This window comes from Acinonyx jubatus, chromosome B1, assembly GCF_027475565.1.
Source record: "Acinonyx jubatus isolate Ajub_Pintada_27869175 chromosome B1, VMU_Ajub_asm_v1.0, whole genome shotgun sequence".
NCBI classification, from domain to species: Eukaryota; Metazoa; Chordata; class Mammalia; order Carnivora; family Felidae; genus Acinonyx; species Acinonyx jubatus.
In genome coordinates this window covers 86393764-86465852 of record NC_069382.1, presented here as the reverse complement: position 1 = coordinate 86465852, position 72089 = coordinate 86393764, and the positions used below count along the sequence as shown (strand labels likewise).

The window sequence follows — 72089 nt, the reverse complement described above, 5'->3', positions numbered from 1 at the left end:
AAAGAAATGGTAATTATATAATGGAATGGAGGTGTTAGTTTTTGTTATGGTGGTAATCATTTTGCAATATATACTTAAAGCAAATCAACACCTCATATACCTTAAACTTATATATTGTTACATGTCAATTGTATCTCAGTAAAACTTGAAAAAATTAATAAAAATAAAACTCATGTTCTGATAAAACATAGGGATATTTATAACCTCAAACCATAAATTATGAGGAGAGAATGACCACTTTTGCCAAAGTCAGAAAGGTAGATAGAAATACACTAAGATTCTATGGTTGATTGAACAGTGGGCCTCAAAACAATATGTTCACTCAGAACCCGTGAATTTGACCTTATTTGGAAAAATCTTTGAAGATGTAATTACATTAAGGATCTCAAGATGAGATATAAATCCAATGAAGGGGAAAAGACAAGAAGGAGAAGTTCCCTCCCTTCTTAGGACCCACCGGAGCTGGAAGAGGCAAAAAAGGTTCTCCTCAAAGGCTATAAGAGGAAGAATGGCCCTGCTGATGCCTTGATTTCACACTTCCCACCCACAGTGCTGTGAGATAATACATTTTGGTTGCTTTAAGTCAACCAGTTTGTGGAAATTTGTCATGGCAGCCTCAAGAAACCAATACAGATTATCTCAATTTTAGAATTCAGGAAAAGAACCAAAGCATGCTCTCCAAAGAGTGGCCTGCTCTGTAAACAACTTACCAAACAATAGTTTAGAAACTTGGTTCAACAGCTAAACCTTAGAGGAACTGCTCTGGGCATAAGACCTTGGGATTCAAGCAAGACAGGCCTGAAAAAAAGAGCCACAGACAAGCCATATTTGCAAAGAAGCAATCTCAAACTTAAATAAACTCATAAAAAAGAAAACCAGAAAGTATAGTCCAGAAAGTTCAAGGACTTATGGTGAGAATTCAGAAGGAAATAAAATGTGAACAGGGAAACCGTAAGGAAACCTAGGAACATAGACCCACAAGCATACAAAACCATCAAGGAAACGAATCCTCATTGGATGTAGCAACTAATGAATCAGACACTGCTGAAAACACAATAACTGACATGGAGGACAGGACTGGAACAAAAAAATGTAGATGAATGATACAATTAAGACAAAAGTTTTAAAAAAATAGACAACAATGAATGATAAGAAAGAAAGGCAAATGGTATTTCATTTTCAAAATTGGTGTCCGAAAAGAATATGAAATAATTATTTGACAAGGAAGCAGTAAAACTATTGTAAGATAAAATAAAGCAAAACCTTCCAAAATAAAATAAAAATAATATAAACTTTCCAAAAATCAAAGATGTGAATATATAGACTAAGAAAACACACTTATCACAAGAGAAACTGGCACAGAACAATCATTATATAAATCCTAAAAATTTTACTGAACGTTGAATAAACAGAAAAAACAAACCTTCTAGGGATCCAAGCAAAAAGGATCAAGTCAGCTAGAAGGGAAACAGAGTTATTCTGGGCTCTGATTCCTTGCTGCATCATCTAACACTGGAATCAGAGCAGTGTAGACACAGCTTTCAGAGTAGGAATGGATAATGTAAATATTCTATGTCAATTTATTTAAGCATCAAGTGCACTATGGCAAAAGAACTAATGATGGGCAATAAATTAATTTACCTGAACAAGTAGAATAAAAACAATTGCAGAGAATATGATTATACATAAAATGAAAACATTACATGCCCTGAAAATGTAGGAATGGGATGGCTAAAATTATAGTAGAAGGAAAACAATGAGAACTATGGTGAATAGCATGAATGTTTCATCTTTCATAAATGCAAGTTAAATGAAACCATTTAATGGTATAAATAAAGTTGCGTGTGTATTTTAAGGTATAAAGATCAATAACACGATAGGAAAAGACATGGAATAAAAAGAGTAAATGCAATAGAAATATTGAATGTCATTGCCCATAGTAGGAAGTTAATAGACATTTTCTAAAAAGGAGATTAATTAAAAAAAACAACAACAACAACAACACAAAGCAATAAGAAAAAAAGTGGAATTCATTAATATCAAAATCACAAAAGGAAGGCTACACATATTAAAAGAGTAATATTTTTAGGGGCTCCTGGATGGCTCAATCAGTTGAGTATCAGACTCTGGGTTTTGGCTCTGGTCATGATCTCACAGTTCATGAATTCGAGCCCCATATCAGGCTCTGTGCTGACAGTGTGGAGGCTGTTTGGGATTCTCTCTCTCTCTCTCTCTCTCTCTCTCTCTCTGCTTGCCCTCCATCTGCTCTCTCTCTCTCTCTCTCAAAATAAATAAATAAGCTTAAAAAAAGCATAACATTTTTATGTTGGCCTACAAAGCACAATATGCTGTAATAAACATTCTTCCCACAACAACATTTATATTGACTAAAAATTAATGAATAGGTAAAGGCATACTAGCCAATTACCTATGCACCAAAACCAAAACCAAAACCAAACAAAAACCACAACCAACAACAAAAAAAATAGATTCAACACTAATGGAACCAACTTTACAGAGAAAAACAATAAGAAAGAGATAGAAACACATAGTAGTTGCAAACCTTTTTTTTTTTTTTTTTTTTAAGAGAGAGAGAGAGAGAGAGAGAGAAAGAGTGAGTAGGAGAGGGAAAGAGAGAGAATCCCAAACAGGCTCCATGCTGTCAACACGAACTTAATACAGAGCTGGAGCCCATGAACCCTGAGATCACGGGCTGAAGTAGGATGTTTAGCCTACTGAGCCACCCAGGTGCCCCAGTAGTAGTAAACCTTAAGAGTCATATCTTGGGGCGCCTGGGTGGCTCAGTCAGTTAAGCGTCCGACTTCAGCTCAGGTCACGATCTCGAGGTCTGGGAGTTCAAGCCCTGTGTCGGGCTCTGGGCTGATAGCTCAGAGCCTGGAGCCTGCTTCCGATTCTGTGTCTCCCTCTCTCTCTGCCCCTCCCCCGTTCATGCTGTGTCTCTCTCTGTCTCAAAAATAAATAAACGTTAAAAAAATTAAAAAAAAAAGAGTCATATCTCCGTATTAGAAACATTATTATATCTTTACTAAATTATGTGTAAATATGCCTGTGCATGTGTGCATATTTCCAAAAGACGAGGATACATATTCTTTCCAAATTCTTAAATAATGTTCAGAAGTTTATCATTTATTGGCCCTCTTAATAAATTCCAAAGAGTAAGAATAACATAACCACAATGCTATAAAATCGGAAATAACATCAAGAATGGAGGAATGCTCTTTCTACCAGAAAATTTTTCTTACACATTTCTAATATAAAATGGGGAATCAAACTAAAATTGGAAATGATATAGGGGCACCTGGGTGGCTCACTCGGTTAAGCACCTGACTTCAGCTCTGGTCATGATCTCACAGTTTGTGAATTTGAGCCCCGCATCAGGCTCTGTGCTGACCGCTCAGAGCCCAGAACCTGCTTCCAGTTCTGTGTCTTCCTGTCTGCTCCTCTCCCACTGGTGCTCTGTCTCTCTCTTTCAAAAATCAATAAACATTAAAAAAATTTTTTAAAAGGAAATGATTTAGAAAATTATGTCAATTAAAATACGCTATTTCTAATTTTTTTAACGTTTATTTATTTTAGAGAGAGAGACAGAGAGCAAGAGACAGAGGGTGAGCAGGGGAGGGGCGGAGAGAGAGGGAGACACAGAATCTGAAGCAGGCTCCAGGCTCCCAGCTGTCAGCACAGAGCTCCTGGTGGGGCTCAAACTCAGGAACTGTGAGATCATGACCTGAGCTGAAGTTGGATGTTTAACCGACAGAACCACTCAAGTGCCTCTAAAATAAATATTTATAAACCTATGAAAGACATAGGTAAAATAGTGCACAGAGAAAACATATAATATCAAAAGTAGCATACAATCAATTTGGAATGTTTGAAAAACGACAAAACAATGGTAAGGAAAGAAGTGAATAATAAAGTGGCACCTGGGTGGCATAGTCGGTTGAGTGTCCCACTTCCCCTCAGGTCATGATCTCACTGCTGGTGGGTTCGAGCCCTGCATCAGGTTCTGTGCTGACAGCTCAGAGCCTGGAGCCTGCTTCAGATTCTGTGTCTCCCTCTCTCTGCCCCTCCCCCACTCGTGTTCTGTCTCTTGGTCAAAAATAAACATCAAAAAAAATTTTTTTAAAGAAGTGAATAATAAAAATGAAAGCAAAAATTAATTCATTTTAAGCAGTTAAATGTTACAACCAGTACATATAGCTTATTGCTATTTCTCGTGAATAAAATTGATAACATGAATAAAAAGGGCAGTTTTCTAACCTTACTTATCAATGACAATAAAGAGATAACAACAGACATTGTAGAAATTAGTAGAATTTTAAACAACTAATATTCTCAAATCTCTTCACATTTGTTCAACAACATGAATGAAATGAATGCTTTTCTTGGAAATTATAACCTAGCAAAACTGACCAGAGAAAGCGGCTCTGGACAAAAACTTACATGATTTACCATTCAAGAAATGCAGTTGCCTAATCGCCATTACCCAGATGGTTTCACAAGGCAATTCTTCGAAACCTCAAGTAATAAATAATTGCAGGGAAACTTCAATTGATCTGAACATAGGGAAAAAAAAGAAAATTTCTTTTAGAATGTGTGCATCATATTGATACCAAAATCTCATTAAAGATACACAAAAGGAAACCACAGTACATTCAAACATATTACAATAAAAACATTTTAAAAATAAGGAGCAAAATTCAGCTGTTTGTTTCTTAAATAGTAAAGCAAATTCAGTTTTTTCCTGGAATGTTCTTGTGATTAAATATTAGGAGAGCTATAAATATAAATCAACATATTTATTAAGTCAAAAGAGTCATATGAATCTCATAGATGTAAAAATTTTTTAGTAAAATCCAACATTTATATTTGATTTTAAAAACCACAATAATATAGGGTAATTTCTTTATGATGCTGTTATATGTATGTGCAAAAATAGCAATATACATGCTAATTGAGGAAACGTTAGAAACATTCTCTTTAAAATCAATAATAAAGCAACAAAATTTGTTATCGATATTTTGATTATAATATTTTCTGGAGGTATTAACCAATGATATTGAAGAATGCATTGGGGGGATGAATTTAGAAACAAAATTTGAAGGAGAGTTTCAAATTATAATTACTTGAGAATAATATATTTTTTCCTTGGAAAGTCTAAAAGGATCAATTGGAACACTAATATATTTAATAATTGTCTTATATTATTACAAATAATAAGGCAAAGCAGTGACAGGGCTCAGTAAAAAAAATTGATACATGGGAATAAATGGGTTTCTCACGGACAATAACTAGGTATAAGAGTAAAACACCAAAAGATAAAATATGAAACATAAAAAGAAATATATAAAATCTTGTTTGAACGGGGCGCCTGAGTGGCTCCGTCGGTTGAGCGTCCGACTTCGGCTCAGGTCATGATCTCATGGCTTGTGAGTTCGAGCCCTGTGTCGGGCGCTGTGCTGACAGCTCAGAGCCTGGAGCCTGCTTAGGATTCTGTGTCTCCCTCTCTCTCTCTCTCTCTCTCTCCCTCCCCCACTGGCTCTCTCTCTCTCTCTCTCTCTCTCTCTCAAAAATAAACATTAAAAAAAATTTTAAAAAAAATCTTGTTTGAAGAAAACCATCCATGCCACCCAGAAACACAAACGAAGGCTTTAGCACAAGGAAAGACACATTCTCGGAAAAGAATATATGACATCCCCAAAACATCAGTTCTCCTGAAATTAATCTATGAATTTAATGCTCTCCTAGTAAGAATGCCAACAGCATATTTTTAGAAACGAGACAAATTGATTCCAAACTTAAAATAGGAATAAATGTCCTAAAAATAGACAGAAAGAGAAAGAAACAGAGAGAGATTATGTTGCTCTAGCTGTATCACTTTAAATTCACAATAATTAAAACAGCATGATACTGAATAGAAAGGCAATTTCTATACTGTTAACCACTACAAGCATTGATATTTTTATGTTATTGTATTTTTGATTCTGAAACTAACCAATTGCTCACCATATGATTCATTTTCTATGAGTTTTTAGTCAAAAGATTGTTTAAATGAAAACCACAGTTGAGAGCTTGAGAAAAAAATATATATTATACAAATTGAAGGAGAATATTTATCAGCAGTAGCTTTTTGCCGGAACTAGAACCAAATAAAATGAGGAAAGTGTGAAGAGTCAAGGAGAGATGTGATTAAATCAAATTTTCTTTTCGTAGAAGGGGTTGATATTCAGGATATGACATCCTGAACAGTGGTTAACTTTCTGAAGGCATGTCAGCAGAAAAGGAAAATTGAAAAGCACTCAGAATAAAAATTAATTTAAGAAAAGTTGTTCTATCATGGACTAAACTGGATTATTCTGAGTTATACTCAAAACCACCGTCAGAAATATGTGCAATTAGTGAATTTGGATATTTTCACTGAGATTCAGACAGTGAAATATCAGCAGAGACTTGTTACGCTAAATGAGCAGAAAGCATTCCTCCACATTAAAAGAAATTATGTAGTTGAGAGATTCTTTCTATGGAAGGCCAGACGCTCTGTAAATCTGTCACAGTATACATTCCTTCATCCCAGACATTAGTTTCATGTATGGCATGTCTTTGCTTTTTATCAGAATGCGTGCATTATAATAAAAATGAGGAATATGGAAGAGATAGTGCTTTCGTTTTGTTTTGCCATTTGTTATTTGCTTGTTTGTTGTCATAAAAGAGCTAACGCTGCGAATCACAACCCTTCAACAGTGACTTGCTCAATAGGAGAGGAAGGATTCTGCAACTACTGTTCTGTGGTGAGTGGCATCATCATTAATTTCATGTGTATCCCCGAATATGATGTGGGCTGGTTGGATGCCTTATGCATGGTGTAAGCTCTCAACTGACAGGCTGGGTCTACTGCTCATTCTGACAGTTTTTCTGGCTGTTTCATTGTTACAATTTCAGAGCAACAATTTTGTTTCTTGCTGCTTGCAATCTTCATGTGATAGTTCTGGGTAAGTCTCAGGTTTCTCTTATATTATTGCTGACACGAAATGTTCCAAATGTACTTTTAGAGAACTTGGTAAGAACTCTATTGTTAAATAACTTGTGCATATTGTATTATACACACATATACACAATATACTTTGGGGGAGAATATACCTCCTTTTCCTCAATATGCTACCTTCGTGATGCACATAGATTTCTCCTTATGTGACAATTTGGGTTTCACTCAAAACAAAACAAAATTATGAAGTTTTTTCCTAAATATGGGAGGGGCCCTGAGATGAAGTTTGATGTTCAGTGTTAATCACTGTATCTTCAGGCTCCACCCTGGGAAGATGGCGGCGTAGGAGGACGCTGGGCTCACCGTGCGCGTGTCCTGCTGATCGCTTAGATTCCACCTACACCTGCCTAAATAACCCAGAAAAACGCCAGAGGATTAGCAGAACGGAGTCTCCGGAGCCAAGCGCAGAGGAGAGGCCCACGGAAGAGGGTAGGAAGGGCGGCGAGGCGGTGCGTGCTCCACGGACTGGCGGGAGGGAGCCGGGGCAGAGGGGCGGCTCCACGGCCAAGCAGAGCCCCCCGAGTCTGGCTTGCAAAAGCGGAGGGGCCTGACGGACTGTGTTCCGACAGCAAGCGCGACTTAGCATCTGGAAGGTTATAAGCTAACAGCTCTGCTCGGAGAACGGGAGGGCTGGAGGACAATGGGAGGGAATGTTGCTGAGCCCCGGGATGACAGAGCTCAGTTTGGCGGGGAACAGAGGCGCTCGCCAGCGCCATCTCCCTCGCCCATCCCCCAGCCGAAATCCCAAAGGTAACCAGTCCCTGCCAAGGAACTTGCTTGCTCCGTGCAAACACCCAAGGCTGTGCTTCTGCAGAGCCACACCTCCGGCAACGGGTCTGACTCCCTCCAGGCACTGCAGGGCCCCTCCCAAAGCGGATCACTGAAGGATAAGGGAGCTGACCCTGCCCGCCCCCGCCGCCCCTGTGCACCTTGCCCATCCACCCCAGCTAATACGCCAGATCCCCAGCACCACAAGCCTGGCAGTGTGCAAGTAGCCCAGACGGGCTATGCCACCCCACAGTGAATCCTGCCCCTAGGAGAGGGGAAGAGAAGGCACACACCATTCTGACTGTGGCCCCAGCGGTGGGCTGGGGGCAGACATCAGGTCGGACTGCGGCCCGCCCACCAACTCCAGTTATACACCACAGCACAGGGGAAGTGCCCTGCAGGTCCGCACCACTCCAGGGACTATCCAAAATGATCAAACGGAAGAATTCCCCTCAGAAGAATCTCCAGGAAATAACAACAGCTAATGAACTGCTCAAAAAGGATTTAAATAATATAACAGAAAGTGAATTGAGAATAATAGTCATAAATTTAAATGCTGGGCTTGAAAACAGTATAGAGGACAGCAGAGAATCTCTTGCTAAAGAGATGAAGGGACTAAGGAACAGTCAGGAGGAGCTAAAAAATGCTATAAATGAGCTGCAAAATAAAATGGAGACCACCATGGCTTGGACTGAAGAGGCAGAGGAGAGACTAGGTGAACTAGAAGATAAAATTATGGAAAAAGAGGAAGCCGAGAAAAAGAGAGATAAAAAAATCCAGGAGTATGAGGGGAAAATTAGAGAACTAAGTGATGCACTAAAGAGAAATAATCTACGCATAATTCTTCCAGAGGAGGAAGAGAGAGGGAAAGGTGCTGAAGGTGTACTTGAAGAAATAATAGCTGAGAACTTCCCAGATCTGGGGAAGGAAAAAGGCATTGAAATACAAGAGGCACAGAGAACTCCCTTCAGACGTAACTTGAATCGATCTTCTGCACGACATATCATAGTGAAACTGGCAAAATACAAGGATAAAGAGAAAATTCTGAAAGCAGCTAGGGATAAACGTGCTCTAACATACAAAGGGAGACCAATAAGACTCGTGACAGATCTCTCTACTGAAACTTGGCAGGCCAGAAAGGAATGGCAGAAGATCTTCAATGTGATGAACAGAAAATATATGCAGCCGAGAATCCTTTATCTAGCAAGTCTGTCATTTAGAATAGAAGGAGAGATAAAGGTCTTCCCAAACAAACAAAAAATGAAGGAATTCGTCACCATCAAACCAGCCCTACAAGAGATCCTAAGGGAGATCCTGTGAGACAAAGTACCAGAGACATTGCTACAAGCATAAAACATACAGACATCACAATGACTCTAAACCCATATCTTTCTATAATAACACTGAATGTAAATGGACTAAATGCGCCAACCAAAAGACATAGGGTATCAGAATGGATAAAAAGACAAGACCCATCTATTTGCTGTCTACAAGAGACTCATTTTAGACCTGAGGACACCTTCAGATTGAGAGTGAGGGGATGGAAAACTATTTATCATGCCATTGGAAGTCAAAGAAAGCTGGAGTAGCCATACCTATATCAGACAAACTAGACTTTAAATTAAAGGCTGTAACAAGAGATGAAGAAGGGCATTATATAATAATCACAGGGTCTATCCATCAGGAAGAGCTAACAATTATAAATGTCTATGCGCCGAATACGGGAGCCCCCAAATATATAAAACAACTACTCACAAACATAAGCAACCTTATTGATAAGAATGTGGTAATTGCAGGGGACTTTAACACTCCACTTACAGAAATGGATAGATCATCTAGACACATGGTCAATAAAGAAACAAGGGCCCTGAATGATACATTGGATCAGATGGACTTGACAGATACATATAGAACATTGCATCCCAAAGCAACAGAATGTACTTTCTTCTCGAGTGCACATGGAGCATTCTCCAACATAGATCAATACTGGGTCACAAGACAGCCCTTCATAAGTATACAAGAATTGAGATCATACCATGCATACTTTCAGACCACAATGCTATGTAGCTTGAAATCAACCACAGGAAGAAGTCTGGAAAACCTCCAAAAGCATGGAGGTTAAAGAACACCCTACTAAAGAATGAGTGGGTCAACCAGGCAATTAGGGAAGAAATTAAAAAATATATGGAAACAAACGAAAATGAAAATACAACAATCCAAACGCTTTGGGATGCAGCGAAGGCAGTCCTGAGAGGAAAATACATCGCAATCCAGGCCTATCTCAAGAAACAAGAAAAATCCCAGGCCTATCTCAAAAAACAAAACAAAATCTAACAGCACACGTAAAGGAAATAGAAGCAGAACAGCAACACAGCCTAAACCCAGCAGAAGAAGAGAAATAATAAAGATCAGAGCAGAAATAAACAATATAGAATCTAAAAAAACGGTAGAGCAGATCAACGAAACCAAGAGTTGGTTTTTTGAAAAAATAAACAAAATTGACAAACCTCTAGCCAGGCTTCTCAAAAAGAAAAGGGAGATGACCCAGACAGATAAAATCATGAATGAAAATGGAATTATTACAACCAATCCCTCAGAGATACAAACAATTATCAGGGAATACTATGAAAAATTATATGCCAACAAATTGGACAACCTGGAAGAAATGGACAAATTCCTAAACACCCACACTCTTCCAAAACTCAATCAGGAAGAAATAGAAAGCTTGAACAGACCCATAACCAGCGAAGAAATTGAATTGGTTATCAAAAATCTCCCAACAAATAAGAGTCCAGGACCCGATGGCTTCCCAGGGGAGTTCTACCAGACGTTTAAAGCAAAGATAATACCTATCCTTCTCAAGCTATTCCAAGAAATAGAAAGGGAAGGAAAACTTCCAGACTCATTCTATGAAGCCAGTATTACTTTGATTCCCAAACCAGACAGAGACCCAGTAAAAAAAGAGAACTACAGGCCAATATCCCTGATGAATATGGATGCAAAAATTCTCAATAAGATACTAGCAAATCGAATTCAACAGAATATAAAAAGAATTATTCACCATGATCAAGTGGGATTCATTCCTGGGATGCAGAGCTGGTTCAACATTCACAAATCAATCAATGTGATACATCACATTAATAAAAGAAAAGATAACCATAGGATCCTGTCAATCAATGCAGAAAAGGCATTTGAAAAAATTCAGCATCCTTTCTTAATAAAAACCCTTGAGAAAGTCGGGATAGAAGGAACATACTTAAACATCATAAAAGCCATTTATGAAAAGCCCACAGCTAACATAATCCTCAGTGGGGAAAAACTGAGAGCTTTTTCCCTGAGATCAGGAACACGACAGGGATGTCCACTCTCACCACTGTTGTTTAACATAGTGTTGGAAGTTCTAGCATCAGCAATCAGACAACAAAAGGAAATCAAAGGCATCAAAATTGGCAAAGATGAAGTTAAACTTTCACTTTTTGCAGATGACATGATATTATACATTGCAGGACACAAAATCAATGTACAGAAATCAGTTACATTCTTATACGCTAATAATGAAGCAACAGAAAGACAAATCAAGAAACTGATCCCATTCACAATTGCACCAAGAAGCATAAAATACCTAGGAATAAATCTAACCAAAGATGTACAAGATCTGTATGCTGAAAACTATAGAAAGCTTATGAAGGAAATTGAAGAAGATATAAAGAAATGGAAAAACATTCCGTGCTCATGGATTGGAAGAATAAATAATGTCAAAATGTCAATACTACCCAAAGCGATCTACACATTCAATGCAATCCCTATCAAAATTGCACCAGCATGCTTCCCAAAACTAGAACAAACAATCCTAAAATTCATATGGAACCACCAAAGGCCCTGAATAGCCAAAGTAATTTTGAAGAAGACCAAAGCAGGAGGCATCACAATCCCAGACTTTAGCCTCTACTACAAAGCTGTCATCATCAAGACAGCATGGTATTGGCACAAAAACAGACACATAGACCAATGGAACAGAATAGAAGCCCCAGAACTAGATCCACAAACGTATGGCAAACTAATCTTTGACAAAGCAGGAAAGAACATCCAATGGAAAAAAGACAGTCTCTTTAACAAATGGTGCTGGGAGAAATGGATAGCAACATGCAGAAGATTGAAACTACACCACTTTCTCACACCATTCACAAAAATAAACTCAAAATGGATAAAGAACCTGAATGTGAGACAGGAAACCATCAAAACCCTAGAGGAGAAAGCAGGAAAAGACCTCTCTGACCTCAGTCGTAGCAATTTCTTACTTGACACGTCCCCAAAGGCAAGGGAATTAAAAGCAAAAATGAACTACTGGGACCTTATGAAGATAAAAAGCTTCTTCACAGCAAAGGAAACAACCAACAAAACTAAAAGGCAACCAACGGAATGGGAAAAGATATTTGCAAATGACATATCAGACAAAGGGCTAGTATCCAAACTCTATAAAGAGCTCACCAAACTCCACACCCGAAAAACAAATAACCCAGTGAAGAAATGGGCAGAAAACATGAATAGACACTTCTCTAAAGAAGACACCCGGATGGCCGACAGGCACATGAAAAGATGCTCAACGTCGCTCCTCATCAGGGAACTACAAATCAAAACCACATTCAGATATCACCTCATGCCAGTCAGAGTGGCCAAAATGAACAAATCAGGAGGCTATAGATGCTGGAGAAACAGGAACCCTCTTGCACTGTTGGTGGGAATGCAAATTGGTGCAGCTGCTCTGGAAAGCAGCGTGGAGGTTCCTCAAAAAAATTAAAAGTAGACCTACCCTATGACCCAGCAGCAGCACTACTAGGAATTTACCCAAAGGATACAGGAGTACTGATGTATAGGGGCACTTGTACCCCAATGTTTATAGCAGCACTCTCAACAATAGCCAAATTGTGGAAAGAGCCGAAATGTCCATCAACTCATGAATGGATAAAGAAATTGTGATTTATATACACAATGGAGTACTACGTGGCAATGAGAAAGAATGAAATATGGCCCTTTGTAGCAACTTGGATGGAACTGGAGAGTGTGATGCTAAGTGAAATAAGCCATACAGAGAAAGACAGATACCATATGTTTTCACTCTTATGTGGATCCTGAGAAACTTAACAGAAACCCATGGGGGAGGGGAAGGAAAAAAATAAAAAAAAGAGGTTAGAGTGGAAGAGAGCCAAAACATAAGAGACTCTTAAAAACTGAGAACAAACTGAGGGTTGATGGGGGGTGGGAGGGAGGGGAGGGTGGGTGATGGGTATTGAGGAGGGTACCTTTTGGGATGAGCACTGGGTGTTGTATGGAAACCAATTTGACAACAAATTTCATATATTGGAAAAAAAAAAGATTGTTTCTTCAGCACTGCTCTCTTGTCATGGCTGTTAGGATAGAGATTAAGGTGATTAGCTCTAAGTAGATCCTCTCTACCCTAAGAAACCTTAGGTTATAACAAAACACAAGCAGCTAGGTCACGGAACTGAGTCACTGCCAATGCAACACCATATAGAGTTTCCAGCTGCACACTTTCTCCAAACTGACTTAATGAATTAGAGAAGATTGGATTGGATTCATTCTTCTTAATTTTTGCTTCTTAGCCATATTTTTAATTGTAATTTTTTTCAGTTTTATGTAGGCATAATTTGAAAACAATAAAATGCACAGATGTTAAATATACATTTAGATGAGTTTTGACAAATGTAATCCACCACCCCCATTCAAGATAGAGAATATTTTCATTACTATAAAGATTTCCCTCACTTTGCTTTGTAGGCAATCTCCACCCACTCTGCTCCCTACCCCCACAACCTGTGAAGTCGTTTTTTTGATATCTATCAAAACTTGAGAAATAGTTTCTATTTATTCTGAATAAACCATTTTGGAGGCTGATTCTGATAATAACTATATCCACTAACCCTACCCCATCACACTCCCTGCCCTTGCCCCATCCCTTGCTATCTAGGATTACTGTGTAATATTTAAATGCTATTTTATTTTATTTTATTATTTTATATTACTGATTCTTAGACCTTTGATAGGTGATAACTATATTAGTCTCTGGAAACACAAAATAATTAAAAAAACAAACATCTACACTCCCTCTCTCAAGGTGTCAATATTCTAGTGCAGGAATTAGAGAAATAAACTGAAAATTACAGTAAAAATTATATGAAGACTAGCAGTGACATTTTGAGAGTGCAGGGATTCCTAAAGATTGTGTGGTAGGGATTTCACTGCTCAGCAAATATAGCAGGCATCATTTAGTAGCCTTACTCTGTGGCCATCTGATTGTTTCTAGCCAAGGGTCTATCAGTGGAAGTGACATGTGACACTTTCAGGGTTGGTCCCTAATGACCTCCTTATTGTACTACTCCATGGCTATTTCCTTTGTTTCTGGCTGGAAAGGAGATCCTTCCCAAAGTAACCCTGGAAATAATGGGTTAATGATAGTAGAGTCTCCATGAGACTGGTCCTCAAATGAACTTCACTTAAGACTGTTTTATAAGAAGAAACTTCTATTATTCTTGAGAAGTTATTCATTTTGAGTTTACTTTTGTAACTGTTAGCCTTCCCCAACAGAAAGTTACAATGTAAACTATAGTTTCTCTTTCTTACATGAAATTATTTTTCCTTTCAATCCATCCAGTAAAATTATCAATAGGGAAGAAACTTATTTAATTCTCCATATCTGCCCCTGAGCTGACCAGATGTTCCTGTTTTAAATTCTTGTGTGTTTTTCTCAGCTAAAGTTCATTATTCATTTCAGTTGAGGTGAATAATGTTGTTATTATTATTAACATTGTAGTACGAGGATGAAGAAACAATTGTTCACTTGTTATGTTACTTACTCTAAGTCATTCTGCCAGAAAGATGTAGTTCTGGAACATCAGCTTTGGGCTTTTGACTGTACCGCCTGATCTAGAAAAAAAATGCCCAAGGAAAAGGGCAAAATATTCCAAAGTGTCTAAGTGGTGCTTAAGAAAAGTGCAAACTAAGCACAGACAGTCATATGTGGTGTCAATTTTTCTTGATTTCCAGTTTCTGCTGCTGGCAGGAAACACCAGATTTTATTTTATTTGATGCTAAGTTCTTTGAGGCTTAATGCTTAAGTATTTGGGGGTAATCTAATGTAATATTTTTTCAGTCCTTCTCTCTGGGTAGCATTTGGGTTCAGAAGAAACATACAATCAACCATGCATTCAGAGCATATTTATGGAGCATCTGTAATGGGCCAGGCCCTGTTTTAGGCACCAGAGATGTACAGGTAAACAAAGCTGACCCTCTGGTCATTTCCTGCCCTCTTGCTTATTGGCTGGATGTGGAGTATCAGCTCTGCTCCTCATATATCTCCCTCTCTCTCTCCCTCCCTCTCTTCAAGACTTGATTATTTTAGAGCAATTTTAGATTGACAGCAACAATGAGAGGAAAGAACAGAGATTTCCCATACACACCTTGAACTCATACATGCAAAACCTCCCCCATTAGCAATATCCTTCACCAGAGTGGTACATTTGTTGCAGTTGATGAACCCAGACTGACACATCATAATTACCCACAGCCTATTGTTTACATTATTGCTCACTCTCTGTGGTTTACATTCTAAGGATCTGGACAAATGTGTAATGACCTATGTGCATCATTAGGTATCACGCAGAGTAGGATTTTCACTGCCCTAAAAATTCTCTGTGCTCTGCCTGTTCATCCCTCTCTCCACCCCGCCCGATCTCTGACAACTATTGATCTTTTTATTTTCGTCATTATTTTGCCATTTCCAGAATGTCCTACAACGGGAATCATACAGTTTGTAGCCTTTCCAGACTGGCTTCTTTCACTTAATTATATGCATTTAAGATTCCTCCATGTCCTTCTGGGGCTTGATAGCACCTTTCTTTTAGTGCTAAATAATATCCCACTGTCTAGATGGCACACGGTATATGTTTATTCATTCACTGACTGGAAGACACTTTAGTTGTTTTTAACTATTGTCCACTATGAATAAAGCCGTTTTTTAAAATAAATGGCTGTAGCCACTTAACATTAAAAAAATTAATGTTTATTTTTGAGAAAGAGAGAGGAAGAGCATGAGCAGGGGAAGGGGAGAGAGAGAGGGAGACACAGAATCTGAAGCAGGCTCCAGGCTCTGAGCTGTCAGCACAGAGCCTGATGAGGGGCGCAAACTCATGGACCCCGAGATCATGACATGATCTTCAAACCTCTGAAGTCAGAGGTTTAACTGACCGAGCCAGCCAGGTGCCCCTAAAGCTATTATAAACATCTTTGTGCAGGTTTTTGTGTGGACCTGTTTTTTAAATCCCTTGGGTAAAAACCAAGAAGCATGATTGCTGGATCATAAGGTACAAATATGGGGGTTTTTTTGTTTGTTTGTTTGTTTTTTTTTCAAATCTCCAAACTCTCTTCCAAAGTGGCTGCACCATTTTGCATTCTCATCAGTGGTGTATAAAGAGCTCCTGTAGCTCCACATCCCTGCCAGCAGTTTGTATTGTCAATATCCTGGATTTTGGCCACACTAATAGATGTACAGCAGTTTCCATCTCTCTCTCTCTCTCTGTTTTATTCATGATCATATTTCAAACACCTAACACAGTGTCTGATCCATCATAAGTACACAATGAATACTTGCTGATTAAAGGAATGATTTATATGCTGACCCTCTACTCAGTTGCCATCCAAGGAGAAAGAAAATGCAGTGAAGATCGAAGTCAGTTGTCGTGGTTGATCCTTTGTAGACTTTTCCTACAATGACCCTTGTTGTCAGGTGGTCTTGCATATTTGCCACCCTACACTCAGCAATTAACAAAATTCTGTAGAGGGAGTTCATGCAATCCACACAGACAGCCTCCAGGCATGAGTTTGCAGAAGAGATCCAAATCACAAGTCAGGGAATGGCAAAATATTTTTCTGGTTAGAATTCACAAAATATTCTTCATTGCATTTTTTTGGATGCTGTATCTCATGTCACAAGATTTCCTGGAAGTTGTGTAGATTGTTTGGAACCTAAAACTGGCTAACCCAAAGATGTGCGTCCAAAGAAGTCTATGCTTCTTCTGTCTAGAATATTTTGTGGTTAGTTATTTTAAGCTACAGATTGTACCTGTTAATAAAACAAGAATGTACCTGGGCTTTTTAGAAAGCTTTCTTTCATTTAGATAAAAGTACTTTGTAACATAGTAGTTTATACTATCAGCCCCTCCCCCATTTGGACAAGAAAGAAAATTTGCATCTTCTACAGGCCATCCACAGACAGTGAGGAGGAGAGATGCTATGCCAGAGGCACATACACCTTGGCACTAGATTTTCCATGTCTGTACGCCTATGCAGGGAAAGTCGGGGAAAGGAGAAACATCTTCTCCAAAAGTAGTGTTTTTGTACTACAGTTTCTTCTAAAGATCATGGGAAGTGAGAATAAAGAAGATACTAACATTTGAGATTTTACCCTTCTGAGTTTATTCACCTTTAGAGTCTATGCTGTCAACAATTGCCTAAGTTGTCTTTCTCTTCTGTGGTAATCGACCTTTTTTACTTTAACATGTATTTCCTTGCACTTAACTTTGACTTATACTAAAATTCCAAGCTTATCTTTCCTAGCCCAATCCTTAATACAGAGAGAAGTGTTTTATTTTTAGGAAAAAAAAGTTCCTCCCTCAATAAATTGTTTTCTACACTATGTCTCCCTAGACACTCAAAAACATTAATTTAAAAAAGAACAACAGAAATGACCCTTTGTTCTTAATTGTATACATTTACCCTTCCATTAAACCAGTGAATCAAAGGAGCAAGGTTTATTGAGAATGAAATCATATCTCAAAAATATGATCCCGATTGTATTAAGAACAAAGAAAATATGTGGAAAAATGATAAAATCTAAGTGATTGTATAAAGAACTATATACATGCAAAAATTTGGAGAAGGTTGCTATAAAATGTGGACAGTAGGATAAATTATCAAGGAAGAGTACCATAAAATAAATAAATTGAAAAGATAAAATCTGAAAAAGCAAACAAGAATTAGGAGCAACTTGCAGAAGTCATAAAAGGAAATAGAAAACTATTATTTTAAAGTGCCAGAGTCGGATGTTATTGCAATTTTAAAAGTCAAGAAGTATGTAAATTTTGGCAACAATTTTGCAATGCCAGCTCCTCATAAAATTCTTTTAACAGTTCCACAAGTTCTATAGGTTAGCATATAACAAAAATATAAATTAATGAGAAGCATATACAATCACTTTCAGAGCTGTTATACAGTATCTTCCTAGTCAGTATTTTTGTTTTGGTTTGGAGTGTATTAAAGGCTCTATTATTTCTGGTATACAGATTGTATATACTTCATGTCGTGTACAGATTGTGTATACAGAATGTTCATACTTGACTGTGACTCCACTTACACAGGTGAACACTGAACCTCGACTTGGGCAGTTTCAGTTGCAATGTAGAACTTTAGATATCATGTACTTATTTTAAAAAAGCGACTTATTATTTGTACTGGGAACAAAACTGAATGAGATGAATGGCTCATAAAGCTTAATTTCTCAAATTAAAACTTTATATAACCACATTCAATTGTTTCCATCATTCACAGTTAGAGACATCCTAATACATTAAAAATGATTACAATCAGTAAGGCAGCTAATATTTTCACAATATATAAGACAGCTTCTTAAATATAAGATAGCTTTGTTCTAGGAATCTAAACTGCAATTAAGGAAGTTAATACTCTGGGTCTTTAAAAATGCCTATACTGTCTTTATTCTTTTTAAAACTCAACATAAATCTTTAAGACTTTCATATGGTTGGAATTTAATTTTACACAGCAATATCTATTGCCTCTCAGAGTTGAGCACATCCCCAATCTTTGATACTGTGATGATACATTCAAGATATATTAAATTCCAACGGGAACATCAAAACCTTTCTGATGGTTTGGCAAATTGCCTGAAATGTGGTGGACCAGTTCTATGAGTTCATGTATGATTGGAAGTTACTATGTCAGACAGTACCTTTTAACCCACACAACTAATTTTTAAATAGACTCCCAACAGTTTGAATTGTAATGTGCCAGTACCCAAACTCAGCTTTGAGTATGTTCTGACGTTTTAGTAGGTATCAAAAGAAAGAAACAAGGATGCTAAGCTGACTTTCACAAATGAGACTTCTTCAGTCACTCCAATAAGAATAACTTAACCATCTCTTTTGCCTGAATATTTATCTACTGGTAAGTGGCAAATTTGATACATGTGTGACAGGAAGAGAAATAATTTGAATGACCAATACAGTTATAAATCTCCTCTGCTACATACCAAGAAAGAAGTAAATGATAAATGAGTAACAATGTGAATAACCTGTAAGAATTTGGAGAGAGCCAGTTCTAATCATCCTATAAACAAGTGTTTAAAAGGAAGATTTATGAAGCAACAGATGTAGTGTTGAAAGAGAATTTTGGAAGATGATTCCACTAATAGAAGATTATCACTGAAGAACATTTAAAGGAATCAAATGGGGCCAAAGGGATTAAACACTCATGATTGGATAAAAGAACCTCCTTGGTTTAAGTGCTTTTGGTTGCTTCAGTCTGAAGAGAGGCATGGTACCAAAGAGGAGGAAATTCAAACTTGAGAGGTTAAATTGTTATGATAGCACCAGACAAGCGTGCTTTCACTGAGATTATATTACCTGTAAAGGGAACAGGAGTGAAAAGCGACAATCTTGCACTAATAGCCTGTGGATCTGGAAAGCCATAGTAAGTGGAGAAGACTGGAGAAACAAGGAGTCTGAAACACGGAATGCTTACTATACAGACAATATACAAAGGTTTTGCATTTAATATAATATTGCATTTTATTTACTTCACATTATTTAAACATTGATTTCCACCTCTGCTTCCTAAATGACTATTGCTGCTTTAAATTAAGAACACTGAAGTTATGGAAATCTTAAGGATAATACATACTGAAAGGAAGTGAATTTGAAAAAAAGAATGTTTTTAAATGTGGTTAGCATTTGTGTATGTAATCTACTGAAAAATAAACTGAAATTTCCCTTGTAACTGCAATCCCTCCTATAAAGGAAAATGTGCCTTTCAAAGACATAATACATGTATTTGATGTGGTACCCATTTGAGATTTAAAATATCTGAGTTTAGCCTCTTTTAGGCTATTTAACTTTCTTCGTATTTCAATTCCCTGCTAGTAAACCAAGGAGGATAATATTTTCACCTCTTGGAAACATTGGAAGGTACATTTTTTTTTTTTTTTTGGATTCAACTTAATACAAAATGTTCAGAGAATTTTTTTTTCATTTGAAAAATGTTCATGTAGTTATTATTTGATTATTCTTTTTTTCTTTATGCTTCAAATGCATTTAAATATTTTAATCTACTGGGAAAATGGTAGACGACTTTCATTCCCATCACAGGTCTCAAATCATTCCTTTTCCATTGCATTTCTCTTGTTCACCAAGCTGAATGTTCCCTCTTTATCATTCAAAACTCAACACTGAATTACCTTCTCATGAAGGACACGCCTCATGCAAAACTTTTGAACGTATATGTAGGAACAGGGTTCTGATTTATGGACAGTTCTTAAGCTTTACTTTAATTTTCCTTTTATTTCCATTGACAGCAAAATTTTCTGGAGAGTACAATCAAGATAGTGTATTCATAGAAATAACATTAACAGAAGCTTGGTCATAAATGAGAACAGTCATAATAACGATCTCCTTTACCAAGGCATTCCACACAGAGAGATAACAGCACAATAATTAAAGAATTTGTCGTTCGTCACACAACAGATACAAAAGAATTGCAATAACAAAATCATAATTTTAAAAAACGTTCTTATACTAAAAATAAAAGCAAAAATATGAGATCATGCACTGGAGACAAAAGCTAAAAGTGAATAGTTATAGCAAAAACATTGCAAAACATAAAAATGTTCAAGTATCGTGAGAGGACAGGGGAAGATTCAAACAAAACAGTTTCAGAATAAATCAATTCCATTTACTACCCTAGGAGGGACACTGACACCATGGTCTTTGTCCACAAATACTTTAGGCTGTTAGAATACATACCGTTACCCATTTAAAGGACAGAATCCATTTTCTTGGAGCGTGTCTACTGTTACAAGGATGGAATGAAATTCATTGTTTCCCTTGGTTACAAATAGACACTAATACTTCAGGAGAAATATTCTCGAGTATAGGCCAGTGTGATGCCTTGGAACAGTAGGGGCCTGGGGGGGGGGGCATTGGAAAGCATTGACTCTAGCCCTATTTTTTTCATCATGGTCTGTGAAAGACACTTCATAGTCCTGAAATGAAATTTCACCCCATGTCTCAATTTTGCTGAAATTGAACCATCAGAACTAGCAGAGAGCAGTAAAAATAATAATTAAGTGGCTTGACATTGTCATTGATGCTTCATTTTTTAAAAAAGTATCGAAAAAAGAAACTGGATCACTTAACGAAACTAAGAATTGCATAATGCTTCAGTGGGGTTGTTCGTACAGCAACAGCAAATTCTTCCCCCAACAGAACTCATCTACACAGTGCCTTTACACTTTGTGGTCGAAGACTATATCATATTTGAACAGTGGCTACTTTCTACATGATTAGGAAAGACATGTTTGTCATGGGAGTAAAAAAATAAAATTTGTCTGTTAAATTACACATAAATATAAGGTACAAATGTATTTTTAAAATACAGATTAAAATAATCACACTTGCATCGTGTACATACGAAAATACAGTATTCAATATTCAATATACACAGACACATTTATGATAAATGCAACTATTTGGCAATGCCAGTTCTCTCAGGGTTTTCTCTGTCCCCGATTTCCACACACACGAAAACAAGAAGGCTTCACTAGCATCTCCTAGCTCTGGCGAACGTCTTGAAGCAGTTTGTTAATCTCCGCCACTAGCTCGCTGGCATCCATGAGTTCGTGTTTCCCGTCGTTGAGATGGTTGAGCACATTATCAAAATCATCTTCTTCATAGTTCTCGGGGATCTCCTCCATGGCCGGCAGCCACTTGGAAGAAGGCTGCACACTGGAGTGAGTTCCAAGTGGGGGCCCCGAGTTGTTAGCGGGATTCTGAAAATGTGTACTAGCTGCCCAGGCTGCCACGCCTTGCGGGTAACCCGCAGTCTTGGCTGGCAAAGGCGCCTTCCGCCGTTCCAGAGAGTTGGAGCGATCCACCTCAGGACACTCGGAGCAGGTGTCCAGGGAAGGGGGTAGGAGGCGCTGGAACACGCTGCTCATTTCCGAGAGCAGAGAGGACGTGCTGGTGTCCCCGGAGTCCTCCTCGTTTGGGGAGTCCTTCCCAAAGGTGGAGAAACTCTTCTTCTTCTCACCAGAATCTGCAGGCTGGGCGTCGTCCTCAAGACTCTGATGGGGGTGCTGCTGCTGGGGTTGTGCTGGGAATTCTTCCCCCGGGATGAACATGTTACTCCTATAGTCAGAGGACGGCGAGGGCAGAGGCGGCATCCAGCACTGGTCAGAGTGTCCCAGGACCCTGCACTCCTCCGTGCAAAGCCTCATAGCTACACCCAAGGAAGACAACAGGGATTCATCGTCATGCTTAGCATATCTCAAAATGGTAGAAAAGAATGCAAGTTTAGTCTTAAAAAAAATAGGATACAGTTTTAAACTACTACCGTGATGATACCCGTTATTTTACACATTAAATGGACTACAGTTATGGCTTTAATCAGTTAAATGGACCTCTTTTTTCCCCCTGTTTATCAAAGAACAAAAGGAAGATTATGACTCACATACTTCTCAGGAATATTATTTCTGCTACTCAAGTAATGAGGAAATGGATTTATAGCTTACACATGAGGATGACTGAAAAGGAGCAAAGGTATGGGTGGTGGGATATTTGCTGGACATAAATTCTAAAATCCTCAGAGCTGTATGGTGAAATCTGTGATTTTAGAATGCCACCAGATTAATTTTTGAGCAATACCTATGAGTAGCCTTCTGGATATTGGGGTCTATCTGACCAACTTTACTTTTAATGGAGGCATTGGGAATATAACAAGCTATCAGGTCATTATACTCAGTAAATTCTCTCAAAGGTATTTTGGATTATTTATTGATTTGTTACTTAAAATAGCAGTGCAAATTGTCCTCAACTACTGGACACCTATAGTTACTCTCTTCAGAAGTCTTCTTTTAAGGTTTGGAATTCAAATAGATGGAAAAGTCATCAAAACTGAAGAATATACAAAATCCATTGGTTAGCTCTTTTAGTTGTTTCAATGTCTGATTGGAATTTGAGTGGCCACGCTCATAGAAAATAATACATGATATTAGAAAAGCAGAAAATAAAGACGAGAAAAATGTCTACATTGACAAGTGCAATAACTAAACTACAATAATAGGAACGATGAAGGATGCAGAAATGTAAAACATACTTCACAAATCATTTATCTCTTTCAGTGACAATTATGTCTCTTCGGCATCATGATTTTGCTTTAGAGCAAGTGACAATGCAGAAAATGCAAAATAATTTTCTTACATTTGAACGAAACTGGATTGATAATCAACCTTAGCTATCTAGTCAGAGCTCATTCTTTAGATCTGGCTATTTAAGCAAGGTTTCTCTTCTTCCCAAATTATTGCTAAAAAGGATGACACTTGAACAATGTCAAAGCCCTTATCAGGAGAAGCAAGTGGTCTCTTGTGTTTATTGTTGTATCCCTAGCACCAGGTAAAATGTCTGCATAGAATAAGAATGCACTATGTATTTTCTAATCATCAGGGAAATGCAAATCCAAACCACAATGAGATATCACTTCAAATCTGTCAGGATAACTACTACAAAAAAAAATAATAACAAGTGTTGGCAAGGATGTGGAGAAATTCGAATACTTGTCCACTATTGCTAAGAACACAAAATGGTGCAGTCACTATGGAAAACAATGTGGAAGTTCTTCAAAAAATTACAAGGATAACTATCATATTATCCAGCAGACCCACTTCTGGATACTTATCCAAAAGAATTGAATTCAGGATCTCAAAGAGCTATTAACACTCCCTTGTTCACCGCAGCACTATTCACAATAGCCAAGGTGGGAAGACAACCCGAATGCCTACCAGCAGATGAATGGATAAAGAAAACACAGTATTTGCATACAGTGGAATATCATTGAGCCTTAAAAAAAGAAGGAAATTCTGCAATATGTGACAACATGGATGAACCTTGAGGACATTCTACTTAGTGAAATAAACCAGCCATAGGACAAATATGGCATGATTCCATGTATATAAGGTGTCTAAAATGAACAAATATATAGAATCCAAGAGTGAAATGGTGTTTGCTAAAAGGTGCATGTGCAGGGGGGTGAGAAAATGGGGAACTGCCAAACAATGGGTATAAAGTTTTGGTTGACCATAATGAAAAAGTTCTAGAGATCTGCTATACAACATTGTACCTATAGTTAAGAATGCTGTATTCTACAATTAAACATTTTTAAGAGGGTACGTCTCATGTTGTGTTATTATGCAGTAAAATAAAATTTTAAAAAAGATTAGTATGCAGAAAAAGAAAGGCGAAGAGTAAATGTTTCCTCTCAGAAAAAAAGAGAAATAAAGGACTTTGTTAAAAGGGGTGGAAGTCCCTCCCCTTCACCACTAAACCTTCGAGATAATTTGGTTTTATACCTCATCAATTCTGGACCTCATTCCTTAACAGAGAAGGGATAATCTGTGGAACAAAATCGAGAACAAGTGTTCTGAAGGAGAAAAAGGTCTGATTGGTAGGAAAACTAGAAACACACAGAAAGTAGAAAAAATACAGAAACAGCAGAACTAAATATGGGTAAAAGGAAGGGCAAACACCCAGAATCCTTGTGTGATTTTGCCATGAAGAAAGCACACTCTTTTAGCATATCATTTCCTATTTAAATTTAAATGAAGATGGATGATTTAAGAAGAAAAGCATGTTTAGATTTACTGATGGCATGCATTTTTACTGCTGGGAAATAATTACTATTGTTCATCATTTATGTGGACAAAACCAAAAGGAGTTGAAAGTAACTGGAATGCCTTAATAGCACTGAGGTTTTCTCAGCAGTGAAATAGCTATCAAAGTGGTAATGAAGTTTTTTCCCTAATTCCCCGGGTCTCTGAAAATGGAAAGGAGATCCGTCTCTCTTGTCTTACACGCATCCTGTTGGAAGGACCGGAAACAGGTCTGATGATACCTTTCATTTGTTTTCCGGCCTTTGACCCTGTGGGAAGGACTTAAGTTTTTGATTATTTGATTGTCTTTGTTTTCTTTTAATATTTAATGACAGTGGGGGAAAATGGAAAAATTACATAGGCTTCTAAGAATCCCGAGTATGATCAACTTTCTAGAGACCCGAATATAATGAACATGCAACCAAAAATACAATCTGGATGATTCAAATGATGGTATATATCCACAGGAAATTTTGTTTACAGGAATTTTTTAAAACAGGGAATGCCATTTTATAACTTCACAATAAATAAATGGAGCCCTGAGTATTAAACAATAAATTAACATAATTTTTTTTAAATTCAGAAAATAGGAAAAATTGAAGAAGACAGGCTAATAGAGAGAATATTGGCAAAAATAGAGATAAGAAGGTAGTGGCACAGAGTAGATCATTTCTGTTTCAGTGATATGCTCAGCCTTTTCCCTGGAGACCCAACTATTTAAAAACATTCTCAGTGTACATGTAATTCAGAGCCACAGAGGTCTCATACCACACCCAGTAAGTCAGAACTTATTGGCAAGTGGTGCATATGGCTAATCTTTCTGTCTCTCCTTGAAACCTGCCAGGTGGTTACATTTCCCCTGGGAAGGGGAAGGCTTGAGGGAGCCGACAACTCTTCTTTCCCACTATATGACTTTCAATTTTGTGACTTACTATACTTTTTAGGTAGGACTCGACGTAAGAAGAAGAAACGAAAAGCATGTGCCGAACTTCCATCAAGTTATGAGTTACTGAATAACCAATCAGTTATCTATTCAGAGCCTGCCATATGTGGAATGCCATGATAGATCCTTGTCCTCAAATGGTTTCAGATCTAGTTCTGAGTCTAGTGTAACAAATGAGGCTCCAGATGCCCAGTTTAAGTGCCAGCCTATATGATGCTAAAGGCATGTCAAGAAAAGGAAAAAAAAGAGGCAAAGCGGAGACTAAAGTAGTTAAAGACACAAACTGTGAGAGATGAACAGGATTCAGATAGACACAGTGAAGAGAAGCCAGTTTTTTTTTTCCAGGTAGAAAGGCAACATGAACAAAGGATTGACGTGGAAACATGGTTCCAACTATTGCAAAAGATACGAAACAGCCCAAAATGAGAGTTAATAAGTTAGGAGTGGATTTTATTGGCCTTGGAATGCCAAGGGAAGTAGTTTTATTAGGTGTTGCTGGGCAACAAATGTCAATAACTGATTTTAAGCCAAAAAAACTTTAAATTAAAATGTTCTGAAAAAGTTGTTCAAGCTGCATAAAAGAAATATTTGACAAAGGGAGGAGGTGCTAGAGAGCGAACCTCAGCTTGTACGCTGGGCCAGTAAACGGGCCCTGGAAGAATAGCCAGGACCCGGATACCAGCCATGACGATGGACAGAACTTGGAATTAAAGAGAAATGTCGGAGTAAAGTAATCACCAATGGCAGATTAATGAAAAGTGGAATGAGCTTGGGAAAGGAGTTTCACAAGAAACAAAATCAAAAGGCCTTTATAAATCACGCTGGTGCCGCTAAGACATTGGAAAAATGGAGATTCTGCAAGTAGTTCAAGATTTTGCACTGTAGCTCAAAGTTGAATGAGTAAGGAAGAAAGCATGTTGACAAACATGAGCTAACGGACAAGAATGCTTGCTGATTTTACTGCTCAGAATGCAGGATATTTCTGTGGGAATTAATAGAATGAATGACCAGAAATGACCTTGTTGGCAGGCAATGCAACATAACATAATCTATATTTGATCACAGTTTAATGCAGAAAACCAGTTGGAATAAGACACTTAAGTCCTAAAAATACACATGCTTTCGAAAACTGCACTGATTTCTGTTAATGGCATTCAGATGTGGACTTACATTTTTTTTTTTTTTCCCTACTTGGCCTGTTTCCTGGGAATATAAATTTACAAAGCATGAGCTGCCAGAAAGAATAATAAACCAGAAAATGGGTGAAGTATCATCAGAAGGATGGTCATAATTAAAGTAGCTCTGCACAGATACTCAGTATACATGTAACTTTCTACACCAGCCAGACATGAAGAAAGCTTAAAATATTTTATAAGTCACTGGGAATATCCTGGCGCTCTATGCCACCTGAATGCTTTCTCCACATGGAGGCAGGTAGATAGTAAGAAAGAAATGTATCTACATTGAAACAACATCATACACCAGCAATATAACTCTCCCACTACACGCCCAGAGTAAGTATGACTGTGCAAATATGGAATATTTTGAAAGGGAATATTTGAAAGGGTCTGTATATTGAGCGGTATCATTGTTGATAATATAAAAGCAAAACTCCTAACTTTGAACGAAATGTTAACTTAGAAGGAGCCGAAAGCCACTCACTAAATAAGACTCACTATTACCTAGACTGTGTATCTACCCATTGTTTCCTCAATGTCTTTATTAACATGCATTTTTATTTTATTTTTTAATGCAAGCATTAGATAATTCTCCTGCCATGAACATGTCTGGTGTTGGTAACTTTGAAAGAATGAAAGAGAAGTCCTGCCTTTTTCTAAAACAGGTCAGCTAATATAATTATACAATTTCAGAATTAAAAAGGACTTTAGATATCATCTAGGCCCACAAATAGAAAAGTTATCTCAATAGGGAAAGGTATTTTCCTTTTAGCTGTATCAATATATTATAATTTCAGGGGCGCCTGGTGGGGGGGAGGTCCGTTGGGTAAGTTTCTGACTTCGGCTCAGGTCATTATCCCACGGTTTGTGGGTTCGAGCCCCACATTGGGCCTAGAGACTGCTTCCGATTCTGTGTCTCCCTCTCTTTGCCCCTCCCCCACTCACACTCTGTCTCTCTGTCTCTCTCTCTCTTTCTCTCTCTCTCAAATAAATAGTTATTTTTTTTAATTTAAATGAATAGGTTTCACACAATTTAAAAAGAACTTACATAATGAAATACTGATGTTATGCCCACTGTACTACTTTTCATTTGAGAAATCACATTATTCAACATGGAGGACCAATATTCAAAATTAGGGTTCCATCAACATCATGGAACCATAGAAATTTAGCCAGCCAGCCCTTTCCTTTCATTGGTAAAAATAATAAAACTGATTCTTTTTGAGCAAGTTTTCTGAGGCTGTATGTATCCCACTGGATTTTCAGAGATTTATTTTTTCCTTCAAATAGGGAGTTTCTGAATAAAACAAAGAAACAAAGACACCACTGTGCAAATATTGGTTCTTATGTACATTGTAGCCCTAATGCCAGCAGAAGTCCTTTCCACACACTCATCCTGCCACAGATACGATATCTATGACTGTAATAGCATAATGAAATAGGCAGTATTTAATCACTTCGTAGAGGACAGACTTCAGAATATAGGAACAAATCCATTACTAAACTTATTTTTTAAAAACCTGTTGCTTCATTACTCTTAATAGGTTGGTATTTAAGAGTATGGGATTGGTTCAAATCTCACCTCTACCATGTACAAACTGCCTGATTTGGGATACATTTTTTAACCTTTGTAAGCTTCAGTTTTCAAATTAAAAAAAAAAAAAAGGAGCACTACTCTTGTCACGACCCCACTCCACATTCCTGTGCGGAAGCCTTAGGAGACAGGATGCAGGTACAGAAGTCCTCAGGGGCCCCAGGTAAGCACGGGGACATTGGTGGTCACTCTTGGTGGCAACAACTACCACTACCACTAGGACTCTCTATGCAGTGATTTCGCCTGCATTTCTGTAGCTCTCTGAAGCCCCCTCACAACTCGTTCCAAAACTCTCTTACTTTTCTATATTTAGAAAATAGATATTGGACGGAACTCAGACGGCAAGTAGTTTTGCTCTGCCTTTCTTTAATTTATCAAATGGCAGGCACTTGATTAACACTCAGCTGATCAGATTCAGTGGAGTTTAGGAATGTAAGTAGCCAGGGCGACGTTTTTATGTGTTCCTAAGAGTCGATTGAATATTACAGTCTCTGGTAACGGGGTTGCTGCAGTGATATAGTCAGTGTTTACCCAGTTGGTTCAGACAGGTTCTACTGCACAGTCAGAGAGGGGGGACTCTACGGAAAACGTGGCTTTTAACTTCCCAGGGTCTCCTCCATCTGGCTACAGACTTAACATTTCCCTTGTAAACGCGTGTGCCTCTTCAACTACCATGCGGATAGGAAATGAACGGTGGCAAAAATATTCTGTGCTTCCCACCTACAAAGCTGCATTCTTTGTCCTATTTTTGGTGATTGAAATGTACCATTCCCTAGTGTATTTTAATCTCTGATTCTGTGAGTGGGTTCCCATCACAGGAAATTTGTGTCTTCCAAATTATAGCCCAGTTCACCACCATGCACCAAAACAGGCCGTTTGAATAACAACAACCACCCAGTAATTTCATAGAGTTGCTCAAGAGTATCCTGTGGCAGCACTGGATGGGGCAGGGAGAGGAAAGAAATAGTGTGGCTGTCTATCCCCCTCTCCCCACTCCTTCCTTCTTGTCCTGCTCCACTCTCATGCTTACCCCTCCTCCACCAACTGCCGTGTCTGAAGTTTAAGAAAATAATTCTGAGGGGCTCCAGGTCATGTTCAATGCTAATAGTGTACAGATGACAGACACTTCAGTGCAAAGGACAAAGAAAAATGTAAGCATGGGAGAAACTGTGCACTCATGGGTGTAGCAGATCTGAAAGTAAGAATTCATCATCTATCACCAGCCTCTTACCTGCTGGAATTCTTCCATCTGTAAGGAACAGGTCACTGAATCCTTCACCGAGCAGCCTGTCTATTGGTGAATCTCGCCCCAAATCATAATCACTGTCTCCTGCTTCACTGTCACCACGGCCACTGTCTTTCAAGCTAAATTTGTCCATGTCTTGGAGGGCATATCTAGAAAGATAAATCAGGGAAAGTATGGTTTTTACTCTTTAGCATTCACGCCATTAGAGACTCAATAGGTAACAGGGGGATAATTCATACCTATAACTCCTGGAATATTTGTTTCCTCGAAAACTTGGCCTTGGTTGATATTGCCCCTGGTGAAGCATTGAAAGAAGCTGGGAGACCTGCTGGAAACCAAACACACAGAACTGATTTCTGGAAACAAACCCCCTAATACTCACGAGCTTAAGCAAGGAAAAACAGTTGCTCACTGCTTTTCATCCTGATTAATTGAACATGTTATCTCTGTTTTAAAGATTTACACATGCTGGAATGTGGCAGACGATGCAGCCAGGCACCACACACAACTGAATACATCCCGGAGAGGCTTGAATGATCTCATACACTGCTTTTTTTTTTTTTTTTTTTTGAAAGAGAACTCCTTTATAAATAATAGACTGAGTTCCTTTATGTTTTAGTTCAGGTTAAAGAGATCCATTATAAAAATACATGGAAAATATTGTAAGATGCAACAATTTAGCACATGCAGTTAAAATAAGGTCAGAAAAAATTCAAAAGTTGAACAAATACAACATGCATTCAGATGGGATTCTGGAGGCCTCGGGTTTTTGCTGGTGCTGTTGTTGTTATCTTTTGGCTTTTTTTTTTTTTTTTTTTTTTCTGAGTAGAAGCCACACCTGTGAGAATGAAACAAGTCCCTTTATTTGTGGCTTCCAGTATCTTAATCTGGGAAGGAAGGGTATTCTAATTAGATAGTCATTTGGGAGATTCACATTTATTTTTCAATACTATGCATCATACATGCAAGCCCATTCTTTAAGAAAAACAGAACAGCATGCTAAACTATGCATACTTGCTACATACAGGTGATGTACCTTGTATCCCATTTAATTCGGATATTGTTAGTATTGTTTACTGCTTAAAGGAGACACTTAAGAACTAGCACATACACAACCTCTGCACACTAGCAGCTGACCGTGTCAGTGAGTTGGTACAGAGTGCGATCTTACCTCAACGGCAGGAGTGGCATGGGTGAGTTCTAGTGAGAAATTCTCTGGCACGTGGTTGGATGAGATTGTCACCAAACTGTTGAGGGACTGGTGACTGTGGTGACTCTGCCGGCTGCCCATCTGCCCTCTTTCCAAGGTGGGGGATGAGGATGGAGACGATCTGTGATGAGATCTGATGGGCAGAGTGCCATTCATCGTAGGCACCAATGTGATGTCCCCTTTGTGAATCTGCCTGGATGGCCTTTTTGGGTGGTGCTGGTAAGTGGATTCTGCTACCCTGCAGTTGTAGGATCTAGTGTCTTTCTTTTCTCGGTTACACCTCGTTGCAAACAGCACCATGATAACCAACAACACTGCACAAATGGCTCCTAAGGAAATAATTATAACCATGGAGACATCCAAAGATGCCTGGCTGACTGAGGTCATTGCTGTACTTGTCACTGACTCTGCATATTCAAAGATCGTACACTTCAGAAGGACTTTGGTATGCAGCTGGGGATTGCCTTTGTCCTGGATGATGACTGAGAGCTCCCACTCGGTGTAGGAAACAGATTCCATGCTTACATTGGTATGGATGTCACATGATCGTGGATCGATTAAAAAGATATTCTCCTCGTTGCCTGCTATTATGGAGCAGCTGAGTTCAGCATTCACACCAGAGTCTCTGTCAATTGCCCTTATTCTTGTGACATGAAAGCCACTTTCAGCCCCTTTGGGTATGGAGATTTCTGCAGTATTATTGCGCAGAGCAGGCCCTATGACCACAGGGACGTTGTCATTTTCATCAATGATGGTGAGCACAACTGTGGTATTGCTTACTAGTTGCTTTGGACTTCCTCCGTCTCTTGCTTCAACCACGAAAGTGATCTGACTCACTTCCTCATGATCAAAGATTCTGAGGGCATAGATGGCTCCATTAGATGGGTCAATGGTGACATAGGTGGTTATGGAACTGCCCAGGATAAAACTCTCCAAAATGGTATATGTAACTTGCCCATTTTCTCCAAGATCAGGATCTGTGGCCGTAACGGTGGTGATATATGCCCCTGGCGAGTTATTCTCTGAGATTGCAAATTCATATCGACTTCTCTGGAAGTGGGGTGGATTGTCATTTATATCATTGATCTGAACAGTAAAATGTTTTACTGAAGAAAGACTGGGTGTCCCCTTGTCCTCAGCGATTACAGTCAAACTGTACTCAGATCTCTTTTCTCTATCCAGTGTGGCATTTGTCAAGATTAAATAATTGTTTTCATAAGTCTTCTGAAGTTTAAAGTGACCATGTCCGTGAAGCTTACAAACTATTTCTCCATTCAGCCCAGAATCCTTGTCCTGAACCCTGACCAAAGCAACAAATGTGTCAATGGGATCCCCCTCAAAAATATAAGATATTTCTTCTTTTCCAGGGGACATGAGGTTTATGTTGATTTCAGGTTTATTGTCATTAACATCCACAACCTTGATTATAATTTTGCAGTGAGCTGGGATTGAATTTGGGCCCAAATCTTGAGCCTGAACATCAATCTCATAGGATTTGGTGATTTCATAATCCACTTGCTTGAAAAGAGTCAAATGTCCTTTTTCTGAGTCAATTTTAAAAGTCTCTATAATTTTGGGAGACACATGACTGCTGAAGGAATATACAATTTTCCCATTAGCGCCCTCATCTGGATCTGTGGCGTTCAGGTCAAGGAGCAAAGTGCCAACGGGGGAGTTTTCTAAGAGTTGTATTACATAAGACTGCTGCTCAAAAGCAGGGCTGTTGTCGTTGGAGTCGGAAATGCTTATTTTTAGTATGGATGAGCCAGACCTCTGAGGCACCCCCATGTCTGAGGCAGTGAGCTTAAGCTCATAGCTTGACTTCAGCTCGCGATCCAGCTCTCTGACCACTATGAGTTCGGCATACTTGGCTCCATCGGTCCTGGTGCGAACCTCAATACTAAAAAAATCATTGGCAGAGAGAGAGTAGGTGTGGAGGGAATTTTCCCCAACATCTGGATCAAATGCACTGTCCAGGGGGATGCGCGTCCCAACGGCCGCGCTCTCGGATATCTCAATAGGTATGACAGATCTTGAGAACTGGGGAGCATTGTCATTGATATCCAGCACTTCGACTTCAATATGGAAAAGCTGCAGATGCTCGGTGGGTAGAGTGATCACATCAAACTCTATGGAGCAGTTCAAGTTCTTCTGGCACAGTTGTTCGCGGTCGATTTTAGCCCCTATGCTGATTTCTCCGTTATCCTCATTTACTACAAGGAGAGGAGAATTCCCCCTTTGCATGGCTCGGAAACGAACGGTGGAAGGATTAGGTAGCTTAACTAAAACATCAGCCACATCCTCTGATAGTCTTGCAATCACTGATCCAACCCTCTGCTCCTCATAAATCCTGTATTTCAAATTCTTGCCCAGCACATCGCAGTTGAAAGACACCGTCAGGAGTGCAAAAACAAATCTAAAGTGCATTTTAGCATTCATTTGGCACCTCGGTCAGTTTAGGAGACTCCTCACACAGACCAAGTTAAAACAGCAAAGCAATTCCCCTCAACTTCCTTTGGCAACTTAAAGCTAAGCTACGTTTGGTACTTGCCACTTGAAAGCGTCTCTTAATAACACAGCACAGCAATTAACAGCTCGCAAACTTTGGGTTTATACACACCGTGTCACGACTCGCAGCTCTTGCCGGCGCGGAGTCCGAGCCTTGCATTTGTCCTCTCCGCAGGCAGAAGAGGGTCACCTCCGCGCTTCCCTCCTTGTGTTGTCGGAATCCATCGATTGCAGGGTGCCGGCAGAGGCTGCAGTGAATCTTTCTCCAGCGATGCTCTCTCCCTTTCTCCGCGCGGCTGCAGACTAAACACCCGTGATTGCTGACTCCAGTCTAAAATCTGTACAACTTCACTCCAACTCAGACAAAGCTCTCCTGCCCGGCGTGTGTTGAATCGCTTCCAGCCAATCAGCGTGCTTCCAAATCAAAAGCTGATGGTGTCCCCAAAGCGAGGGCGGTCGCCGAGAGTGGAGGAGGGTGGAGAGGGAGAGCGAGCGGCGAGGAGGAAGGCGGGGGCTTGGGGCGGGCGGGGGGTTGAGGGGGGGCGCGGCTGGGAGAGCCGGGAGGAGGGCCGGTTGGGGGCTGGGGGAGGAGGATGGGAGCCGCTCCTTCGCTCCGCTCCTCCCTTCCTCCTCCCCACGCCCCCGTCCTCCTCCCAGTCTACTGCATTCACTTTCTCTGAGCGTGCCACGACAAAGGGGAGCAAATTACAGAAGGAAAACTTTAAATCAACTTCTGGTCGCCTTTATTTAGTTGGCATCTTAAATTGTTCTGGTTTTCTTAATTGCCCTTTCTTCTTCCGCAAACATGTAATCATCTTGCTTTTCATAGTCTTTAAGTACTGGTTTAACTTGAAATACCTCTAAGTGCATTTTGTTGGCGAAGGAATTTAATGAAATTTGAAAACTTGCTTCTAATTATGCTTCTCAGACCGCCCCCTTCCCCTCCCCCTCTGTAAATGCTTGGGTCTTTCTCCTGTGAGCACAGGCAGATTTTCTTGGGGCTCTGTTTTAAAGAACAGAACAAGTAAGGAGGTTTCATTTTCTGTTTTTCTTTCATCTTTATTCTTTGAAGATAAGAAAAGGGCTATTTTCCACTCTTGAATTCTCTTAATTAGCAAGATTTAAAGGAACACCTTAGGATTTGAAACTAATTACCGATATAGTTCTACCATCTATCACTTTTTTCTTTGAGTTGGGGCAAAATTGGCTATGATATTTCTTTGTCTTGTACTTCAAAAAAATCCTATTTGCCTTCAGTAAAAGACATTTCATGCTTTAGCATGCCAGTTTCTACCAAAAGGTTTTCTCTATACATGGTGAGCCTTCACAATGTAGACTGGGGGAGGACCTGGACCGTGTAGTTTACAAGTCAAATTTTTATAATATATGCATTATTTATGAAAGCACTTTTCAGATATGTATTTTAAGAACCCAAAGCTTGTTTACATTGAAGGATAAAATGCCTGAGCCGAAAATTGCATTGTGTGTGCATCAGAATGCTGGGAAATGTCATGGGAGGCTTGTGCTTTATCCGGGTCACAGAAACTGATAGGGTATTCTTATTTGAAAATATGATTATTTATGATATTCTTTCTGCTCCACAATTTCTTTTAAGTTTATCATCACGGCTCTATTGCTGCTTTTTTCTTTCTTTCTTCTTCTTCTTTGTGTGTGTGTGTGTGTGTGTGTGTGTGCCTCTTGCATTATTCCTCAGCTGTCTTCATCCACTTGCATATTTGCTGTTTCGCATAATCTCACTGTCACTTTTTTCCATTTATTTTCTCCCACTCTCTATTTTGCCCCCCAGAAACATATAAAAAAGGTAATTTTCTGATTTTTCCACTTTGCTTACTCTCAGCAGAGCTCAGCTAAAGTCACTAAGAAGGTTCCTTCCAAGAAAGAAAGCAGAGGACTCCCAGCGTGAACTCTCCTTCTTTTTAGGCATTCAAAAGCATTTTATAAGCCATTGTCTTTTTTCCCCCTCCAGAAACCAGCGCTGTGTGGCAAATTGTGCAGAATAGGAATGCCTATAATGAATGTATTTAGCACTGGGTCATGCTGATGAACATTCTGCCCCCATGAATAATACTGTTTTACAAGGTTGTAGCCCTTTCAAATTGCTGATCCCCAAACCCTATAGGCAAACTAGGAAGACTACCACAAGCAACTAGGACTTTAGAAACCCATAGCCATCTGGCCTGGATCTCTAACAAGCTGAGCCAATAATTATATCAATGCAGGCTTTAGCGAACCCCTTTGCAAACACCAAAAGAGCAAAGAAAGGAATTAGTGACTATTCAAAGTTGGGGTGAGAATTCAAAGGTAATCTCATTCCATTAGTTCTAGGAGAGTTTTCTTTGTGGATTTGATAAGTCTATCCCCAAAATCTCTAAGGGCCATAGACTTGATTACCTTAACGTAGAGGACACTTGTCCTGAACACTTAACAAGGAAAAATAAATTTAAAAATCTATCTTTTATTTTTGACAATGAGTTTGAACCTAGTTAATCCTCGTCAAACCAGCTTCAGATTACCACACTGAAGTATTTAGAATAGGTTGTAAATTAGTATATATTGTACTCATAAAGAGTGTGTTTCTATGATCAGGTCTTGGAATTCTTTCATGGAGGATGGCTTCTTTTTTTACTTGTGATATCACTCTCATCAAGCTCCATTTCATTTGCAGCTTACCAATCCATTCCTGAGAAGTTATATATACCTACTTGATAGCCCTGGGCTTTTGATTTCTCCTTAGGATATACTCCTGTGTTTCCAAACTCATTTGCAAAAAGTACAAAATAGGAAATAAATCTTGCACTTTTGATTAGCTTCAGCAGTTCAAAATGTCCTTATTTGGTAGCCCTGAAAAGAATGTACAAACAAAACAAAACAAAACAAAACAAAACAAAACAAAAGACACTGCTCTCCTGTCATTTGCTATTTGTCAAACAGTTTGTTATTAGGGGAGAAAAATGATAAACGTCTGTTAGTTGTCATCTAATGATGATTTGATTGAACTTTCTCTGTCTTCTAGAATTTTACAAGGTCATGAGTAAGTAGTCATGAAGAAGTTTATACCCTCTAAAATCACATCTCAGATACCCAGAGAAGAAGGATTGAATGTTCCTTGAAGTCCATCCACCTTCTAGATGGTAGCCTTTGTTGACAAAGGGAAGAGTTGGCTCTTCTTCTGGAGGAATTCTGAATGATGTTAGGCATGAGGACAAAGGGCTCCTAACTCCCGGAGGAGAATCTTGGTTATTTCCATCCAGTTGTGTATGTTCTGTCCCCAATGTTCCTTTCACCACTTCAGCCCAAGTTGGCTGAAAGTTGCTAAACTAGAGAAAAGATACCAGCTGACATTTGCAATACATCCTGTCATTTCTAATAAGAGTTTTATTATGCCATTTATTTTGATTACTCTTGTTTTAAAGAAAATGAAGCTTTATAATTCCAAATCTGTAATGTTTCCCCTGTTACTAAGAGGCAGGGGAATGTAAGACTCAACTACAAAGCTCAAACGTCTCTCCATTGTATGAATAGTGTCTTTTTTGGTACTGAAACACAAAATTAAAGTCCTAAAATTTCTTATAATCCGATGTAGAGGGTTTTTTTTAATGTTTTATTTATTTATTTTGAGAGGGGGCAGTGGCAGACAGAGAGAGAGAGAGAGAGAGAGAGAGAGAGAGAGAGAATCTCAAGCAAGCTCTGTGCTGTCAGCATAGCCGCGGGGCTCAGGCTCACAAACTGAGATCGTGAGCTGAAATCAAGAGTCGGATGTTTAACAGACTGAGCCACCCAGGTGCCCTGCAGATGTGGAGTTGTTTTTGTTTTTGTTTTTGTTTTTTAAATTCTTGGTTATTTGCATTTTATTAGAGCATGTAAAATGCAAAAGCATAGGTAGAGAAATAAATATTCACTTCCATCTGAGCATGTCATATCTTCCCCATCGTCAAAAGAATAATACAAATCTCACAATCTTCTTGTAGATTAAGATAACATTACACTCATTCCTCTTAGCATTTGTCGTGAGATGTTTTGTAGGAGGAATTCCTGGTCCTGCTTGACACCACATGTCCATAACAAGCCTAAGTAATTACTCTACTGTGTACCTTGGGAAATTAGATAAGAGCTAAAGTTTTACCAGAAAAAAGTTGGTAGAGTTAAAGTATTCTAAAACCTTGGAACTGTTTAAGACCAGTTGTTAGCTGTGTGACCCTGAACAAATTATTTAACTTCCCTGAGTCTGTCTAATCCTCTGGTAGTAATAATAATACACCATCAAGAATTCTTGGAAGAATTAAACAATCAGAGCTTCCCACAGAGGTTGGCCAAGAGTAAATATACAAGCAAGATTAGTTTCTTTTTCTTAGATTCTGGGTCTGTTTTCTTCCTAACATGTATTGGAGGGGGAAAAAAAAGTTGATTATATTTGCCATCCTTGTTGCTTTTCAAACTTTTGGTTTAGATGTTTATATAATTTTATGCTGGAAAGAGGAAGCTCTCCATTTTTGATTTATGACTGTCACCTTTGAAACATAATCGACAAAACTAATAGTACTGATCTATGATGTTTTTGAAAACTTGCTGGCTCACTGATGAAAATTCCAAAAGCTCTATCACATATATCTAAGTATGCCTTCAGACCCTGACTATAGAAATATATCTAATAATACAGTTAAAAGAGGTCTATCAGGTGCTTAATTGTCTCTTTTATTTGGTAAGACACACATCTAGTATTTGCCTGTTCTCAAACAGTTTGAAATGAACAGTTTAAAAAAGAATCATGTCACACTATACTGGGAAAGCAAAAGGATATAATTTGATATGATATCTTGGCAATGACAAGGAAAGATAAAACTTGTCAAATAAGATTTTCATTTAGAAAGCACTATTAGACTTTCTATCAATCATATTACATCTCTTTATGTCATTCCCTGTATTCCATTTACTAATCTATTCAATAATATAATAATAAAAAATCACTGAACAATATAAACTCTTTATTGGAACAAAGTTATCACCATAAGATCAAAGGTCGGTAAATAAAAATGGGCCCTAAACTCAGATTGGACTTGTAGAATAGAAATGGACTTCGTAGATTCCGACCAAAACTGAATAGATTAAATGCCCACAGGAGGGCCACACACCTGGAGGCAGACCTATGCAAGTGCCAAGAGCGAGCCATCGACAGAGGATCGGGAAGAGTTGGAGCCCATGAAATGCAGTGACAGATGCTGGGTCAGTTTTGTCTGAGTGGGCAATCAGTACTTGGGAGGTCCTGCCAAAGGTAGCATGCCAAGTTCTACCAAGTGACTTAGGGTCTGGCACCAGGTAATCAGCTGAGTCTGGATGTGACCCATGTAGGTGAGCTCCTGCTTATTTTAGGACTTCATGCCTCCCCAGCCAGACAGGTTATGAAATTAGAGATTAAAATGAAAGAATAAGACAGCCACCTAAGAGCCAGTATTCTGAGAATGGGCGCATACTGGGAGTCAAGTCAAAATTCTAGACCAGATCACAAAGTTAAACCAGAAGGCAGCAACATTGATTTTAGAATTAATCGTGTGACCGATAGTCCCTTAAATGCCTTCTCTTCAGGGCAGAACACTGAGGCAGAATACTAAGCCTGTATTTAATTTTTTTCCCCAAAATCTGCTGCTTGGGGGATGTGAGGGACTTTGCAGGGAAGTGGGGTAAGCCCTTAACTGAGCTGGGTCTCACTTCTTAGTTTAAAGCATTGCCACACAGTATAGGGTCCAGAGAGCAGCAGCATGGGCATTATCTGGACATTTGTTAGAGATGCAGAATCTCAGACAGCACCCCAGACCTACTCACACAGATTCTGCATCTTAATAAGATTCTCCGCTGATCCCTATGCACATTAAAGTTCGAGACACATTGTTCCAGAGAGTACTCCATTGTCTGAAGTGGTAGGAATCCTGAAGTACAAGATGGCACTCACATCCTATGTGCTGTGAGATTTGGCTGCTCCGGGGAATTTAAACAGGTGGCATATGGTAAAGATTACCAGAGAAAGGGCCAGAGGTTGGATACCATTTATTCAAGAATATACATAGAGGTGACGGAAGAAAACTTGTTGATTTGGCTAAATTCATAGAGAAGGAAATAAAAGTTTCCTCTGGATCCCATGTTTTATACCACTTATCATCCTGTCCTCCACCATTGAGGCAGTACACTTTGCATTAGGGAGAGAAATACTTGGAAAAAGAGATGCAATTCTTCGTGAAGTTATTCCTGAAGGCGAAAATATTTCCAATGTCATTACATACATGTGCATTTGTATACACGTATATACATAGGAATCCCTGGTTGTGTGTTTCTGCATCTACCAAGTATATATAAATTATAAGTTTACCTTATGTTCTCCATGCCAGTATTTCTTCAACATTCAGTGGTGTGGGAAAGTAAATCTTGGTATACTGCTTATTTATCCTTAAGTATTTCTAGCTAAGGATTAAGAAAAGAAACTGAAGCGTGGCAAAAAGTTTCTTTTCGATGCTTCCATTTCATGTACAATACTTCTGGATGTCTCCAATAAATATCTAATATATCCAACTTCTTTTTTTCAAACTAGGAGCATCCCACTATATACACACTGATGTCTACTCACTCTTAAGATATCACTTCTGGAAGTATAAAGGGTAACTAATATGACTTAGACCGATGAGCATCCACTTGAGTGCTGTAAGTCAAATGAATGCTATTTTGGATATATAGATTCGATTACAACCCTTTGAAAGAAGGCTTTAATATAGCATAATAAGCTTAAATAAATGTCTGTTGAATTATTAGCATCAGTTATGCACAAAAATGTACTACTAGTAAATTCAGCTAGTTTAATTGTGACTTCATCATCCAATTACTTATTTACTTAGAAATTGTGGGAAATTATTTAGTCCACGGTTACTATCCACCAGGTGAGCCACTTTCAGTGAGGAGGACTCCAGGATTTGTGGTGCAGTAAGAGAGAGCAATGTTATCACATTGTGGGCTGCTTCGTTTTACAAGGAAAAGAAAAGGTTCAAGGTATTCTCTCAAATAGCAACTTTTATCAAGAATAATTCAGATTTTACAAGATCAAGGAAACGCATGATTTATAGATTTGGGACACACATATCTAGCTATCTGGCTGGCCTCTGAAATGTCTATACTTCCTACCCCTTTACCAACCTAGGAAGAAAATGAACAGTTTGCACACAGTTTTTCCATGATAAATGTCTGAATGTGTATTAATTATACTACAGAAAATGTTTCAATTGGAATAAAACTGGGGAGAGTTGTGAAGGCTTCTTTGAAAATAATGCCAATTTCCTATAAGGCATATAGCGGACTATCCATTTGTGACAATATGGTGTCTTTTCTTATCATCTAATATCTATTTCGAATCCAGAGGAGTTTATTTATAATAAACTAATCGATATTCTCTATTTACAGGAATTTAATTTCCTAAGAAGATTCTCACTTAGACAAGAAAGCATTTTAGAAAACACTGTCCCCAAAGCAGCAAAACATTTTAGAAAATATCTACTCAAAAATGTAATTAAGAGGGCAAATTTAAGAGTTTACATTTAGATTGAGTTACTCATAAAATATGCCATTGAAAAAAGTTGCATTTCACATAGCGATTAAGCGTTAGCATCTTGGAACACAGTAACAGTAAGGCAATAGTTGCTGAACACCATTATGTGCCACGGGCTTTGTTTGTATTTCCTTATTTAATTTTTACTATAACCTGAATAATGAAATGTTTATAATTGCTAGAAATGTATGCAATACAGTAACAGAACCCCAAGGGTCAATAAGGAGTTTATTATCGCAAAACACAAAATATACAGAGATAGGGCATTTCTGATGTGGAATATTTAAGCAGCCCAGTGATGCCATCATGAAAACAGGTTTCTCCCTAACTTCTGCTCTCTCATCTTCAGTATGCTGCCTTCTCCTTCTTAGCCTTCCTGTGTGGGTTCCTTTACCTTCCCAAGATGGTCATTATATTTCCAGGAAATATCTCTCCACTGAACTGAATCACAAAAAGGCAGTATTTCTTTTATGGATCTTCTTTCACCCAGAGGAGAGTATAGATCTAGAAGGTATTATGTTAAATGAAATGTGAGACTGAGAAGCAAATACCATAGGATTCCACTCATAAGTGGAATTAAAAAAAAAAAAGAATAAACAAACAAAAAGCAGAATCAGACCCATAAATACAGAAAATAAACTGATGGCTGCCAGAGGGGAGGGAGATGGGGGGGTGGGAATGAGTGAAAGGGTGAGGGAGATACAAGCTTCCAGTTATGGAATGAATAAGTCATGGGAATACTTATTATAAAGGCACAGTGTAAGGAATACAGTCAATGATGTTGTAATAGCCATGATAGCTACACTTGTGATGAACATAGCATAACATATCAATTTGTCAAATCATTAAATTATACACTTGAAACTACTGTAACATTATGTGTCAACGATACTCAAATTTAAAAAAATAATAAGAAAACAAATATATTCTAGGAGCCTTCCACTTAAAGCTCATTGGTCAGATTTGTGTCACATGAGCCTTCTTTAGTCTCTAGCAAGGAGAGTGGAATTGCTGTGATTGGTCTAGATTAATAAGGTTTTAGGTCTGGGTTAGAGGAGTAACTCCTTCACGTCATACAAAGTGCTAAAATATCGAGACTTGGTTAACAAAGTACAGTGGACAGTGGATATTGAGTGGAGAGCAAAGCACGTATTTTCTGCCACATTAATCCTACAACAATTTTATGGTATAGAAACTAAGGCTCACAGGTTTAAGTAAACTTTCGCACAGCTAATATCTAATTGATATTGAATTGTTGATATCTGTAACTGCCTCCAAAATCTTCCCATAGAGTCATAATTTTTTATTTGTTTTAAGTATTAATTGAAAAAGCCTGTCCCATTTTAAATTTCTTAATGTTTTCAAAACTATGAAGCTATGGGAAAAGATATCAGTACACATCAAGGGAAATTGTGAATGGAAACGTATTGCAACCCATGCAATGAAAATATATTATCACTGCTTTGTCCTTTGGATAGTATCCTTGACAATTATCAATACTACAAGATTAGTTGAAGTGATTCTTAGGACTGGAGAAAACAGAGGAGGCAAAGGTGGAGGTGATATTTTCCTGATTCTAAAAATCTCAGATCCCTTAGGACATCTTCATCCACCATGTGGTATTTCTCTAAGATCAGGCTCATCTAGAGGGAAACACAAGTGAATTATCTGTACATTGAAAGGTGCGAATAAAAAGTCTGGGACACTGAGAAAAGGAGAGTAGACATTCAGATTCCTACGTATGTTATAATCAGGAACATTCCAGTATTTGAGCAAAAGCTAATGGGGGACAGACACAATGCTGTACAAGAGATACTGACCTGAGATCAAAGAAACCCACTTCTCACTCATCAGCTCTTTGATGTTTCATCATTGTTCATACCGACTCCAGCCTTCCCAGTGTTAAGTCACTCTCCACAAATATATTTTTTTGTATAAAGTAATGAATCCTAAATTTGGGAGGAAGGCATAAAAAGTGCACCTGGATATCCTGCTTACCTCAAGTACTCAAGAGTATATTATTTATTTTGACAAACTTTTCTAGAAACTCTGCTTTCTGTTGTGAGGGTAAATGAAAGACACTAACATTCCTGGCAAAGCAAATAACATAATTTAAGGCAAGCAAATGTGCTGTATGTTGCTTTGCCAAAAGTACTGAATTTAACCATCCAAATAAATAACAATAAAAAAAAAATCTGTCTTTACATTTTAAGAAGCAAATACAGTCTGCACATCAAGTCTGCACATCAAATGTCTGAATTTCCAACATTAACTTAAGGAAATAATAAAATAATATGCACTTTCTTCATACAAACTTTCATAGACAAAATGGCTGTGCATTTCTGTTTTAATGGATTCTTCTAGTAATAGGAATATGGAAAAGCAAATCTCACCTCTTCCCATATTTATTCAGTGTAGTTTACCAAAGCACAATGAAATTGTTTGAAAGTGATTTTTCTGGACAGTGTTAAACTTCTAGAAACCCCTGATGTGCAAAAAAAAAAGTAAACATATTTGAGCTTTTTCACAAATAATCAGCAACTACATTTGCTGCGGTTCTTTCTGTTTTGCTGTAACTCTACAATGTTTTAAATTCAAAAGGTTTCTGCTAGAATTGGATTATGATTATTATGCAGGAGCATATCCCAGTATAAACAGCTTGCTTGGCATTTACATATTGCTCCCACATGCTTCCATATCTGACTTCTCGGTAAGTCAGAAGCACATATTATATTATTATGAAAAGAACACAGTTTTTTTTTTTATTTACTATAGAATCTTGGGTTTTGACAAACAGAACAATCCAGCACCATAGAGTTTATACGGCCAAAACTTGAGAACCGATAATAATGATATGAACGTACAGAGCATGTAAATATTTCAACCTAAAAATCTGTATTGTTAATGCAAGATCATCAAATGTTGTCCACAGTGAATTCCGAAATTCCAGCCTAACTAACTACTTTTATAATAGTGAGGGTCAACCAGTGAGCAGAAAGTGAGAACCTAAGTAGCTTTTGTTAAACCTCCACGGAGACATTGAGCCTCTCTCTTCCGGTAGTGTAAACATGACAAATCTTACCCCATCTGCAGCCACCATTGAAGGAAGTCCTATATCCCACGACTGAAAATCACCTTCCATTCCTCTATCATGGTAAAACCAGTGCCATAAAGTCATTGCAAAAGACAGCCAACAACTTTGTTATTGTAATAGGCTTTTCCTACAAGGAATAGCAGACCAGTGTTTTCTCAAAGCAGGTATATACATCCTCAGCAGTGAAAGTAACTAATATATAATTGAGTTTCTTAATGTTTCATGCTGTTCTGCTGTTCTCATGGAAAATTCTAAACTGCCACGTATAAAATACTGCCAAACAACCCTAAAATGCCCAGGATGTAAGAATCATTTCCAATTTTGCTTGCCTCCATTCTGGTCATTTATTTCCCTAAGCCAGGGCACGCTGGCCTTCCTATTCCTAGATATCTAACAAATTAAAATTATTAAATGATTGATGAGCGACAACTCTCAATCAACAAAAACAGAACATTTTGGCTAAGGCTATTCAGAAAGATCAAGAGTTTTTGTTTTTATTAAGAAATGAATATTTATAACAATTCTACATCCTAACCTTTTTTTTTTCTTTTGGTTTTTCTGTAGGGACAAAAATGTCTCCTTTCCTTAATGTCATCCAAAAGTATGTGGCCTTGTAAATCTGCCCTAGAATAAACAGCTTAGGTGGGGAGTTACAAGAGGAGAAGGTAGGGCATGGCGTATCAGAAGAATATGCATCATATATTGAGCATCAGTCTTTCTACGTAAGTCGTTAACTGTTCTGGGTGCAAATGTTTCTCTATAAAGAATCAGATGTTCTTTCTCCTTCCATTCCTCAAACATGGTAAAACCAGTGCCATAAAGTCATTGCAAAAGACAGCAAACAACTTTGTTATTGTAATGGGCTTTTTTTTTTTTTTTTTTAACAATGGGTCTAGCAGGTGGCATGTGGCGATGGCTGGGTCTCTCTCCATCTCCAGGGTGCCAAGATGTCCCTCAAAGTTTCTGTGGGAGGAATTTGTTGGTGGGATTTGGATTGTAAAGGCACGCGCAAGCATCTGCTGCCTCCCTGGTCTCATTACCATTCACACAATTAACTCCTGTGGCTCTTGGCTCAGCAGCCAGAACCAAGGACTCAATTTTACTGCCTCTTTGACAATGCTCATTATCATTCATCTGAACTTAAGAGTTCTCAGGCTTTCAGCTCACAGGAAAGTTTTCTCAGGAAAATAGATCACACACAGGAAAGCCTTAGAAATGGAGAGCAAGGAGCAGAAAAATGGCTGAGGACCTAAACTGACACCTGGGAGGAACTGAGGTTCTGGAATGTGGAATTTTAGTTCACTTCATAATGGCATGTCACATCTTTCAAAACTGTATCCTATTTCAAAGGCCTACGTTTGATCTCCTAATATTTTCCATTAAGGAACTATGATTAGTTAACAACAGTTGTTTCAACTATTCTCATTGATTCCAGCTCCAATTTTGTATCCTGGAGAAGCTTTGGTCAAGACTAAAACTCTGTCTCCAAAAGGGTCTTGAGGCATTTTCCAGTAGAGATCATACAGAGTGTTTTGAAATGCAAGGAAGGAAAGATTCACAAAAGATAAGACAAAATCAGGCATGCCCATATTTGTAAAGCCTCACTCAGTCTGATTAATCAGTGTTAAATTGCATAATTATCAGGAATGCTACCTGAAAATGAAAAATGTACTGTCTCTTTAACCACTTGTCTCATGATAAATATTCATAAACTGCAGTTATTAACAAGTTTATGTTGGGCCAGATCGAGGTGATAATGTATGACTTCTTTCTAGCTTAAATAGCACAAATCTGTCATCTATTGACATGTAGACTACAAAGAGGTTAAAAGAAAACCTCCTTCCTTGTTACTAAGCGATATAAAAACCGCACCTTCTCTTAAAGATAAAACTTAATTTTGAAGAAGAAGCATTAAACCAGTCTGGCTCAAATGGAGTAAGGCTGCTCTGTTTGAAACAACAAAAGAATGATTAGGCTGTTAAAAGCCAGGGAAGCTGTGTTGTGTGGTGAACGCCATGGAGCCCTATTTGTACTTTTATGGAAAAATCAGCTCGCCAAAGGGAAAGTTTACAAAGCTATCTCTCTGCAATAAGTAAAACTTTATTCCAATGATGACAATTGGGAAGATTATAATATTCGTGATATCACTATCAAACATTTTTTTTTAATTTATTGAGCTTTATATTGTCTTAGTAAGGGGAAACCACCTTACTGATCTTGATTATACTGCTTCTCCTTGGAGTTCCACAAGGCAAAACATATAATTTCATCTCCCTCTCTCCCTCCCTCCCTCACACCCTCACTCCCTCTCTCCCTCCTTAAATACATACATATATAATATTTATATTACATATTTAATACATATTTATATTATATATGTAATACATATTTATATTATATATTTAATTTGGCATTAGGAATAAAGACATTTTCTTTAAGATCATAAATTCATTACTATAAATTTAAGTTACCTAACTTTATATACCATTTTATATTGCCTCCAAAATGCACATTTTCTCAAGTATAACACAAGAGAAAGTAAAATAGAAGTTTAGGATGTGATGTAATTCAAACTCACCCTCACGTGAATGGAGAAAAACAAAACCCTCACACTAGGTACTCTAACGCTTATGGTTTGTTAGAATTCAATTCATGTTTGGAAGATAGGTAATATGTAGTTGAATCTGCAGAAAAAGCATTGTTTCCAGGCTGCCTTGACAAAATAAAAGTGGGTATCTGAATTCTTCATATCCTGTCTTGATAGAAGTGATAACACTCTACTAAGAAACTTTACACACCTAGAATTTCTTCCCAGCTTAGAACAAAATGCTTGGAGTTCCTTCTGTACACTAGAGTCCAGTATAAATCTCTGGTGCTTACAGAGTCCACATTGGCTCTCACAGTAAGCTGTGGACTCCAATCTTGACTCTTTATTCTGTAGACTCATGGTTGCATACTCTACTAAAACTTGCATTTATGAGAACAAAATTGATGTTATTTACTTCTTGAATGCTGGTGCCCATATGAAATGCTGTTTGGTTTGGAACTTTTGTATCCCTCTTCTTCCCCATCCCAGACCTTAGAATCTTGCCCTTGTACCCTCTAGAGTTCTGCCCCAGTGTATCTGGAGCCAGTCTTGTCCTGCATCAGGAGGGATGTATGAATGTTGGTGCCTACCGCTAACTGAGACTCTCTTGCCTCTGACCCTAAGCATGGTCCTTGGTTCTAACTGAACTTCTTTCTTATACCTGATGTGTCCTCTGCACTTACTGTCCCAATTCTAAAGTTGACCTTCGGAGCCTCCTTCGTTTTGCTAGTTTTATTCTCCTGCTGTTCCAAATCCAAATTATTCAATCCTGCTCCAGACTTTTTTGGTTTTTGCCTTTTTATCAGCTGGTGAAATTCTGTGAAGCTGACATTCCTTTGGGAATATTCCCTGGAATCCTCATTGTTTGCACCACCTACCCATGAAAGTACTAACGATCTCACGTTATGCTGCCAAGAACTCATCCAATGGCGGATCGTGGTCTACTGCCAGACCCACTGGTGTTCTGTCCACTGCACTGGATCTTCCCTTCTGTGTTCTGGATGAGCCTTCTAGAATTTGCTCCGCTCCAGTAAGACGCTTTGTTTATAGATTCTCTCCCCTCATGGTCTTGCGCTGTGTGGTTAACCAAGCCTTATTTATCATGCTTGCCTATGTCCATAACATAAATGAGATTGTAGTCATATTTCTGTTTGCTAATGCCCTACAGAAAAGGTGAACTTTATAGAAACTGGACACACGCCAACTACTTATATTCTAGTTTAGGTATTGCAGAAGTCTCTGGTGTGGAATATTGTTAAAAATAATAGAACACAGGCACCTATGTTATCAATTCATATTTAGATTTTCAAAAGTAATACATTATGTCTTATCTTTGTGAATCCTGTTCCTGAATTTCAGGTGTCATGTTTTATTGTAACTAAAGTAAAACAAGCAAGAGTATATCAAGTCAATTTTAGTAATTGGTTAAATAATTATGCCAAAGGGGCGCCTGGGTGGCACAGTCGGTTAAGCCTCCGACTTCAGCCAGGTCACGATCTCGCGGTCCGTGAGTTCGAGCCCCGCGTCAGGCTCTGGGCTGATGGCTCGGAGCCTGGAGCCTGCTTCCGATTCTGTGTCTCCCTCTCTCTGACCCTCCCCCGTTCGTGCTCTGTCTCTCTCTGTCCCAAAAATAAATAAACGTTGAAAAAAAAATTAAAAAAAAATAATAATTATGCCAAAAAAATAAGAATTGGTTGTCATTGTTATGGCAAAAATACTATATTTTCTCTAAGGATTTTAATATGAGTGTAAACATACACATATAGATATGTGTGTTTACATACATATTTTTATAAATTATCTAATAGTCATATATCAATATAACTCTTAAAGGAAATCTAATGACATACAGCCACATACTAAAATATAATTAAAATAATAGAGTGCACTTTCTCTCCAGAGTTATAAGTTTGACAACATCCAAATGTTTACTCAAGTGTTTTCTAAAAAGCATATGCTCCCAGGCGCATGAGTTAAATCTCTGAGCAGATACAATGCATAAAGAAGCAGCTGGTATCACCTCTCACAAATTAAAAATATAAAAATTTTAATATTTTCATGATGAGATTTGGAAGTAACCAAATTTTCAAACTCTACCATACATACAGATATAAACAAATGTTACTTGATTCTTTATGTGTGAAAAAATATCACTTTCCTTATAAAAAATAAAACATAAACATTTACCTAGGAAAAATCTGTGTATGTCTCTAACAAAATTGATGTGCTAAATTTAGTTTGTACATGGAATATCTACAGTATACTCGTGTTACTAATCAATGTTAAAATGCTATATTCACATTTTGCCTTTGAGTGCCCTTTTAAAACCATCACGTTATTAAGATATTGTTTGACTGTTTTGCCCTTACAAAAGTCCCCTTAAATCATGGAATAAGGCTGTTAAGCAAATGTAAAATAAGTCAACCATGCATTGTATGGCATATGGGCAATTTCCATCAAAGAAGTTTGTATGTGGATAAAAGTAAAACTCTATAAAATGGGATACTGGGGTATAAATGGATTTGGAGGATAGCTATTATAAATGCTGCACCAGTCAAATCCCTTAAGGAAGTTGACTATTATTCCTAAAGTTTTTATTCTGTGTCTTGAAGATGTACAGAGTAAATAGTAACACTTTTTAATTTAAATAGTAGCAGTTAACTGATTTAAAAAAAAATCACAAGATGGAGACATTTTGTATTTCATTCTTCAAAATAGTGTTTTAACTTAGCTATTTTTTAAATTATAAATAGAAGATTGGTCAATGAGGTTTTTTTTTAATGTTTTATTTATTTTTGAGACAGAGAGAGACAGAGCATGAGCAGGGGAGGGGCAGAGAGAGAGGGAGACACAGAATCCGAAGCAGGCTCCAGGCTCCAAGCCGTCAGCACAGAACCCGACACGGGGCTCGAACCCACAAACTGTGAGATCATGACCTGAGCCGAAGTTGGACGCTTAACCAACTGAGCCACCCAGGCGTCCCAGATCAATGAGGTTTTTGATGAAAGATTGTTTTATAGAATGGATGACATTGATTCAAAAAACCTTCTTCTGCTCAGGGTCATGACAACCTACCTTATTACCTCGGCTTCTCATCTGAGAGTGTATGAGCTTCAGAGAGGTACTTGGTCAGGCATTCTCTCCTTGGTTAGACATTAGAATCATCTGAAACTACTGGTGCCTAGATTTCACCTTCAGAGATTCTGACTTAATTGCTTTGCCTTGTTTCCTGGCTATTTTGAAAGATTCCCCAGGTGGCTGTAATATGCAGTGAAAGTTGAGAATTATTTGACCTTTTCTAATAACAAGAATTTGACTCTAAAGATTATTTCTGTATCTTGCATGAAATATTGAAGCAACTAAACTGATTTCTGGTTTGGTGGCAAAATCTGTGTTACTTGTCTGCCTGCAGATTCGAGGATAGCCATGGAGGAACCACACAAGGGATGCTGGACCTAATTTGGAAACAGAAGGGGAAGGGGTGTGAGCATCTTCAGGAGCTAGAAGAGAGAGTGAGCAGGTACGTAATGCAGGGAGACAAAGATATGGGGAGGTGACTTTCTCTCAACCTTTTTCTACTTTACAATCCACTGTCTTCTTATGATTCACATAAGAGTACAAATTATGTATAAATGATGGTATATTGGAAGGAGAAAAACAACAAAATACCAGCATTAAACGATAGGTATTTCCTGGCCTGTCTTAAAGAAAAAAAAAATTGGAAAAAGACCCTGGCTTTAGTGATTCTCTAAAAATGAGTAGCTTTTTGACCAAGAAGAAGTCAGGACTCACAGGTTCATAACTGATGTGACACATTTCCATGCAAGTGTTCTAGCAGTTTGAAAATCAGACCAGTGAATCTGGCTTAAAAGTCACCTTCACTCTTCCTGAAAAAGGAACTTCCAATTCAGAGACAATCCTGAAGAGAAATGGTGATAGATGTGTTACAATACAAACGTTACGCTTTAAATAATTTAAAATGTTACGAAGTGGGGACAAGTAAAGATTCTCTGAGACAAAATGGGAAGCCACATGTCCCTATCGGAAACATGTATTTAAGTGCAGTTCTTTTCTGAGGAAACTGAATTAGGCAGTCTGTGTAAGGGAGATGAAATATCTAACCAGGCCAGGTGAACAGGGGTGGCAGAGGGTAGAGTTGTGAAGGGTTAAAGAGATTTCTTTTTTTCCTATCACTATGGGGGAGTGCCTGAAAGACTCTTTAATACTTTTGATGTGTGCCAAGTTACTTGAGTAATGTGAAATTGATACTTTATAGCTCAAGGACTAAAATTATTAAACATTCATTTTCCTCTTAAATGATGTATTATGGACAACAATTGACAGAAAAGAGAAAGGGTGAGTGTTAAAAAGAAAGAAAAAAAAATAGAGGAACACAATGAAAGTAGAGGCATGATACGAGAAAACTAGAGATAAGAGTCTGAGGGAAGACTTTTGGTAGACGCCATGTCGAGGGGTGGTCTGAGTCACCACAGGCTTTGCCACTGGTTTGAGATTTGAGCTTCAGGCCAATTAAATGTGAAGAGATGTTCACATGTAAAGAGATGTTACTGTCTTTCCGCCCTAATTTCTTTCACCGGTTTGCGTTACAATTATTTGACTAGACCAATGAGTCTATAAGTTGGTCAATTAAAGTTATATTCTTAGCACTTCATTTTCTAGCCAATAGTTCTCTTTATTGAATGAAGTAATTACCTACCTTAAAATGATTTTTATAAAAAGCAAGTCACTAAATGACAATAATACAAAATAAATTATTTCGAAAAGGCCACTTATCTCAGCACTATTATAATCACACACACACACACACACACACACACACACTCAATGTAAAGTAGAAAAAAACACAAATACTTACCAATTGTGTACTGTTTGAGTAAACTGCGGGGGGAAAAAAAAACATCCTGTGTAAGACTACATAGCTGGATGAGTAGCCATTCCATGAAGTGACCATCAGGATATGGAGAAAATTAGATAGACTACGCTGCAGGTCATTTGTGAGGTATAATCCACAAAGTTTCAGAAAGCTTATTGATGGAGGAGAGGAGAATAGGGTGAAGGTGAGTGAGAAGGATATAAGCTGAATTTCTTTGCCTTCATCCTATACATATGTTCAACTTTGAAATCATGTAAATATACTTTATCATTATTAAACAGAAGTAAAATTTTAAAATATTTTAAAATACAAATAACATGAAACAAATGACATAAATATGTATATAATATTTTTGAAATCACACACACTCATTTATACATATATTTCCTATTTGGGTCACTGAAAAGACCTAGAATCAATGACCAATCCAATAAGGATGAATTCCTTTGATGCCCTAATTGTGGTCTTTCAATAGTGTTTTCTATTGAAACAACCTAGGGTTCCTTGGACAGATGGTTACTTCTAGGTCTGAGGTAGGAAGTGTGTAAGATAACCCTGGACCATATTTTCATAATGGAAAGAAAAGTGTCAGCAAAGCCTTGAGGGATAATGTCTACAACTCAGGAGCAAACTTGAATAGACCCTCAGTAGTCAAAACTGGAATCATTTGAGCATTGCTAAGAATAATACATTTGATGTTTTGAAATACATTAAAAATATTTAAATCCATAAATTCATAATGACAATAAAAAAACTTTATTGATCACCTTTAAACATGCTAAAGAACCAAATGTCTTGTACCAAAAGGGAAACAATTGGGATTTGTCCCGCTTTTTGTAAATAACCTCTGATTCTTGTTAATCAGAGTTGATATGGAGACTGTTTTAAGGAGGTATTCTATCTGATAAAAGATATATGTTAAAATTAGAATATCGTCATTTCATCCATAATGAAATAAGGGATGTACATAATAATCATCAATGACTGATACAAAGTACAAAAAGACAATCAGAGACATTATATGCCTCCTGATGGGACTAACCACCACTGCTTAGAAAGTAGACTTGCCAAAACCACCTAAAAGGAATCTGATCATTCTCTGGATTACCAAAATACAGGAAATAGAGGGAATGACACTCCTGAAGACACTGTTGGGATACAATCAACAAATCCCAGCATGTGAGAAACTAGGGGAAAGATAATCTGGATCTTCAATGAAAACTTTTGGTAAAATTATTGAGAAGAAGTGATGAACTTCATATTAAAAGATATTTCAATTAACCATAAAACATGGCCCTTCTTTTTATTCACATTTCAGAGACACAGAGTAAACTTTTAAAAAAAGAAAAAAAAACTGTTGGGAAATTTTTATCATATTAAGGAATTATTTGTTTAATATGTGATGGTAGTATTATGGCTAGGTTTGATTAAGAATCCTCACATGGACACAAAATCAATTCAGTAAAAAAGCATCACTTCAACCCTTAGAGTCTTTTTTGATAAGCACCCTAAACGATAATTTCTACAAAGTTAATTAAGTATCTGGTAATAGTTACAAAAAAAAACCAAAAAAAACTACCTACTTGCACAATGAGGAGCACAAAAAATTCGTTTGCTTCTTTCAGATGCCACTTAAGCTTGTAGATTATTGTTGTTGTTTTAATCAATAAATCAATATGGCAATATGCAGTGCCAGTAATTCAGAATTTGTTCCAAGCAGTGTGGTTTTCTGGCAATTGTCCTTCCTGAATCTGACATACAATCTGAAAGTACTAGGAATTTATAATCTCTTATTGACTTATATGCCAACAACCAATTTTTTTTTTTGGCTGTTGGTACTCATATTTGTGTTTTGGTTGGTAGAAGTGAAAACTTAGATATTGTGTAGTTAAAAGGTGGGAAGTAGATCCCAGAGAAACCATAATACATGAGAGTAGAATGGTAAATGATAGCTGAAGCATATTCATTATCAATTAAGCTCCTCTATGGTCTTTCATCTGATCACCCAAGGTAATGAGTTTATAAGACATCTGTTTCTGTTATTTCCAGATATTTACATTTTTATGAATGCCTAAACGAGTATATTTATACATATTTAAATGTATATGTGTGTACATGGGTTTGAAGACGTGTGTGTGTGGGGGGGGAGGACAGAGAGAGAGGAGAGACATCTCACAATGGTAAGGAAGACAAATACTCTTAGATTTTCCTGGGTTTCAATCCCAGTTCTGGCTTTGGCACTCAATTAGTCATGTAGACTAGGCCATTTACTGATATTCATTGATTCTCAGTGATCTATCTTAAGAAAGGGGTACTAAAATCCCAACCTCATACTTTTACAGTAAGGATTAAGATTATGAATTTAGAATTTAGCACAGTTCCTGGCACCTAGTTGGCACTCAGCAAGTGATGAACTAGGTAAATTAGGATGAGTTATTTACATCCCAATTTTTTTTTAATAAATGGGGGCACCTGGGTGGCTCAGTCGAATAGGCGTCCAACTTTGGCTCAGGTCACAATTTCGCTGTTCATGAGTTCGAGCCCCGTGTCAGGCTCTGTGCTGACATCTCAGAGCCTGGAGCCTGATTAGGATTCTGTGTCTCCCTCTCTCTCTACCCCTCCCCCACTCATGCTCTGTCTCTCTCTGTCTGAAAAATAAATAAACATTAAAAATATTTTAAATAAATGATTAGGGATCACAATATAGAAAGAGACTAAATGCATGAAGGAGAGGGTTAAGTTCAGAAGAGATTCTTCTCAATATTGTTACTTTCTCTGCTTAGATTATCTTTATTGAGCCTTGAAAATTCTATTTCAAACCACTAGTCCTGAAAGAAGAGTCTAGAAATCTATGAGCACGCTCCCCACCCCCAACTAACAGTAGTACTTCATAATGAAATTTACTCTAGGTTTGTCATAAACCAGGACCCTCAGATTAGAACTCCCTCAAATATTTCTATAGGAATATACCTGCTATGCAACAAACTGCCTCTGAGAACACAAAGTTCAATACCTGGTCCTATATTTCATATGTCATAAGATATACACAATTTCTGGAACTATAAACATTCTGTTTACAAATGATTTAAAAATATTTTAAAACAGTGTCAGCGTTATTGTCATTATTTGTTTTAATGTTTATTTATTTTTGAAGGAAAGAGAGACAGAGCATGAGTGGGAAGAGGAAGAGAGAGACACAGAATCCGAAATGGGCTCCAAGCTCTGAGCTGTCAGCATAGAGCCTGATGCAGGGCTTGAACTCACAAACCACAAGATCATGACCTGAGCTGAAGTAGGTCGCTTAAAAGACTGAGCCACCCAGGTGCCCCTGTCATTATTTGTTTTAGTTTCCTTCAACAAATTTGATTCATTATAATGAAAATACCAAACATGATGGTAAACAGTCTCTGAAAAGCTTAATCTTTCCTTAAAAAAAATGTTTTATTTAGACTACAGCAATGTTTCATAAATTGTAGTCTTGCAACACCTGTACATTTTTATCATATGAGCACTACCTGTATTATTTTTACAAACTAGCATTTTGTTCAAACTGACTCAATATTTCCACTTAACAATTTTAAAAAGGAAATTTTATATTATTACTAAAAACAGTGGTGGAAGAAAGAAATGGAAAACCCAATCATTTGTCACATGAAAAAAAGTATAACCAGTGAAAATAGTTCATTATTTTATTTTATTTTATTTTATTTTATTGTTTATTCATTTTTTGAGAGCGAGAGAGAGAGAGAGCTAGAGAGCACAGCAGGATTGGGCAGAGAGAGAGAGGGAGACACAGAATCCAAAGCAGGCTCCGGGCTCTGAGCTGTCAGCACAGATACTGATGCGTGAACCCGAACCGTGAGATCATGAGCTGAGCCAAAGTCAGACACTTAACCACTGAGCCACCCAAGTGCCCCAATAATCCAAAATAAAAGATGATTAAATCCATGTCCCTTCATTGTGGACTTTTATAAGGCCTTGTATAGTTTCATACCTTAGTCACCCTTCCAGCTTCTCATATGATTGCTTTCCTTCACTTGCTTTTGAAGGACACTAAATGTCGTTCAATCTGTTGTAGTCTTTATGATTTCTCATCACAGGGCCTTTGCATTTATCATTACCTCTACCTGGATATCCTTTCCTCTTCTCTATATCTAGTTAATGATGATTTGTTCTTTATACTTTAGTTGGAGCCTTGCTCGTTCAAAGTCATTTCTGACCTCTCTGATCAAGTCAAATTACCCTATTACAGATTCTCATTCTATTTTAGCTCTTGTCAAAGTAGTGACTTTTTTATTTGTTTTTATGACTTTTTGACTAATCTCTCTCCCATTACCTTCTAAATTTTAAGAGGTCTGTGATTATGAATGGCTTTGCATTGCATTTTGTCTCTAGCAAGTGGCATCATGCCCAGCCCACATGTATTAAATAAATACGTGTATTTTTTATGTATTAAATAAATGCACTTCTATCATATTTTTAAAAACATAAAGAAACAAAATTGTATATATACATATATTTAACATAACATATAAAATATAATTTATATATTTTAAAATAACCACTCCCTTTACTTCTCTTACTCTGTTGTTTTCCTCACTCCTAACCATATTGAGTTTGGATTTGATAACCAGGCAAATGACAATTAGATATGGCTTTTGAGATACTGCAATATTTTTTCCAGAGAAAGGCTTGTTTGCTTTCTCAGGGAAGACAAGGATAATCAAGATGATTGTATTATTCAGTATTTTGATTTTCAGAGTTCTCAAGCCTGCCAAATTCTCCCAGGCAATGCCAGCCATTTCAATACTAGTAATGCACCATTATTTTCAGATCAGATGTCTAATTTTGACATAAAGGGTCTAGGTTGTATAGTCAACACACAAATCACATAATCATTGATATAAAAATGACAGTTCCCCACAGACCACCTAAAATCATGTATTTCCCTGATGGTGAATATTGGAATAAAGGATAGTTTTCAAAGTCATATTACTTTATAATCATGAAGATTTCATGCGTACAAGGTATGTCCACATGTTATGTGTTTCCTTATCCCTAAAGTACTAAAAGTTGGGAAGAGCAAGTATCCATATTCCCATTTAATAAATGCTAAGCCTTAGCAAAATGGCCAAGACTTTACTGATATTTTATGATAGCTTGTCGGGTTCTAAGAATTATAACTATCTTAGAATTATAGGGGTCTGGTTATTAATGCAATAGTTATTAGAAAGTCAGGGAACTTTGAAGTTGGTACTGAGAGGAACTCCACATAGACAAAAATTTTGAAATGTAGTAGTAGAAAGAGTTTTGTTACAAAAGAATCCAAAGTACAGTGTACCAAAGCTTTCAGTGAATGATAGGCAGTGATTGGAGTATGTGTAGATAGAAACAAAGAAGAGAGACAAGAATATAATTTGTAATATAATCAAATGAATTAAACTTCAAAGAAGAGTTTCTCAAAAGAGGGAGATGGGGGCGCCTGGGTGGCTCAATTAAGTGTCTGACTCTTGATTTCGGCTCAGATCATGATCTCATAGTTTGTGGGATTGAACCCCTCATAGGACTCTGCACTGACAGCATGGACCCTCCTTGGGATTCTCTCTCTCTCTCTCTCTCTCTCTCTCTCTCACTTTCTTCCTTGTCCTCCTCCTCCTCCTCTTCCCCTGCCTCAAAATAAATAAATAAACAATTTAAAAAATCAAAAGAGGGACATTAGTGGTAAATCTCAGTAGGATCTGAGAGAATATTGAGATAACCTCCTAATCAAATGTTACCTCTGACACAGGAAAATTATGATTCTTGAGTTAAGGTATTTATAAAAGAATCAACAATTTTAAGGAAAAAGTCAGTATTAGTTATGCCAAGAAAATTCAGGGATCATCCAATGAAATATTTCCCTGTGATATGGGAAAGGGCTAGAATAAAGAGGGTCACAGAGAGCACAATTTCCAGCAGTGGTCAGCAGTGGTCCTGAAAGTGACAGGAAAGTAACACACGGGTAAGAACCTCTGTACTTTTTTTTTTTTTTTTTGCATACTCACATCTACTGAGATTCTGAAATAAAATCAACAAAACTATGCTATGGTATGCTATTGTAGTTATATATTTGAATTCAAGGAATAAAAAAATATTGCCAAATGTTGTTTCTATGAAAAAAAAATATTGTGTTGTTCCATACAAGATACTAGAAGATAGGAGAAAGTAGTGGAATTCAACAAAATTTGTTCTCCAATACCATCATCAAAAGGAGAAAGTGGCAGAAGGAAAAAAAAAAAAAAAAGGAACTCCTGGATGAAGAAAACAAATAAGAAAAACCAAACCCTGAGAAAGTGTGGTAAACAAGGATTGTCCTGGTTAAATGGTTATTTTATTCCTTTCCTCCTTTTCATCATGGAATGCATGGAAAGTAGATGGTTTGAAATACACTGGGAACACAACTTGATTTTTCTCAATATGTGTGACTCACTCTGTGCAAGGCTCAGGACCAGACTTTTGAAGATACATATAAATGAGGCTCCATAAGCATTTGCTATAGCAAACTGGGATGAGACGTGCATAAGAGAGAAACACAAACCATAAATGCTGAAGTGGGCCATAGTTGGGAAGTGAGGCTATAGGAGCATAGAGGTTTAATTTTTCCTAGAAATGTCACTGATGAATGGATGTGATGGGACCTAAACTGGGCCAGGAGAATTGTGCAGACTATGTGTAGTTGAAGATGGAACAGAAGGGAATCAGCATGAGCCCAGGAATATTCAGATGGGGGACACCTTTCAGGGAAGGTGCCTTCCATGGAGGATAAAATTGGCAATTCAGGCCAAAGAGAAAATATGGAAGGTCTTAAAGCCTTCTAAATAAACATCCAATTAAAAGGCATGTGCTTAATACCGGTTACAAACTCCTTTACAGAGCCTCTGAAAACTTTTGCTTCTCACATGCATGTGCCCATTCAGGCGACATTTTGCACACTGTTTCAGGGTTTCAGAGGAGGCTTTGAGCCATTACTAACTTCTGATTGTAGGCAATGGGAACTAAAAGAATAGGAAAGTAAGACAATAAAGTGCAAACAGTGTTCCATGTGAATCTCATCATCACCAATTAGAACTCTGAATACAAAGTGGACTTAAAATTCTAATGGTACTTCGCAGGTGTGAAAGGATTAAAAACGCTTCTCTGCAAAGGGCTATACAACTCCCAGGATAGTAAACCTCACATATGTGAGCACATATCCTTGATTGTCTGCATGAGAGATAGCAGCCCCCCTCTGCCCTGAGAAGTGCACTGCTTAAAACAAAAGAATATATCTATTTTGAAAGCTGAGAAAAATGACTGGGTTTTGTTCCTCCCATGTTATTTGCATAAAGGGATTTTTATCGCTCAGACATTTCTTGAATTAGAAAATAGCTTTCACAGATTTTACCCTTTGAAAATGACAATATCTAATCTCTTCACTTTCAGGAGCCAGGCCTGCAATGCCAAATACCTCAAAAGGGGAATAGTCAACTATTTTTCACAGATCCTCTATAATAGATGAGATATGAAATGAATTTCATGGAAGTTGAACACCCTGGAGGTTATTAGTTTGCCATAATATATGATATCATTCTGGCATCATATCATTATCATTATTATTTTCTTGTGCAACCAACCTAAAACATTTGAAAAATTTATCAATTTTATCATTTATGGATCTTAATAAAGAATGTGTGTCCTTTTCTTAAAACCATTAAGCTATGAAAGACATTTATATTTTATTTTAAGTTATATGTACATGCACTGAATATTTAAGATATCAACTTAAAGTATACTGGGAAAAAATAATCGATATTTAGTTACAAGATACAATTATCCTTAGAGGACAACATGTATTCAATTAAGACACTAAATTACTGATTATAAAAATGTTTGATAGGGGCACTGGGTATCTCAGTCGGTTGGACGTCCGACTTCAGCTTAGGTCATGATCTCAAGGCTTGTGAGTTCGAGTCCTGCGTCGGGCTCTGTGCTGACAGCTCAGAGCCTGGAGCCTGCTTCGGATTCTGTGTCTCCTCTTTCCCTGCCCCTCCCCTATTTGCTTTGTCTCTCTCTGTGTCTCTCAAAAATAAATAAACATTAAAAAAATGTTTGATAATATATGCCTGTTATATCAAGTGTTTAAAAAATGAGTAGAACTTTCAGGTCAAATGTAATAATAATGAAAGATCATTTTCTAGCTATTATGTGGTAGTTACGAACATATATTTTAATGTTAGTATGCATGTACGTATTTTTCTTCCCCCAGCTCGATGAGAGATTGCATATGTATATTCAGTCTCTTAAAGGTTCAATTTCGAAATTCTCTTAAACATTTTTGAACAAGCTTTAGCCAATTTTAAAAGTTGGGAGTTTAGGGGCGCCTGAGTGGCTCGGTCGGTTAAGTATCTGGCTTTGGCTCAGGTCATGATCTCAAGGTTTGTGAATTCCAGCCCTGCATCAGGGCTCTGTGGTGTCAGACCAGAGCCTGCTTGGGATTCTCTCTCTCCCTCTCTCTTTGCCTCTCCCCCGCTTGCTCTCTCTCTGTCTCAAAAATAAATAGACACTAAATTTTTTTTTTTTAATATTGGGAGTTTAGGATCTTGTCTTTTATTAACAATTTTTCACCCAAAACCCTAGAAATCAGTATTAAAATGTAAATAAAACACAACTGTACAGGTTTGTTAAAACTAACAGAACTATGCATGTGAAATGGTGAAAGTAATATCAATTAAACCTTAATAAATCTGAATTTAGAAAATACTGTGCATAAGGAAAGGGATAATGTAAAACCTATTGTGTATTTTATTTAAAAATGGTAATATTGTTTATAACTCTCAGTGTAACCATGAACTGAAGACACTTTTCTCAATGAAACAACATCTTTCCTAAAGAGTACAAATAGAAAAAACTTAAAATTCTCCATTGCTCTCTATTTTTTTCTTATTCTTTTTTTTAAATGTTGACTTAGCATTCAGTTCACTACAAGAAAAAAACAAAACAAAAACAAAAACAAAACAAAAGCCACCAGCGCATTAAAAATTAAACAAATACCTATTTTGGGGGTTTCTGGTAGGAGATGTCAAAGAGTTTTCTTGATATATGTACTACATTTTCTTGTTTTTATCATTTAAAAGATTAATGGTTATTTGTCTATTTAGCTAGCAGATGGGAAGTGATTTTGCGATGTTCTATATTCATCACAGAGTGATTGCTCATTCTTATTTTCCTTCTATTTCAGAAGAAACCAAAAGAAAAAGAACTTCCATTACATCAGTGCTAGTTTCATTATTGTGTCATTGTCAGAACTTTTACACTAATCCTAGATACGAGTCTGTGCACTAGGTAGCACTAAAATAAGATACATGGCCTCGTATGGTATCCAGCAGTCTGTGTGATCCTACACTCTTACTCCAAAGAACCCGATACCCACAACTCCTGCCCTTGCTGATCCAGCCCTCCCTCTCACAACTTTCGATTATAAGCCTTTTCTGCTAATCTCCTAATTTCTGCTAATTGTTCCTGCTGCTAGCCACTTTCCCTGTCTTTTTAGATAGTTTTTAGACAAGACCTTATTCTCCAATTGCCAGTGGCAAAACTAAGACCAAAGAATTAATGTTCAAGAATGGGTCCAAGGAGTGTGACTACTTTCAAAAGGAAAACAATGAGTTATCTCCCTTTCTCCAACCATATCATAAGAAGGATATGCATGATACAGGCCTCTAGATTTGATGTGAGATGTTCGTAAACTTTCCATGGCTTCTCTAACTATGGAGTAAGAGAGATAACGATCAGCATTCAAATCACTAAATATCCAACTCCTCTAACTCAGCTAGGAATAGCGTGAGATTGCTCCCCAACTCAAGAATAGACATGATAGCCCAATTTTCTCCTTCTCATGTGTTTCTTGGCTTGAGCTCCAGGAGACAACTCTCCCACAGCTCTCCAAACCATCACCTATCCTACCTTTAAGTGAGGAAGGTCCTATTCCTTTCCAAAAAGCATCTCATAAAACATTTTTGTTACTTAGGCAACTTCATGTTCTCTATTCAAAGGAAGAAGAACTCTTCATGATGTATGTAAGGAGACTCTACAAAGGAGGAATCCATATTAGAATGTGCCATTGTCCACTTACCTGTTGCCTCATTCTTTTTAAGGGCCATGCATTGTTTTTAAGTTTATTTATTTGTTTTGAGACAGAGAGAGAGAAAACATGTGGGGGGAGGGGCAGAGAGCGAGGGAGGGGTGGCGGAGAGAGAGAATCCCAAGCAGGCTCAGCGCTGACAGTGTGGAGACCTACTTGGTGCTTGAACCCATGAACCGTGAGATCATTACCTAAGCTAAAATCAAGGGTTAGATAGATACTTAACTGACTGAGCCACCCAGGCACCCCTAGTGCCACATATTTCAAATTAGTTGAGACCACACTACCTTTGGTCCTGAAAGTCACCTTTATATCAGTTCCAGAACAGGTATTATTTAATGGTAATCTTTTTGGTTCCATGTGTTAGAAAATAGTTTCTAGTTGCATTATTAATAAATATGTTGCTAAATCCAAGAAGACTCCATTTAGCTATTCTTAAAATAACATATCCAATAGCTTTAGTGTGAATTTAATTTGAATCCATATGAAGAGATATGTTTTTTGAGTATGTGATCTTACAGTGGGATAAGTTGCAATATACCAGTTTTTCATTAGCTAACCCTTCGTTCCTAGGTAAAAAACACTTATGAAAATAAATTAGATCTTCATCTAGTAACTCTACACATATTATTTAATTTATTCCTTAACAAAACCTTATGTAGTAGATGCTATTATTCATGTCCATTTTAGTGTATACGAGATTGAGGTGGTGTTCTGTTAAGTTACTTGCTCAAGGGCAAGCAGATAGTAAAAGCCTATATTTGGATTTGAATCCAGACCTCTTGCTCTTAACCATGAGTGAATTCACTTTAGCAGATGTCCATTTTTTTTAAGTTTTCTTTTTTAATGTTTATTTATTTTTGATAGAGGGACAGAGACAGAGTGTAAGCAGGAGAGGAGCAGAGAGAGAGGGAGGGAGACACAGAATCCGACGCAGGCTCCAGGCTCCAAGCTGTCAGCACGGAGCCTGATGCGGGGCTCGAGCTCATGAAGCGCAAGATCACGACCGGAGCCAAAATCAGGCACTTAACCAACTGAGCCACCCAGGCGCCCCAGGGGTCCCTAGCAGGTGTCCGTTTTAACTGAGGCTCTTCCTACTTTGTGTCAGACACCTGAGTGGATTGTCACGACTCAGTTTTAGTGGAGCCAACCAACCCTTGCTACCCATCCCCCTGTCATCTTACTCATCCATGAGATTTAACATAGATCCCACCCAAAGATTTCCTGCCAAAATGTTAAGGGCATAGAAAAATTATCAATTACTGGATGGCCCAAAAAACTGACAAAGAGCCACTGCGGAACAGAAACAAGATTTTGAATTATTAAATTTTTCGGATTCCTAATCAGAAGCATGTCTATCAGTGAGATTTAATATAGGCCTTCTGAATTTTTGTCCCTCATTCCTGAAAGAGAGCTCATGGATCTTTCATCGACTTGTCATCACATACTTCAAAAATTATACTTAAGAACTGTGAGCTTGCAAAATATCTCAGTTTTAAAACTTATTGTCTTCCTCCATATTACAACGTCTGAAAAGCAATATCATATTTCCAAGGGTGAGTCACATCAAAAAGCAGTTATTTACAGAGGCCATCCCTCATGCCATTCTTATAGATTACAGCTTCCAGAGAAAGTACAAACTTTGTCCCTTGTGGTTTAGAAAACTACTTTCTGTATACCCTTGAATTTTTTTTATCTTATCCCTTTCAGAATACTTATAATTTGTTGTTGTTGTTGTTGTTTTTAATTTTTTTAATGTTTACTTTTTAGAGAGAGACAGACAGACAGAGACAGAGAGAGAGAGACAAACAGAGAAAGAGAGAGAGAGAGAGAGAGAGAGAGCGAGCATGAGTGGGGAGGGGCAGAAGGAGAGGGAGACACAGAATCTCCAGGCTCCAGGTTCTGAGCTGTCAGCACAGAGCCCGATATGGGGCTCAAACTCCCAACCATGAGATCATGACTTGAGCCTAAGTCAGACACTTAACCTTCTGAGCCCCCCAGGTGCCCCAATTGTTGTTGTTGTTTTATACACTGCCTTCTTCATCATCAATAGGATATGTATCTCTTTATTATCTTAACGCTGACTTTCTCAACCTCAGCACAGTGACATATTAAACAGGATGATTCTTTGTTGTAGGAGGCCGTCCTGAGTATTATAGGATGTTTAGCAGTATCTCTAGCCTCTACCCACTAGCTCCTAATCGCAACTCTTTCTTTTCTTACTCTCACTGTGACAACTAGACGTGTGTCCACATTTACCACATGTCCCCTGGAAGATGCTTCCATGTTCCTATCCTAGATTTTAAACTTCTGTCTTAAAGCATGAAAAAGCTTTCGAAGTTTCCTAAATGAATACAAGATCATCTCCATAGTTTTCAGCTTTAAATTTTATTGCAAGGGGAATTTAATGTATTAAGATACACAGGCAATGAGGGGCAGTTATATAGTCTATCATGGATTTTGGACTCAGAATCTGCTTCTGATACTTAGTAATCATGTGAAATCTCTTACCACAGTGTCCTGACCTATAAACCCGAGCTGATGGTTTTCTTCTCCCCTTCCAGATTGTCTGTGCCCTTGTCCTCCCTGCCTGTGAGGCTGAGGTCCCAGGACTGATCCCATTTTTCAGAAGAGGAGTCTGAGAGTCTATGACCTTAATAAGCAATTTGCCTGAAATTATACAGTGTGTGTATAAGTGACATAGGCTTCACAACTAGGAACAACGACTAAAACCAGGGCACATGACATTAATGCAATACTGACTTCCTAGTTTAATGATTTTACTAATTAGGAGAGTTTCATAATCTTTATTTAAGGTTAACTGTGCCTCCAAAACTGTACTTAGTCTTGTAAATGCTTCCTGTTATTTAATTCTCAAAAATGTTTGTATAAACATTATCATCATTCCCCTTTAACAGATGAAGAAACTCAAGTCACAAGGCTTTTTGTATGCTATTCTACCCCTGGAACATTCTTATCTTAATCTCTGCCTACTTTGTTCCTTCCAAATGGTGGGATCTCATCATAGATATTTCTTCATCTGAGAGGACTCTTGTTGCTACCATGTCACCTAAAGCCAGTCTCCTCTATTCCTACGTATTTCATGTGTAGCACTTATCTATAATTTCTAATTATTTTATCTCTATATTTGTTTTGTTGCCATTTGTCTGCCTCTCCACTAGGATTAGAGGGAGTAGATGTCTTGCTCACTTTTGTCTCTCCAAGGCATAGCACATCCACAGACATCAGTTTGCCTAACAGGTGTTGAATGAATTAATAAAGAGTCTCAAATCTAAGAAATGATAGAGTTAGGAGTTGAACTCAGACATTTCTAAATTAATTTTTTTTTCAACATTTATTTATTTTTGGGACAGAGAGAGACAGAGCATGAACAGGGGAGGGGCAGAGAGAGAGGGAGACACAGAATCAGAAACAGGCTCCAGGCTCTGAGCCATCAGCCCAGAGCCCGACGCGGGGCTCGAACTCACGGACCGCGAGATCGTGACCTGGCTGAAGTCGGACGCTTAACTGACTGCGCCACCCAGGTGCCCTGAGACATTTCTAAATTAAAAGCAAGATTTTACATTACTATGAGTTGTTTCATTTTGAAATCCAGGTAATGTCTCATCCTGAAAACAGAAGAGCAGCCTAGGAATACAAGGTTCTCCAACAATTTTTGGACATTAACTTCATCCTTGAAACTTCTCTTAGTGTTGACCATCCCTTCCCTCAGTACCCTCAACCATTTGTCAGTTTCATTATCCCATTTTCCATAGCATGTAGTTAATCTGATTACTTATAATATCCCTTACTACCTAAATCCACATAAGGTCTTTCTTTCCCATGTTTTAACACCCAATTTTTTGTTTGTTTAAGTAGGCTTTACTCCCAGTATGGTGTTCAAGGTGGGGCTTGAACTCATAACCCTGAGATCAAGAACTGAGCTGAGATCAAGAGTAGGACACGTAATCAGCTGAGCTACCCAGGTGCCCCACAATACAGTATTCCTGCCGATCTCCTTGCTCCACCCTTTCTTTCTTGATATATTCTCCAGAGAACAGTTAGTAGGAATTAAAAAGAAAATATTGTAACATTGTATTATTGAAAATGATCCATCAATTTTCCTTCAAGATTAGAATAAATCCAACGTAGCCCCAAATTGAAATAAACTCATTACAATAGCCAACAGCACCCTAACCCCTGACATCATTGCCTACTGCTCCCTCCATCATTCACTGTTCCTCAGTGTACTAGCCCTCTTTAGGTCTCTTGAGCAAGACAAGCTTATTCCTTTCTTTGGTACCCCCCATCATTGTATGTTAGACTGCCTCATCATTTAACGTCCTATTCAGAGAACCTTTCCCTAACTACCCATTCCTTAATAGCCCATAGATCTTGTTTTTGGGGGTTTGTTTGTTTTTTCTGTGTAGCATTTATAACTATTTGAAATTATTTATGTGTTAAATGTATGCTACTCCACCCTAAAGATTTTAGACTCTTTATCTGGGGGATGGCTATACTTATACTTGAATTTCCTAGAATAATATGTGGCACAGAGTAGATACGATTAAAAAAACAAAAACAAAAACAAAAAAAATTGTTGAATAAATGAATAAATACCAGATGATACTCATTATGGATTTGCAAAGAATTTTTAAGAGTAAGGGCTACGTATCACGTTCCCTTTCCTTCTTATTCAAGAATAGTCCTAAGAAAAACTCAAACTAAATCTAATATGCTCACCCAAAGGCAGTTTTTCAGCTGTAAATGGCATATACTCAACTCAAACTACTTTAGACTAAAATATAATTTGTTAACACCTGTATCTGAGAAAGCCAAGGGGCAATGTTCAAGCTAGAACCTGAGTTTAAAATATTACTGGATGCTTTCTTCCTCTCTGCTTTACATTCTCTTTTGGCTTCATTTTCAGAAAGTATCTTTATAATTTGTATCAATATGATTACAGCCACACTGGGCTTGCAATTACTGATCTGGGGTGGGGGGAAGGGAAGGGGGACGGGCGGGGAAGCAGCATTCTGTTTCACATTGTAGTGTAGTGTATATATAAGCCTTCTCAAATTGTTTTTTTGTACTACCCCCGGATATAAACTTATCTCAGTAACAGGGAAAGAAGGTATATCTTTGTGTTACAACCACATGAGCCACATGGAGAGGAAGAGGAAGAATAATGCTCAAAAATTAAAGCTCAGAAAAGAAGAAAGAGCACTTAATGGTCACCATGCCACAGTGTGCTTTTTTTAGTGAACTAAAATTACTGAGGGAGATACACCACCCATTCAAAGACACTCAGGACAAGCAGATCTACATTTAAACCAATCCTAGAAAGATAGATCCAGATTTATTTGGCCTTCCTTTTGAACCCGGATGGTGACATAATTAGTCCAGTCTCTAGAACATGTGTTCACTTGAGTGGAACTTGGCCATAAGACAAAAAGGTATGGGAACTTTCTCTCTTGATACATTCTTCAAAAAACAGTTATACTCTATTACTTACTCAGGGATATTAAATGAAAGGTGAAAGATAATGCATTTAGTTCTTCACTTAGCCATTGTAGACACAGCATATTGTTTCTGACATTTGCATGCAGCAATTAAATATCCCTAATAGAGTGAGGACACATGTCTTCATTCTAAAGATATCTATCACTTTTTTATATACCTTGGATTATGTAAAACATCAGCCTCTAGTTTGCCAACCCTTACTGGAATAGTTTTTTAAGAAATCTGATAATTTGGGAACAAGTACAACTAGAAATACCATAATCCCTAGCAATGAATATTCCCATATAAACCAAAGGATTATAATTAAAATAAACCATAATTTTACAAAATGCTTCGCTAAAAAAATCTGTTTCTCTAAACTGCTTGCCTGAATTATTCCTCAGGTGTTAACACAGGGGAACAAATTAAAAGCAATAATTTCCTGAGAGAAACCATGTTTAGGGGACTCTTTAGGAAGATTTGGTTTTTTTGTTGTTGTTGTCTTGTTTTGTTTTGGAAGACTTGCAAAATTTAAGTTTTATGAGAAAAAAAAATCTTGCTAAGCAACCAAAACAATAGAGTAGCATGAAATAATTTTAATAACTGACCAAGGTTACAAGATTCTTTTATTTTTTTTTAAATTTTTTTTCAACGTTTTTTATTTATTTTTGGGACAGAGAGAGACAGAGCATGAACAGGGGAGGGGCAGAGAGAGAGGGAGACACAGAATCGGAAACAAGCTCCAGGCTCTGAGCCATCAGCCCAGAGCCTGACGCGGGGCTCGAAAACTCACAGACTGCGAGATCCTGACCTGGCTGAAGTCGGACGCTTAACCGACGGCGCCACCCAGGCGCCCCCCACAAGATTCTTTATGTAAATTCTTGATTCTTTGCAACAACAGAAAAGAAAAAAAACAGGTTGAGTTGGATGCCAGGTTTAACAATGAGATGTGTTAAAGGTTCAAGTGACTATTGTTTTAACAACTAACATTGTAATTTTAACTAACACTGTAATTTTAACTGTTTCTCCCTACTTCTGTCTCTTTTTTATATCTTAAACTATTAAACTGAAAAAAAAAAACTATCACAAAAATAGGATTCAAGCCATAATAAAGTAATATAAAAAATATCAGCGGATTTACACTAACAAAATTATTATTCTATCTATGTGAAATATCCGTCTCCCTGAAGTTTTCCTAAAGTTCCTGCAAGTTAGATTAATGAAAGTAAGTAGGATGTACTCTAATAATCACTCTCTACTTAGGAAATGCAAAAAAAAAAAAAAAAACCCTCTAATAAAGATGATTATTTACTTTTTGCTACTTGCAAACATCACTGAATGTCCCTCATATTGATATGTTTAATAATTTAAACTGTATGAGGTAAGCAGCAAAAATTGAGTACTGCATAATGAACAAAAATACATTTGCCAAATCTAATGGTGCTTTTTTTACTTTTTAACTTCTTAGAATTCTCAAGTCTTTAATTAACTATAATAATGATCCTTTCTTTTTGACCCTCCCTCCCTCCCTCCCTTCCTTCCTTTCTTCCTTCCTTCCTTCTTTCTTTTCTTCATTACTCCTTCCCTTTCTTTTATGCTGGCTTTTCTTTAGGCTTCTTTCTTCAAAATATTCCTCCAGTTTAGGTTCTATCTTTAGTTTTTAAAATCTATTTATTTATTATCTATCTACATATCTATCATCTATCTACCTATTTCTCAATCAATCATCTATTTTCTCCCATGGAATTCCCATGTACCGTTTAACCATTTCTCAAGCAGCACTAAAATTTTTATTTCTAGATCAAACTCTAGATGGGCTTTTTGTATAAATTACACCATTTATCTCATATGGATAGTCGAACACGTACAGAACCAAGCTCAGCATCCTCCCTAAAACCTCCCATCTTTTCCATTCCCTCTCCCCACTAATGATTCCATTATTTTTCCTATTCTCAGGTGTAAAACCTCAGTCATATTTAAAAAAAATTAATCTTTATTTATTTTTGAGAGAGACAGAGCATGAGAAGGGAGGGACAGAGAGAGAGGGAGACACAGAATCCGAAGCAGGCTCCAGGCTCTGAGCTATCAGCAAAGAGCCTGAGGCGGGGCTTGAACTCATGGACCACAAGATCATGACCTGAACCAAAGTCAAACGCTTAACCGACTGAGCCACCCAGGTGCCCCAAACCTCAGTCATATTTTATGTCTCATTCTCTCAAATTAACCACAATGAATTAGCATCTAAATGACATAATTCTAAATTCCAAAATATCTTTCCCATCTTTCCTTATTTCTTTTCAATACTACTTTAGTGTTACACACCCCCTCCTAGATTACGGGCTCACTGACAGTTTTATGTCTTGGGGCACTTTGTACAGTTCCGTATGCCAGTTAGGCATGACACATATAGTTGGTGAAGTAACGGTAGACAGAGTTTGCCTAGTTCATAATTTGTGACTTTTGTTTTCCAGAGAAATGAAAGCTAAAATCGGTGCTTCCCTTCAAATAAGTCAGACAACTAGAAATCAATATTAAAGTTTAATTTTATGTACTCTGAAACAACAACAACACTTCTATATGATGTATTTTCTACCACCAAAAATTTAGACTTTCTATTAATGATGATATAGGTTGGAAAACCCAATTTTCAGGTTGATATAACAAAATAGTAGCAACTCAAGAAACATAATAGCTTCAATTTAAAAGCTGGGCAAGGGAAAGGATACTAACCTTTATTGATGCTCATTATTGGCAGGTACTGTGATAGAGACCATGCATAGGTGATTTGATTTAAACCTAACAATAAGCTGGTGGGGAGATATTTTATGGCATGTTACACATGGGAAAACTTTCATATTTTTATTTCTCCATGATCACACATCTCATAAATGTCTCCCCTGAAACTGAAATCTAACTTTTTACTTTTAAATCACATTTGCAGGAAGACATTGAATAATATGTAACAGGCTTCTGTCTTACCACGCACTGTAGATAAAATTTAAGAGGAAAAAATGTGCTGTATTGCATTTGGGAATTTTTAAATAGGAAATAAAAGTTTTGGTTAAGCTAAAGCACTTTCAGATCTCTAAAAGCATCAATCATGCTTTACATAGCCTCCAGGCATTTATATAGACTGTTTTCTCTGCCTTCTAAAATAAAAGCATAATATAGCAATAGAGGAATGGCATTGGAATCATTCACACATTAATTAATTTAACAATCAAAAATTGAGTGCATACTGTTTATGGTGACTTCCTCACTCCTAGAAATTATAATCCAATGAAAGATACAGATATTCATCAGGTAGATAATCTACTTCTTAGCTGTGTGATCATGGATAATCTACTTATGTCTCTGAGCCTTGGTTTCCTTACCTGTAAACAGTAAGAATTCTTCCTATGTATGGGTGTTGTGATAAATATGTGGAAACACTGTAATTTGCTTAGTACCGTTAACAGAACAGTAGTCAGGTTAGATTTGAGTTTTGGCCATGTTTTTTAGCCCTTTTTTTGCTAAAAGGCCATTTTTTTTTTCGTTTTTTTTGTTTTTTGTTTTTTGTTTTTTTGTTTTTTGCCTTTTTTTTTACCTCTTCACTTTCCTAATCCTTGCTCATCACTTACCAATCTGGTGATGCATCACTGTTTCCAGGAAAGCTTCCCAGAAATTCCAGCACAAAATGAGGAATTGTTTTCATATATATTCACATATCCACCTGTATATATCATTATCATATTATGTTATTTTGTAATAACCTACATATATTTTGCAACCCAAATTATACTATAAGGTTCCTAAAGGTAGGGGAAGCTCTGTGCTGCTCACTGGGGTGTTCCTAGAACCTACCACTTTCCTGGACCACAATGGACTTCTAATGAGTGATACAGAATGAGGAATACAGGGGACTAGTGGGGAGGCTGGAGGAGGGAAATTTCATGACAGTTGTTTCAGAATTTCAACAGGAATTGGGTCTACAAAGGATATTACAAGAAGGCCATTATCAACCCAGTAACCTTTGGAATGCTTTACCCCTCTGTGCTCTCTTTCGGTTTGTTAGTGCTTCATTATGGGAGTGGCAAAACAGGCTACAAGTACTATCTTTCTGGGATACTATTGAAAAAGTCCATATATTAGAGGGACTGTTGGAGAAAATTCATAGACACCAAATAGAAATCTATTACCTAGTTTGATCGTGCTCAGGAAAATATGTATAAAACCTGAATGACCTTGATACTCAACTTGTGAACTCAGGTAATGTTAGTACAATGTGTCATGAGTCACATTATCATATTCTTCTGGCTATAAAGATTAAAAACCTAGGGGCGCCTGGGTGGCTCAATCGGTTAGGTGTCCGACTTTGGCTCAGGTCATGATCTCGCGGTCCGTGAGTTCGAGCCCCGCGTCGGGCTCTGTGCTGACAGCTCAGAGCATGGAGCCTGTTTCAGGTTCTGTGTCTCCCTCTCTCTCTGACCCTCCCCCGTTCATGCTCTGTCTCTCTCTGCCTCAAAAATAAATAAACGTTAAAAAAAGTGAAAAAAAATAAAATAAAAAACAAGATTAAAAACTTAAAATACAGCTACTGAACTTATTTTCATATCCTCCGAGTAACTGCACAAGTTCATTTCTGGAATGATTTTTCAAAGCATTTTTATTCTAGCAGTGGCCCTTTATGATAAACTGAAAGAGCTTCATCCTTCATTGATGGATGCAGGCTGCTCTGCTGATGTGACAGATTTATTTT

The 72089-nt window shown here is 37.7% G+C and overlaps 1 protein-coding gene and 2 long non-coding RNA genes across 5 annotated transcripts; all 3 read right to left on the bottom strand.

Annotated features, from left to right (window-relative positions):
- Positions 1–20452: 20452 nt before the first annotated feature.
- On the bottom strand, positions 20453–33924 carry PCDH18 (protocadherin 18). Of its 2 annotated transcripts, none has more exons than XM_015073594.3 (4): positions 30966–33924; positions 30034–30122; positions 29780–29943; positions 20453–22408 (listed from the first exon to the last, which is right to left on the bottom strand). In XM_015073594.3, the coding sequence occupies exons 1-4, from the start codon at positions 33441–33443 to the stop codon at positions 21741–21743; spliced, it is 3399 nt and encodes a 1132-aa protein (XP_014929080.2). In that variant the 5' UTR covers positions 33444–33924; the 3' UTR covers positions 20453–21740. The 2 variants fall into 2 exon arrangements, with proteins under 2 accessions (XP_014929080.2, XP_014929081.2); XM_015073595.3 differs by having other exon boundaries at positions 30034–30119; positions 30966–33923.
- Positions 33925–41336: 7412 nt separating this feature from the next.
- Positions 41337–45350, bottom strand: LOC128314231 (uncharacterized). Its single transcript, XR_008295723.1, has 4 exons — positions 44198–45350; positions 43509–43600; positions 42936–43064; positions 41337–41619 (listed from the first exon to the last, which is right to left on the bottom strand). It is a non-coding gene; the product is annotated as an uncharacterized LOC128314231 (long non-coding RNA).
- Positions 45351–48122: 2772 nt separating this feature from the next.
- On the bottom strand, positions 48123–61794 carry LOC128314230 (uncharacterized). 2 transcript variants are annotated; one of them, XR_008295721.1, is made up of 3 exons: positions 61672–61794; positions 51673–51841; positions 48123–48174 (listed from the first exon to the last, which is right to left on the bottom strand). It is a non-coding gene; the product is annotated as an uncharacterized LOC128314230 (long non-coding RNA). The 2 variants fall into 2 exon arrangements; XR_008295722.1 differs by lacking the exon at positions 48123–48174 and adding an exon at positions 50589–50715.
- Positions 61795–72089: the final 10295 nt, after the last annotated feature.

Coding starts and splice junctions, on each gene's coding strand:
- PCDH18 (XM_015073594.3), bottom strand. CDS start 33,443: ATGAATGCTAAAATGCACTTTAGATTTGTTTTTGCACTCCTGACGGTG. Junction 30,123..30,965: donor ATGCCACTCCTGCCGTTGAG/GTAAGATCGCAC, acceptor TTTGGTTTCCAG/CAGGTCTCCCAGCTTCTTTC. Junction 29,944..30,033: donor AAATATTCCAGGAGTTATAG/GTATGAATTATC, acceptor TTATCTTTCTAG/ATATGCCCTCCAAGACATGG.